At 38.8% G+C, this 60948-nt stretch overlaps 1 protein-coding gene across 7 annotated transcripts; it reads left to right on the top strand.

Moving 5' to 3' along the window:
- The first annotated feature begins 11361 nt into the window (after nt 1-11361).
- On the top strand, nt 11362-39571 carry HDAC11 (histone deacetylase 11). Of its 7 annotated transcripts, none has more exons than XM_032193875.1 (10): nt 11362-11406; nt 12420-12568; nt 15593-15693; nt 21303-21419; nt 26511-26553; nt 28092-28168; nt 29867-29929; nt 32036-32132; nt 35009-35187; nt 37641-39571. In XM_032193875.1, coding segments are annotated over exons 1-10 (987 nt in total). In that variant the 5' UTR covers nt 11362-11404; the 3' UTR covers nt 37800-39571. The 7 variants fall into 7 exon arrangements, with proteins under 7 accessions (XP_032049766.1, XP_032049770.1, XP_032049771.1 ...); XM_032193879.1 differs by having other exon boundaries at nt 37012-37709; XM_032193880.1 differs by lacking the exon at nt 37641-39571 and adding an exon at nt 36327-37005.
- The last annotated feature ends 21377 nt before the right edge of the window (nt 39572-60948 follow it).

Genomic DNA, 60948 nt, shown 5'->3' with positions numbered 1-60948 from the left:
TTGAGCCCCCCTGGCACCTCCCACTCCCTTCCCCTCCTCAGGGAGCTGCAGGGCACAGCCCAGCTGCCTCTCGGCCTGTTCTGCCCCAGCCTTCCCTTGCAGTACACACCTCAGCCCTCCTTTCCTCCAGCTCTTGCTCCAGTCGCTTTCAGGTTCCTTCACAGCCTTTCCATGTGGTAGAGCCCACAGTTGCACACAGGTTTGGGGTGAGGCCAGACCACAGCAGGTCCCCTTTACCCATGCAGCAGCATACTTCTGTATTTCCCCATACCTACAAGCAGTACATAAAATACATTTCAAGTTTTTACAAATTACAATTTGTAACGCAATTACAAATTTTATTTTCCATTCTAATATCATGTAAGTACAAAAAATAAGGACATCTTGCTGACCTTGAAGAAACCTAAAAATTTCTGTTATTGGATGGCGAGTCCTTCCAAAGGAGATTTAAGTTATTGCCGTGGAATGATAAAAGAAAAAGCATGAGCTGTTGGAATATACAACAGAATATAATACATCATGTACACATTAAAATCTGCTATGCAGATCCGATTTCAAAGTCTGACTGCACCATCTGGTTCAAACTACTCTAAATTCTACAGGTCGTCGTCTCCGGAACTATGATTGCATCATTCCGTGAAATACCCAAGCAAGCTTTGGAGTTGCAAGGATAGTCATGCCAATGCTCTTTTAACTATTTTACAGGTGACAAAAGCTTAAGGTACTGTTTGATAGCTTCATGATTCTTCAAACAGCCATGTGAAGCTGGTATACAGAGATCAGACATTTATTTTTTTTTAATGTAAGTTTTTGGTCTTTACTTAAGATATTTTCAGCTTCTTTAAGCCTAGGCAATAGCAGTTAGATTGAATTCCCTAAAACTCTGTGTGCTCAGTAGCCTGTTTTTTTCAGAAGTCCCATAAAAGGCTGTAGAAATTGCAGGTGCTTGTACTTGCAGAAGTTAGTTTCTTTTTTATGATTTTTTTTCCAGATTAGGAATGAAGCACAAGTCATCCTGATTTCTACTGTCAACACTGCTCTTATGTGGAGAATTTAATTCATTAGGCTGTCAGTTTTCAATTCAGCAGGAGGTTAATATTAGTATGTCCCAAGGATCTGTGCTGTAGTTAGTACTTAATATATTCATTAATTATCTGGAAAGGCAGAAATGAGGGGTAGTACAAAAAAATGAGGTCAGCAGGATTTGCAGATGACAAAATTATTTAGCATAAGTCTTTGTAAGAGGAAGCTGTGATGAGCTTCATGGAAACAGAACTAGACAAATTGGTGGCATAATGGTTGATGACAATCAGACATTGACGAATGTATGCTAGTGCACATTAGAATGAAAAATCTGAACTGCTTGTGTGCATGGCCCTCTTCTAACTTATCACTAACTCCAAAGGGAAAAAGAGAAGCCAGCACAATTCAAAAATTCTTCTCAATGCTCAGCAGCAGTCAAAATCTAAATAAGTTGTTTTAATACAAAATAAAATAAAATAATAATAAAAAAGCATAAAACCCCACAACACAGTAGAAAAGTATCAGTTCCAGTTTTACTTTAAATTTCACAATAAGGCAGGGTCATTCTATCTCACCTGAGACTAGGTAAAATAGGGCCACATCTCAATAATCCCTGAATCCATCTTCAAGTCTCTTGTTTCTGATGCAAGAATCTGGAAGCCCACTGTTACAACAAGCTGGGTAACGCTGGCAGAAAGTTTGCCTTCCTTTGCTTTGGATTATCAAGCTCAGTGCCATTTGGTGATACTCTCTTGAACAGACTTCTGTTGCCTTTTCAAGAAGTGATCTGCTTTTTACCAAATATCGCCAGTCAGCTTTTATTCCTTTATGAACACCCTGAGCACATCAGCACTCTTCCATTTTATTTCTCCTAAATAGCTCGCACCTTGGTGACACCGTTTATGTTCTTTATAAACGTTTCCTCTCAGGGTTCCAGTGACACATTTGTATTCTCCTTTTTCCCCCATTTCCTTTTCTTATTGGTTTTGGTTCCTTTTGAACAAGTTCTCGCTGCCTCAGATCAGCTGTCTGCATAACAAGCATACTAATCAGGTGATAATGAGACAGGAAGATTAACTTATTTATTAGCATTAAACATTCTAAGGTTAGTGCCAAGGTTAGCTACAGTATAAGCAACAGTAATCCTACAAGACAAGGTGTTTTTATAAGATGAAATCTGCTCCAGGTTGATGCTGCAGTTTTTAAATTTTTCTGCAGTGGAAATGCCAGACAGTCGTTTGCAGCAGTGATTACAGCCCAGACCCCAGAGAAGTGTTTAGCATCAGGTTTCCACGCAATTTTTAAATTGTGGCTCATTTTAGTAACTGTGGAACAATGTTGTTCTTATTCCTAATGTAAAAGGCATGGAACACCTTGAGTGAAACATATGAATATTAACTTCTTTTACTATTGTGGTATTCTACCTCAAATTTGTAAAATCCTTTGAGTGTCTCAGATAAGAGCCCCAGAAGTGCCATGCTGTCTTATAAAACTAGGTATCTGGCATAATTCATAGAGGAAAAAAGTTTTAAAGCAACTCTGCAGCTTGCAGTTTCTCTTTGTGAAATTTTCTCTCCATATTTTTATGCAATAGCATTGTAAATTAGTTACAGGGATGCCAATTTTAGCTCCATGTTTGTCAAATGAAATCACATATGGATTCCCAGCAGTATGTTACAGGAAGCCCTAGGTTTTTAGAGATGCATAAGTAGAAGAAAAAAATATTTTTCCTTTATTAGTTTTCATTTTACAAAGAGAACCTTCTTTGTTCAAAACTGACTGTTGTAACGGCTTTGAGTCTCTGATTATTGCCAATTATTTGAATAAAGATTTGTTATTATTTGAAAGTATGAACTTTTGGGCTCTGACTAATTAGTAGGACAGGAGGGCAGAGAAAAGTAGTAAATTATTCACTCACATTTCACTAAATTACAATGAAATGATCCTTTCAAATTGAAAAGCACTTGATGAAAAGCAGAAGACAAATGAGATTTTTCTGTATAAATAATGAACAGCTCTCATTTTTTTAAATTTAAAAATCAAATAAAAAAAAAAACACATTTACGTAGCTTTGTAAAATGCTGGACTTAGTTTTACTGAGTTCAGAACACATCTTGTTTGACCTTCATGGAGTTTTCTTTCATATGTGATTCCGCATCTGCTTAGCTTTAATGACTGTAATGCTAATCTACTGAAAAAAATTACACTGAAGGCTCCATAACCATTTTTTTCCTACCAATTTATGCCTGAGTTTTGTCTCATGGTGAACTAAATAGATTGGTTATATTGCGGGACTATGTGCATGTGCAAGTATTATATTTGCAAAAAATAACAACATTTGCTTCATAATTCAAATATTAAGCAATATCACAGTCTCTTAACAGTGCCCTTTCCTTAATCCTAGATCTTCTTGTAAATGACATAATTTAATTAAAAGCAATTCAACAGAGCTCAAGATATTCCTTCCGTGCAATAACCATCTGTAAAGGAACTATTTTATCGACTTCCCAAATTCTTCAAGAAATTGCATCATTATAACTACAGGCACTCTGCCCCCCAGCAGATTTATGCATGTACTTATCTTTGTACACTGCAAGTCCAGTGAATTGTTATATTTAAATTGCATCTGTTGGTATAAATTGATCCAGATCTGTGAAATAAGCATATCTGAGAAGTAGATATATGACCTGGAATTCACTGGAATTCACATTTGATTGCATTTGCAGTAGTTTTTGCTACTTTGGCATTTTGCAACACTGTCCTGAGTCCTGCTGCAGACTGCAGTCTATTCCGCTGCTACTGGGTTGGTACAGTTCAGACTAAGGTTTGAAAAAAAATTGTTTAGCTTTCTAAGGGGCAAAGGTTATCTTTTCAACCAGATAAATCTACTTTTCTTTCAGAAGGGACTGTAATGAATTGACAAGCAATATGTTTTTAACTTTTTCCATATCTGAATGAAAAAATAAAATAAGTAAGTATCCAAGGGCAGGCTTGGGCCTTGCTTAGCTTTGTACATGTGGGGCATGAGCAGGTAAGGATCAGGCAAGCCTTCTAGTTCAGGCTGGTGACCCAAATATATACTTGGCTATTGATTAAAGCTGATTATGTGTTCATATACATTATGTGGTTGTATTTTGTTACTATCTGTCATTTACTCTTCATCTCTTAGTGTTACCCTTTTTCCTAATAACAGAGCAAATCTCCAGTGTGCTAGCTTACATCAATAATAAATTACGTTAATTGCATTTTAGTTACACCATTATAAATGGATATTAGATACTGAGTTTAATAATGCAGTCAAATGGACAGATTTACTTGGCAAACTGCTGAAACTAACCTTCTTGTAATGCGTGAGTATTTGGTTTTTGATTAATGAACCAACAGCTCGTATATCTGATATTGAAAAGCAGGTGTCCAAAGCTCTGTCTCCACATTGAACTGATCTTCACCTCCTTTCCCTCCTCCCAGCTATCCTTTCTGTCTTTGTGAATACAAACTGCAGGCAAAATGATTGTCTAAGAACATAGGTAAACTGTTCAGTCTTCAGAGATTAAACAGGGACAACCCAAAGCACATTGCACTACCAGGAGAGGGCACCAGTCTGAGAAAATATTGTGTGTGGCTTATTTCTCACCCAGCTAGAATAACTCACAGTCCTCTCCTTCTGAACTTCACTATTCACTAGGGAGGCTGCTTCTAATTAGCTGTAGCTTGAAACATCTGCCAGCTCACCTCATGCCCAAAACGTGCCACGAGGCTCTGTGGTCCTTGCGGGACACAGGCATTGCGCCACGCGACTGGAGCACCTACAGTGGAATAAAAGTCATCAGGGACGACCGATGCTGTGCCTTTGGCCATCAGGTTACACACAGTTGGATGTACAAAGAAGGGGCCTCTGCAAAGGCTTAACTGTCTTGACAGTTTGAAGGAATCAGATACACTGCAGCAATTCGGCTGGGCTTACGTGGAAGATGGCTTCCAGTCTGGATGATCCCTGCACTGGAGAGGGAAATACTGTTTTGTGAGGAGGTTAATTGGTTTGGGGAGGAAACACAGAACTTAGTTCTTCCCCCACCCTCCCAAACCCCCCTGTTTAGTCATGCAAACATCGAAATAAACCAGTAACAGCTTGCCCGAGGACAGGCTGTTATAAAACGTACAGACAAGTTCAAACACAAATATGCTTAAAACTTAGGAATAAAAAAATATAGAAAAAGTACAAATTACCCAAATCAGGCTATTTGGGCAGAATTAACGTGCTTTTTTTTTTTTTTTTTTTTTTTTTTTTTTTTTTCCCCCCCCATGTATGACTTTATTTAGCTTTTACTTACCTGTTCAGGTGGTGCTGGTATACGGACATAGGCCTGTCCAAAGAACCCCTGCCCTACTCAGGAGCACAGAAAAGCTGATACTTTGATATTTTGTTTTCTCTTCATTATTGAAGTACATGCCCTGGAGCCTTATCTACTGCCCATGATTCAAAATGTGGTCTGGAGAAAGATAATTAATTTCCTTTTCCGTCACATCCAACCACCCAAGAATCACCACCAGTGAACTGACCTCCCCAACGTTCCTGCAAGCCAGAAAACTTGCAGTAGGCATAATTACAGGAGTAGCAGCGTTAATAAGGCGTGTACACTGATGGACAATGGAGGCACTGATGCAAAATTCACAAGTCTCAGTCATTTGAAATGCTTGTTATAGGGGCTTGTTCAGGGATTTCTGACATTAATATGTTTAGATTTTTATCTCATTAATTGAATGCATAACCAATCCTGTAACCGAATGCCAACCTCAGGCACCCCCAAACAGCATGTTAATACTGAGCATCTGTGAAAGGCTTTGGTTCGACTTCTGAAGGACTCAGTTTCAGAGGCAAGACTGATTCTATTCTCACATGGGGACAGCCAGGAAGACAGCAAACTTGTCTGCATGTCTTGGTTCACTGTGCTTGGCTGTAACGGCTTTTTTACATAGATGTGAAACTACAAATCCCTGAGGGCTCCACCACGTTCAGACAGGGGATTTCACAGAATCGCAGAATTTCTCTACCTCTTGGTAGCCTAAGGACACACGGATTTCACAAAGATCAAGATCTTCTGTTGAGGCACTAGAAGAGACGCAGATGACCACACAGAACTCACCTTGTGATTAATTCCTTATTGTGTAAGAACAAATTAATGGTTAAGCTTGAGATAGAGCTTCAAATACTCTCAAGAGTTTCACTGATGCGAGAGAAGAGCTGTAGGGAAGCAGAATGGGAGGCCTACAGCACAGGGCAAGCCAGTAGCCAGGGAGCTGAATCAGCCCCTGCTTTGCTCTGGTTTTCCCCAGCTTTTCTGGTGTTGAGGGAGTCAGAGAAGTCCTTACCCCCTGCTGCTACATTTAATCACCACACACCACAAATCAAGATGGTATAAACCGCAATTAATGCAGTGCTAATACAAGGATGGGTGTAATCACAGTAGCTAAATGAGAAGGGTGCTAATTGTTGGTCATTGACATACTTCAACTGATGAGCAGCCTATTAGTGTTAGAAACGAGCCAGGTTTATTGCTATCAGGTTGTGTGATCAGCATGTCTTTGTCAAAGTAACTTCCTGTGGAATTAAAGTCAGAAATGAATTCCTCCTTAAACACTAAGGGAGGGTTTAGTTGTTGCTATTGTAGGTTTGTTTGTTGTTTGCTAAGGCAGCTAGAAAATGTGGTTTGGGTTTGTTTTAATTCTGACCATCAGCGAGATAGGAGGTGGTGAGGAAAACAGAAAAGGCCTATCTTTTTCTGATTTTCTCTTCCTCTGTGTAGATATTATCAAAGATCCCTGACCTAGATACTTTCCAACAAGCGTTTCTTACACTGGCACTGTAGCAGGGTGTATTTAGTCTATCTTTGTTCCCATAATACTCCTGTTATCTCTGTTTCTATGTAATACACACATATAATGATTCTTCATAAATTCATTGTGTTTCAGTTGTTTGTGTTCACCCTGTTAAGTAGCTGGTTGCACCTCTGAAGGGACCTGCAAATGTATTATGACTTTGAAAACTTGTTGCTCTGGAAAGCACCTTATTGCATTAAACACAGTTTTCTCCATTTTTATATTGACTTGCAGATGTTTACAGTACATGAGAGTAAATCGAGCCTCCTGGCTTCCTTCAGCAGTTGGTTTAAAGCTTTAGGTTGAGTCACTGCAGTGAATTTGAGAAGGCAACCTGAAGTCTTTTAGGAATAATCCCAAAGATTAGAATAATCCCAGCCTTTGCTGGGATTTGTATCATCTGAATTCTGTTGTGATAGCCTGTATTTCTCATTTTGAAAATTACATGACCCTGAAGGTACAAAGCGGTGGCTAGTGGTATCATGCTCTATTGTTTTAGAAGCTGAGGATTTCAGTTAGATGCCATTCAGCAAGGGAGAAGGGCTCAGGCTAGTACCAGTGAAGATAAGGATGCGAGAAGAATAATGATGTCTTTAAGAAGCATTCAGGCCTTGCATTTCCAGCTGTTCTGAGCAACAATAAGGAAAGAAAACTATCAGTTTCTGAGCTAAAAAAAGCACAGACCTTTTCCTGCTCTGCTGGATTATAGGAATCAATAATTTCACATTTTCTACGCACTGTGGAAGTAAATGCCTGATCTCAGTCATGTCACCACATGGCAGATCAAAGCCCTTGGGATCAAAGAGATTAAAGCACAGGTTCTCAGAATACCATTTTCCAATTGGAAAACAGATGAATTTATAAAGAAAATTTAATTAATGAGTTCTTATTTAAAAATAAAAAAAATACAGAAAAAGTAATTACATCCCAATGTAAAAGCAGTCCCATTTCCTTATAGTTCTTTACAAGTGTTTCATCCTGATTTTATCTGTAGCATATTTCTTTATGCCACCTGTTTCAAAAGATTTAACTCAAAATAGTTTGACAGCAAATTATCTGTGATATGGCTCTTACTTCTGTCCTGAGGGTGCCTTGCCCCTTAAAGTAAGGACATTTTGCGTCTCACAGCCACAGCACAAGATGATTTGCACACTGCTTTTTTCTACACGCTGCCATGACGAGATGGAGGCGAGAGTTTGGAGGTGGCTGAGTTGCCTCCATACAGAGGAGCAGCATGCCTGTGTGAGTCGGGCCCTGATCAAACCTACTGAGATTATCCCAGCTCTTGCATTATTCCAACTCTGAATGTTAGAGGCAGGACCTGGACACTTTGTAAGAGGTTAAAATAACACTTTAAGGTGCAATGACTCTTAATTTGGCATCATACTTCGGTGACCCAAAGGATTCATTACATGCAGATTCATTACATGCATCCATAGACCCAATTTTCTTCTTATTATGGATTTGCTATCACTGACTTTTGTCTCCAATTCCAGTTAATTAATATGAAAAAAAAACAACAACAACAACAACAAAAAAAAAACCAACAACTTATGTTTCAACAATCATCAAATTTTAGTAATTCTAACACAATGAAACATCAGAACTAAAGGCATTTTCTGTTTTATGGGAGGTTGAGAAGCTGATGATGGGCTTTTACTGTCCCTTCAAAAAACAAGGTAGTTTGCCAAATTCTGTCTTTCTTCTAAGGAATGAATGTGCAACAAATTGTAAGAACAGATGTAATAACCAGATTCAATTACTGGCAAACCTAATCAGCTTTTTTCATATGGGACGCTATTCAGACACATTCTTCTGTTTACTGAAATAAGTTTTTTGCTAGTATGCTGGGCTCGGGACCCATCTTGAAATGGATCCACACAAGTGGATCCCTGGACTTCAAAGAGTCCAATCATATGAACAGCTTGCAAAGAGTTCTGTGGAAGGCTGGGGTTATTACCTGAGTGAATTTCAATCTAGAGCCACATTATAAAAAAGTATTTATCTTCGAAAGGAAGTCTCTCCTTCCAAAGGTGTTTTTTTGTGATTTTCAGCATGAAATGAATGATCTCCTGGATGACAAAGAGCAAATTAAACAGGCCAACCTTGAGAGTTAATAGGCTGATGGTTATTTATTATAACAACGATATGCCTGTGCTTTCAAGTATGCAGCAATTAATAAACTCCCTTACCACAGGACACCAGTGTTATCCATAATGTTGTCAAAACCATTCAAGTCGCACTTTGTCTCAACACAAGGAGAACTGTATAAGGATAAAACATTTCCTTTGTCTCAGGAAAATGGAGCTATCAGTCTGAAAATAGCATCAGTACACTGTACAAGCTGGGCTGTAATTAATCTATTTTCTCACTTTTACAATGCATTTGGGGCCTAATTTTTGAAGGATTCAAAGAAAAAAAAAAAAGGAAGGCTGTGTTCTGTACTGTGTGTAACTATTTTTTACTTGTTATAGGTATGTGTCTTTATTCTGAATGACTTTGGTCATATTCTCATAGTTTCTGCTGACTTACATATGTTGCTTTGCTTTTTTAATTGTAAAGCAAAGATTAGAACTCAGCAGAACTCTTAAAGGAAATATCTTTCAGCAAAAAATATGGATTTGGGTATTCCAGTACATTTTGTCAATATATATTAATTTAAAAGTCTGTTGGTTTGTCTTTTTTTTTTTAGATCAACATATTTCACTTACACATATTTTAAATAATTTTAAATATTGTGATATCACTTGAAACCCAAATCTTCTTAAACAAACTTTTTGAGAGTGAACCAAAAATGTTAGTTATTCTGCTCTGTTTTTTTCAACCATGCTGTAAGGTTTCCTAATCCACCAGCCTTGAAAATTCTGCTGGCAGAACCTAAAGCTCTGAGAATGGCCGAAAGCCAGTACGGGTCATTGCTGTACATGTACATGTTTTAGGCCTACTTCATGAGGAAGTTGTCACCTTCCTATATAAAAAGATAAGACCAAACAACAATATTATGCCCCATGTGATTTGTTTAAAAACTTAGTAGTGTAACTGACAGCAATGAAACTCATTGCAGTAATGAAACTAAGCGTAAATGTTTCCACACTTGGGTTGTTCATCCTCTGGGGCGGCACTGTGCATTTGCAATCACAGAATGCCCAAATGCATCCAGTAATGCAGAGGATTTATAAACAATATTTTCTAATTTCTAACATTTTAAACTCAGCAAGAGTGAACAGTTATTAGTCTAAATGTGCAGAGCACTTTCTTAGGGTGCCTCTTAGAGATCAAGCACATCTCTGCCACTGAAGCAGAAAGAAAAAGGTGCTCCTAAGAGGCCTGTTGGGGATCAGTCTGTGGGTAAGGAGAGCTTGAGTTACGGTAGCACAGGAGGGAAACAAAAGCAACTAATGTCACATCTAGCCAGCACAGAGAAGATGCTTTCATTTGTTTTTGTTGGGGTGAAAAAATTAATGGTGAAGTCAACTTTCCATTTTGAGGAGTGTGGATGTCACAGTTCAGATATGAATGATAAATGGCAGAGCGTATATAAAAAACAATTTACCATATCCAACAAATAAGGAAGCTAGTCTGCAAATGTTTTTAATTTATGATTAGAAGTTAATTTAAATGAAAATGAAATATTATTGTATTTGTAACTAATTAACAAAGCAACTCAAGCTTTAATTAAACACCAAGCATTAAGCAGTCAGTACCAGACTAAAAGGTAGATATGCTGAACTAGTGCTGAGGCATGTGCATGAAGGGCTGGAACAAAAAGAAATGTTAATTAAATGATAATGTCAGAGGGACAGAATGTTTTCTCAGGATACCGGTCTCCTGCTGCTGAATAAACACCAAGGTGAAGTCCAGGCATCCATCAGAAACGCATGCCAAGCCCAAACCAGCATATTTCACAAGGAGAGACATTTGTCTGGAGCCCTCGTACAGAGGCGCTATTCCTCCTGAGGAAAGAGTACTTCTGCATTTTTATGGGCTGCTTGACAGGCGCTGCTGCTATGGAGGGCCATTGCTCATGATGCTGGTATTGATTCAGCTGTACCATGGGAGAGGAACTGCTTTTTCTGTATGTTCAAAGGGTATTAGTAAAGTACACTTAGAAATTGGCTCTTGGCTTGAAATTGGCTCTTGGCTCGTTTTACTTGTGTATGGTGGCTCCAAATTTAGCAGTGATTCCCGAGGGAGTTCAGCCCCTCATCGCGATAACATCACGATTTCACCTCAGCTTTCCTCGTCCTGCTCCCCCCTGCTGTCCCTCCTCACTCCCTAACGCCTCGTTCATTTCATTTTCATCACAAGAACCGCGTTTTCCTGCCCGCAGAGCCCGTCGCCCTGGACCTGCTCTAACCCCCGCCCCCCGCCACCCCTCAGCGGGCCGCCATTTCCCTCACGGCCCGGCCCCGGGGCCGTGCCCTCCGTGCCTCCGCCCCGCGGCGGGGCGGGCCGGTGGGGCCGGTGGGGCGGGGCGGGGCGGCCCGCAGCCTGCCCGGCGGGGATGTGAGTACCGGGGCCGGGGGGGCAGCTCTTGGGGGCGGCCTGAGCTGGTACCAGCCGCCGACAGCGGCCGGCCTGGCCCTGGAAGGCTCGGGGGAGCCGGGAGGGAGCGGTTATCTGCGCTCCCGGCTCCCGCAGCCCCGAGGGGCAGGCGGCATGTTCCCGGCTCGGCCGGGCCGCCTGTCCCGGGGGGTGAGGCGGGGGGGCGGTGCTGGTGCGGGGAGTGGGGCCGCTGCCTCAAAGCCTCCGCTGTGCTTTGGTGCCTGTGGGGGCGTGCGTTAGAAGGGCGGTTTTGAGCGTGTTTCGGCTGGAAATAAGGGAGGTCTGTTTGTATTGTTCATCTGACAAAGAGCCCTTCTGTCTGCTCAGCAAATTGGGAAGCCTCTTGTAAACTTCGAGTAAAGTCTGTGGAGCGAGAGAGGTGTTTGGGGTGCTGGGCGGGGGCCCGGGAGGGACAGGAGCAGGTGGAGCGGGCGCTGTGCGAGCAGGAGCCTCCCAGGTGCGGCCTGACCTGGCCAGCGTGCGCACGCGTGCTTCAGGAAAGGGTCACCAAGTGTGCTTCTAAAGGAGCCTGGCGATGTGTTTATTTGAGGTTATGTCAGCTCACAACGCTGGTTGCACCTGCTAAGACAGAGGTACTGCTCAGTGAACGTAAGGGGACTAGGGGAGAGAAGCAAATGCTTCCGTTACTTCATTTCTGCAGTTAACCTCGTGTGCGTAGTTCTCTAACGTATGTTCTTCACTAGCTTCTCTTCCCTACTGGTTATTTAAAAAGTTTTGACTGTGCTGGTGGGAAGCGAGTTATGTTACTCAGCCTGACCCCACTGCCGAAGAGCTGTGAAACACCAAGCAGGTGTTCCTTCCGGTAACTACGGGAAATAGCATCGCCAGGAACCGTTCCCAGTGAAAAGCTGATAATAAGAACTTTAATTGAATTCTCAAAATATAAATTCAAAATATTGAGTTGCGTATGTGGTTCCTAGAAGCAATGACTAGTTTGGTGTTTGCTTTTAAAGGCCTCACAGAAGCGAGTTGTATGAAGACGTTCCATCAGGATGCTGGCCTATCGTATATTCTCCAGACTACAACATCACGTTCATGGGACTGGAGAAACTGCATCCCTTTGATGCAGGGAAGTGGGGAAAAGTAATTAACTTCTTGAAAGGTAAGGTAAGAGAATATAGCACTCAGACCAACATTTGTACAAATTGATTAAAAGTAGTGTAATTAGTGCAGGCTTCTGTTAGTAATTGCCAATATACTAGTGACTGTACATCTTCACTTCTCCTTGGATAGATTTAAGCTATGCACTTTAGTCGCTATTGCAGTGCTTTAATATTCTGATGTATATGCAGATATTAATTTTTACATGTTAAATTGGTTGTAGGATTTGAGGTAGGTTGAGTGTCACATGTTACACATTCTTGAAGGTCTTCCACATGAAATACTGCAAAGATGAAATTGTGTCTTGTTAGAGCAAACATCCTACACCAGGGCTTTTGAATACAAAGGTTTATTTCATGGTTCTTTGAAAATGTAAGTTCTTGCCTGCTTTACTGAATAAAGCCTGTGGTTTTGTTTTTGGCTCTGTCATGGTGTCTGTACTTAGTGGAACTTGTGAAATCTGATTGAAAATACAAGCTCATTAAGAGATTTGCTCTCCCCAGAGGTGTGAATAATACTAGTCAGAGTAACTAGCTTGGTTGACTTCATTCTGGCCCAGAGCTTTACAAGTCTGAGTTAAAAGGAGTAGGAAGAAACATAAGTATAGCAATGTGTTAGACAATCTTGAAATATTCCAGGCCTTTGTGATGCAAAGGGAAACATGAACTGTACAGAATTTCATTTCTTGGCCATTATGAGAAGGATTCATGTGGGATATGAGAACTATTTCTACCTCTAAAGTGAGTGCCAGAATATTGTCTTCAAGCACAGCCTGAGTCAGGTGCCTTATGTACCTGGCTTAGTGCCGTGTTTTGATACAGATTTGTAATGATTCTTACATTTTCTTTCAGTGCAAGGCTAGTGTATGAGAACATTTCCTTTAAGTTTCCCCTTGAAGATAGCTGCTATTTGTAGTTCGAGTTCTTTCTTTTGAAGACTAAGCCTTGATCCAAAACTGAATGCAGACTTCAATTTTGTCGCACTAAATGGAAAATCCTTCCCATGGTAGCTGCAAGCTTACAGTTTGGCTTGCAAGACCTGCATTGCAGTTTGGGAGTACTGTGTACAGCTTTCTGTAGCCAGTGTGCTTCCATTGCTTTTGTACCTGGTGTAACGAGAAAGAAGACATTCCATCTGGCTTGTGAAACTACAAGTGTTAATGACCAGCTTGCTGCGGGCTGTAATGTGGTTACTCATGAGACTGCAGACAGTCTACTGGCAAATGGCACTTCCCAGTGTGAAAGATCAGAGCAACTTGTATAAATACGTTCTTTTATTAATGTCATTATATTATTCTGATAATGACTGGGAGGAACTTTGAGACCTCTACTGACAGGCAGAACTTTTTGTGATGGTTTTTGTTATTGCTGCTTAAATAAATTAGAAAATACAGAAATACTTGAAGGAAATAGAAATGTAAGAACACAAGTTAGAGGGAGATCCTATAAAAACTTGACATTTTTATCTAAAATTTAAGTTCATTCATCGAGGTTAAAAGAACAAACAAACAAAAAACACACCTTTTCTTGCCAAGACAAAGGTTATCCAAGAGCCAGGCCTGTTCCATTTATGTGGTCCTAATGACTCCTTCAGCTGATGATCTTTTGCAGTGTAGTATTGCCCTTACTATTTTAGGCTACCTTGTATTCATTTAACTGAGATTGAATGAATTCTAACACACCATTTAGTAGCTGGATCTGCCTTCTAGCAGTTAACTATCCATGTATTGGATTCCACAAGTATTTTCTGAATCAAAACCTTTGCCTTTCTGCTCCTTCTCTGTGTGAAGTCTTTTCCTCTAGCTCTTTTCTACATGAGATGTCTACTCTTCCCTCATCATCTCTGACACTCCTGGTGTTCTCTGGCTCTGTAGTAACCTCTGTTAACAGCTGATCTGCACAGTTCCTATTATTTTCTAGAAAATCATCAGTGAAAATCTGTCTACACTCACTTTCTTCTTCCTCAGGAATGAAGCTGTTAGTATTTTGGCTTTATGTCTGACATGAATGAAATGTTTCTCAAGCCACAGTCCAGAAAAACATAAGTTTGCCAAAGTAAATATTGTTGCAGGTGCTGTTCTTGCATAACACTAAGAACAAAATCTGTCATATTTTTGAGTTGATTTTCATCTACTCCAAGTATTAGAATTGAAGGAAAGGCATAGTTTTAAACTCCAGTCCTGTAACAAATACTAAATTTAGTCTGGGAAGGTCAGCATGATGCCTTATATTTGTTGTAGCAATTTGTTGATACACTTTGTTGATGTAGCATACATTTGTTAATGTAGCAATCATGAAAAGCAACAATGTTTTTTCTGAACGGCTTGTGTTTTTTAAGTCAACCTAAACTTGAACTTTCTGGCAAGTATGCATTCAATTGTGTTACCTTTGTTCATATACAGAAATCTTGGAGTGACGTTTTGCAACTTTCTCTTTTAAAACGAGGTTTTAAATAAACTATCTTTTGGTCTCTAAGGGAAAGAATTAATAGCTGCTCATTGGTATTTCATGAAATTAAATGAAGCTAGGAGTGTGACAGATACCACAGTTACGTGTAAATGTTCACTTCCATGAATATTCAAGTAATTATTTTTTTTTTTGGTGCTGCTTTGATTTAGGGAACTGAATACTAGTATCAACTGTGGAATTTCTTAAAGCATATTAAAGGAATATTTGATGTATGAGTACTAAGATTTCTCAAGTGTATCAGGTCTTAGACTGTAAGGTGTCTTGTATTTCTTCCTGTCCATCCTCTGTTAGTATCAGTCTTTTCATTCAGTTTAAACAAGACATTACCATGATTACACTGTGAAAAGTTTCTGAAAAATATATATATATTAATAGCTTACAATAGATTATGTATTTGGAAATATATAAACACTGAGTAAACACAAAGGGTTGCACTGATTTATGTTACAGATTTAGGAATTAAGTCAAGGTCTAAGTAGCTTCTTAGGCAATGTGGAGTATGGGGAGTTAAGTGATTGTATACAATGACAACTACAATTTTTCTCCTGTTGTTTCAGAAGAAAAGCTAATTGGAGATGACTTGATTGTACAGGCACGGGAAGCTACGGATGAAGATCTTTTGGTTGTTCACACGAGGCGCTACCTTAATAAACTAAAGGTGCTGTACTTACTAATGTGTCTTTCAAGCTAAGTGTCTAGAAACAATGTGAAAGGTAACGTGTATCCTACTTGATTCATTATAGGATCGTTTTTTACAGATTATAGATGAGTTTTTCATATTTTGAATTCAACATTCACTTTGAGAATAGTGAAAGAAAATCACAGAAATACAAGGCAAGCCAAATTACAGAACATGGATAGAAAGAGGGTCTACCATCTTACATAGGCATATTTCAGCAAAGTTGAAACATAAGGGAAGTTATGATGTTTGAGATTCAAATAATATTCTCCTTAGTACCAGGGATTTGGCCTTGAAGTGTTGTTTTGTTTTACTCTAGTAAAATCTGTTTTTGAGGTTGAAATTTTATTGAAGAGCCCTGAAACTGAATATGTTATTTCATATTACTTAATGTGAGGATTTCTTTATGGATTTGAGTTTTATACAATCTCAGAAGAGTGTCCAAGTAGGAATTCTGTCATTAGTCTGTTGAGGGGGGGGGAAACAGTGGTTTCATACTTAAAGACCGACTGTGTCAATGGAATACAAGAGCCAAAAGATCAATGTGGGGCATAATCTTGTGTGTTATCTGTGTAAAGGTTCCAGTAGTGGCCCATACAAGGTTAAATATTCATGAAAGAAAAGGGAGCATGAATCGGATGTTTCAAAATGAAACATCCATTTGTTAAACTTGCATTTAACTTTAAAGCATAAACATGTGAGATCATTGTTTCTGAAAATGTATTGTTATCCGTAGAAAGAATTGCATAGTGGCAGGTGACACTGCTTTTTGGTGGCAGCTCTTCACTAGGAGGGAAGGGGAGAGATTTATATTAAAAATAATCTTCCATTTCATAATTCAAAAGAAGTTACTTTAAGTCATCTTTGTCCTTCCTCAATGAAAGAGTCCTTGTATTGCTATTTCTGGAATGTTTTATTTTTCTGTGTAAGAAATCTATTATTTGTGTGACTTCCTCACTTTTAATCCTTTTCTGTGTTCTTTTAGGCTTCTTCATTCATTGCTAGGAAGTTACTTGCAATTTCATACATCATTAGATTTGATCTTATTGCAGCTATTCTTGATATTGAGCTTTTAATTCCATGGAACCACCCACCTCTTTTTACTGAGTCACTTCTTTGGAGCAGGATGTAATGTGCATAGCTCTGTTTGAAATACAATATTTTTAGTACCTGTAGGGTGGCTTCACAGAGAATTGTCTGATAACCTGTGTCCTGGTGTTCAAAACCAGTATTGTCTTGCGCTTCCAGATGTCATTAATTTTATCTCTCATGTTGCCCTTTTATTTGAAAGCGTATTTCCTACAGTTGTAGGAATTGAAAGATGTCATATTGGTCAAGCTAGTGAATTCCTGCCAAGCAGCAAAGATGAAAGTGGTTAGTTGCAAACGAAAAACAGCATAGCTAGACATGGTAAGGCACAAGGCATCCTCTCTGCTTCCTCATGTGAAGTCTTCTGTGTTACTTTATTCTATTTTTTTTAGTTCAGACAGATACGGATCTACCAAAAAATGGCATAGTTTTGCATTATGTCATATAAAATTTGAACATGAATTTGGTGGTATATTTCCATGCACTTGCAAGAAGAAATGGTGTTTGGTACCTTAAAAGAAGCTGAAGAAACTGCCTAGGATGATTCTGCATTTCATAATTCAAAAGTAGTTATTTTGGGCTGGGGTTGATTGTAGTGGGAAAAAAAAATTGCTGTGCACAAAGTAGATCAAGCAGTGTACTGTAAATCAGTTCTGTTTTGGGAGAAGGGGCGTACCTGTTTGCCTGCTTAAGGTAATATGAACACTCCTTAGAACAAAACTTGGTGTTTTAAATTGAGGTGACTCTCCCCTGTGAGATACTCCTTTGAAGAATTAAGGTCTGTAAAGTAATGACTAGACTTCGGATAATTTGCTTGCTGTCTCTTTGTCTCTTCTTGCCATCTTGTTCTAGTGGTATGGAAAATAATGAATTTCATGTATATCGCCATTCTGAAATTCTAGGCAATGAGGTTTAACCTCGTTTTGCAATTCCTAAGTCTTACACTTGAAACATTTTAATCTGACTCAGAAGTCTTACGATAACATAAGTGAGCAAATACCGAAATGTGAATAACATGGGTAATGCTTGTGTGTCAGTCAAACATGAGATGTGCTTTTTCTGGAAGTGACCTGAATCAGGTGATACTCAGTTGAGCTTACAAATTTTAGTGTGTTCTCATATATTTGCAAATGAGGTAGATATTAAGAAAAAGTAATCACTTTCTTGGAAACGTAAATTTTTATGTCTAGTAAAAAGTGGATGTGTTTCATAAAAATGAATCAATAGAAATCATGCCATGTGGACATCTTGTTATGTATGAGATCAATGTATCACATCAGAGACTTATATAATCCTTCAAAAAGGAGCATAGAGGTTCTTCAGAATGAATTTTACATGGGCCTGGAGGGCTCTGATCTTGTGATTACAGAGAGTGTTTTCTAGTGCTTGTGTGCTTTGGCTCATGCCCTGTCGTCTGAGTGCATCTGCTGTGAGACACAGGGCAAAGATGGTAGGGCTCTTGGGCATAAAAGCAGTAGAAGAAGCTTTGTACAATCAGTTCAGCCTGTGATATCTCTGGCTGTTTGAGGTGTTCAAGAAAACAGCACAAAATGGATTTGGGCAGTGTGCATTGCTGTAGTTGACCATAGATGACTTGGTTGCTGAAAACATGTGGTTTTGGTTTGGGTAAAATGAGCACCACTGCAGGTCCTTACCATTCCCCTGCTCCTGTCCTCAGTTCATGCAGTTTCATGCTGTCACCCATTCTCTGCTTCCTATGTCATGCTTTTTCCTTGTTTTTTTTTTTGTTTTTTTTTGTTTTTTTCAATCTTCATTGGTAGAACTTTTGTGAAGGCTAGTAGTTGTTTTCTGGAAAATATTCATTTAGAAAATCATGAGATGAAATAAATGTATTAGTTTTCACCTAAATTTTTGTGCGAGAGTTAATGTGTCAGGTGAAGGAATATAAAAATGTTATTGTAAAGATTATGGTATTTGAATAGAACACTGAACAAGAGGACTCAGTTACAGGGAGAAATACCTGACAGGCTTCAGTGTTTACACTAATGTGCTAGTGCAGTAGAGCATTCTTTGCAGCTGAAGTGTCTGTTAAGCCTCTTAAACAAGGGGATGAGGTAGCATTTGGTGAACAGTGATTTGTTTCTTGTTAGCATTCCTAACTCTTCAGTTGGAAGGCTGATACGCAAAAAACTGCAGTTCTTGGCTGGTTGGTTTTCTCGGGAGTAGCACCTGGCTACCATTAGATTTTATCAGTTCTGTAATACATGAATACATTATTAATAATTATTAGTAATATTGCATCATACCTTAACCTGGAAGCTTCTGTGACTATTGCAAGCTTCTTAGTCTCCTGTTTGTTTTTATGTTAATTCAAGTTAAAAATGTACTTCCATCATCTATTGAAGATGAGCATAGCTCATCCCCAATGACCTTCTAAATAAAAAATTGTGTTGGAAGCTTGGTGTTGGATTTTTGAGTCTGTGAATTTTCTCTTAAAGCTGGGACCTGCTCCAGAAACTTATCAAAGATTTAAACACGGTTTAAATTTAGATATTACAGAATATATATATTTTTAATTTGACATGTTGTTGGCTATTTTAAAATGCTGGAATGCGATGAATGCGTAACATGAAAGGCAATACTTCAGAGTTCGATTTTGGTCATTCGTGTGCTTTTTGTGTTAGTCCAGGATGATCAGCATAAAAGCAACTACTTTAGCTTTATCTTCCTAATATTAGTTTTGCAGTTTAATTTTTAGTCCTTGCATCCTTACTACCACATATTCAAATACGTTGAAAAATTGTTTATCCATATTAAGAATGGAGGTTTTTATAGTCAAGGAATAACAGTTGATAGTGGTTATGATTTTATTATAAAGTCCTGCAGGACTATGCTCATTAAATGCATATGTTACAGAGTCTGGGCTTAAACAAGGACAATTGAGAACTCTTGAGGTTTCTTCAGTTTTAGGGGTTTGGAGGACGTAATACGCTCCTGGGGGATGTTGCTCTTAGCTAAACTTAATGATACTGCCTAGTAGTTAATTTGGGAGGAGGGGATATTGAAGGAAAATAGACCAATTAAGGGTTGACCCAACTTCTTTACTCCTTTTAAGAAAACAGGGTGTAATGTTTAATTGAGACTTACATGTGTACATAGTTTTATCTGAAACACAGGAATGTAAATAAATAGTTTTTTAAATCCTCTGATCAGCAGTAGGAATCTGTAAAGTTACAGATTTATGTATCTACTAGAATGTCGTTACAGAATCAGTAAATTGGTGATGACGGTGAGAGCAAGTATCTACCAAAAGAAATAGTAGCTGATGTTTCTGTATAATATATACCATTTGAATGCAGAAAATAGTGATTTTTTTAAAAATTCACATTTGATGGGTTATTCTGTATCAAAGGAAGCTAATCTTTATTTCTGTGAAGATTTATGTTATGGCAGCTAACTGATGGCCTGGAAAACATAGTTAATATAGTCCTCATCTGTTCAAAATCATTTCTTATTTTTACAACTTGAAAAAAGTCTGCAATTATATCAGACCAATTCCTTTTGAGTTCTTTTTCAAACATATACGTAGCTGTTCTGTAAACGTGTTGCAGAAAATGTTAGAAAACAAAATTAGCACACGGAAGAAAAAAAGCATAACTACCCACAGTCTGAGGCAATACATTTCTTAAATGCTATAGTGGTGTTCCTTGAGAAGCATTTTCATTGAACTCTGCAGCTGTATTCTTGAATCAGACTTTCTTTACAGTCAGATGTTTCTCTTTCCCCCATATGTCAGGAATTGCATAAACACAGTGAAGTCCAAAGCAGTGAATGTTTTTGGACTTGGAGCTGCTCTGTAAAAATCCTCAACTGTGAATAGAAAGCTTTGTTTATTCCTTACTGACACCATTTATGGGTTTCTTGCAATCACTTAACCTGCAGGAGGATAGCTGTTGATTTGAGTCTTCCTTGCTTCTGCTTCTTCCCACTGAGATTATTATTTTTTTAAATTCAAGTGTTTAAATGCTGAACTTTTATGATGACCTTTCAGATTTGTGATAAAAATATGTATATTTTATCCAAATGTGGCCTCTTGCAATTCCATTTTAGAATGCCCGGATTGAATTGGTTTGTTACGTTGTGTGTGTTTTAAAGCTGAAATATAATAATACTGAAAGCAGTATTTTATCAAGCATTAGAAAGCAACTAAAGCACTTTGATGAAAAGATATTATGATACCTGAATATAAATGATAAATATTATTATAAATTTACAAATGAACTGTTGAGAAATACCACCTGTTTACCTCCAAAAAGTAATGTTCTGTAGTTAAAGCATTGATAATTGTGAAGTCAAAGGACTTTTTCTGAATACCAGAAAACTGAGATAGTCATATGATTGTCTTCTGTTAAAATTGAATGATTCTTCATTCTATCGTTTGTAGATAGGTAACTTAATAAATAGCAATTGCTGAGATACAGAAGTGTCATCATGAAGACAGGCTACATTAATTGGAACTTTTTTTTCCCACCTTGTAGTGGTCATTTGTTGTGGCTACCATCACAGAAATTCCACCGGTTCTCTTCCTTCCCAACTTCCTTGTTCAGAGAAAAGTTTTGAAACCTCTGCGAACCCAGACAGGAGGAACAATAATGGTAAGGTGTTCTTGATTGACTTTTTATCCTATTTATGTAAACCAGTGAGTTATAAAGCTTTATATAATGCAAAGCCTTGAACCCTGAAGTCCTGCAGAGGGAAGTAAGCTAGTGTACAGTCCTGAAGTGAGCAAAGTTTGGCGCCTGTTGGCAAATACCAAGGTGAAGGGCAAACCTGATTTTATAGTCTGTAGTGTTCAGATAGTAGTAAGGGGCAGCCTGTGCAAGCCATGATAGAGATGGCAGGACTTACAGCAAATACAGAAACTGAATAGCTTGAACTGTGCTCAATTTCTAGGAATGGGAGGCTTCAAAAACAATCAGGTAGAAGGTGTTTTGAAAGCACATGTTTACCTAATGGCTGTGGTTTGGTTACTGTAGGTATTAGGTAAGCGTTTACATTTAAAAATCACATTATGCTTGGTTTTGAATAGTTAGTGTCTATTTTTAATGAAGAAAGTTACTCTTTCTTTTGTTGTAGATACTGTGTAAGCAGCTCAGCTGAACTGGGGTGAGATGTGGCCTGTTTTCACCTTAACAGATTTGTTTTCTGATTAGTTAAATGAGTGCTCTGGGGAGAAGAGCTGTGTGTCACCAGACACTTAATTTTGCCAGAGAACTCCCATTAGAGATGTTGAAGAAGTACGAAGAACGAAAACAATTAATAGTTGAAACCAGGAATGAGTTATTTAAACCACATATTGAGGAAAAGATGCCTTAATAAGTTTAAATCTCTAACTAATGGAATCCTTTCTGCCCTTTATTCATTACTTGTCAGTGTAGATCTAGAGTTCAGAAACTGTACAGCGTGGTGCCAGGAGATGTTAACTGTCCCAGCCTCCCTTCACAGGCACTGAGCTGTAACAGTTACATAAATGGAGAACAAATAATCTAATCTGAAATCCATAATACTATGATACAAATGGATTTTTGCTGCCTTTTAGCTACCCTTTCTGAAGGCAGCTGTTCTTGGGTGCATGTGGAAAGGACAGAAGCAGATACTGCTTTTTCCTGTATCTCTTTGAAGCCAGTTACTGAAGAACATTATTCTGTGGGTTGGCAAACCTTTCAGAATATGTTTATGCCAGATAGGAGAATACAATTTATTGCAACCACTAGATATTAAAGGTGAGCAAGACTGGGAAGCTATAATAGAATGATAAAGTTAACAGCATTATTTTCAGAAATAGGCTATTGGGTAGCTTCCTGTTTCTGTCAACTGTAATATAGGTACTCAGTAATCCAACTGTGCACTCAAACTGAGGTTTCATATTTTTAAATGTTTACCTTCTTGAATGTATCAAGAATTCATTAAAGACATCAATAATACAATAAGCTTTTCTACGATTACTGCAAAAAAGACAATGCAACATGGTATTCAGAAACAGTTAAAATACTGGATTTGAGAGTCCAGTGTGAGAGAACGATGCAAGGGAATCTAAAAGGTTGATGAAGCAATTTTCCCAAGTATTTGGTGAGGCTTGTGAGATTAACAGTCACTGCTCTCATTTGTGTCTAAGCGCATCTGGGAACTATTTAGTTTGAGTCCTCCTGGGTGAAATGATAGAGAGCCAACTATAATCAGATTTTTAGGGTAATATTAAATATATTGCTTTTATGTTGTATTTGCATGTCTTAATTGTAGAACAACTTAAGGTAGAATGATCAGTGGAAAAAATAGCCATTTATTTAGATATTTTAGTGTTCTGTTAAATCTGCAGCTGAACCGCTTGATTTGCAAGTGTATATCGAAAAGTGACTGGAGGCTTTTATTCTCTGTACCTTCGCAGATTTCAAAGCTTATTGGGCATGCTGTGAATTAGACAAATAAAAAACTTGCAGCACAGTTGAAAACAATATACAATTATGTGTATTTATTGTGGAGGAGCAAGAGTTACTTAAATTGAAAAAATGTTATGTTTTGCTTAATGTTAAAGACTGAAAATACTAACTAGAAAAATGTTGAGCATGTATTTGTATTTCTTCCATATCTTGTTGCTACCTTTAGAAGTTTTTTAATTCCAGAAGTCAGTGGAGCCATGGTAGTGTCCTCAAGAAATGCTGTATCAGCAGTAGTCTGAATTGCTTGTAGTAAAATATCTTATCCTGGGCATTTATGCAGAAATATTGTCATAAGGAAATGAACCTCATGCAGACAGTATCAAGTGGGACTTTGTGTATTTATGAATGTATTCTCAAGCAAGCTAGGTTTCTGATGCCAAGGTGTGTAACATAAGGACTCCAATTATTTTTCTGTAATATTTTTTATTGACCTGAGCTTTGGAAACGTGGCATACGTAGCTAAGGATTTATCTAACTGTTCTTGAAGGCATGCACTTTATTATTATTTATTTATTTAAAGTTGGTGAGCTTCAGACACAAAGCCAGTGGAAGTTTTGGTCTGTTGTTCTGGATGCATAAGAGGGTATATAACTTTCTGAAAAGTAAGAATTATCTCTGGGAGGAGGAGAAGGTTGCAGAGTTTGGTTTTAATTTAGATTCATGAGTGGGAAGCAGATTTATTTTAAAATAAGTTGTATATGTCTTGCCCATTTTTGGCCACTGTCCAGCTGTTGTTCTTGCCTCTTAAAATCCATTTCCTAATTCTGCTTTTATGGTCTTCCTTTGCTCAGTCTTCTTGGATGTACATGTTACTTAACGTCGAAGTGAGGTAAAGAAATAATGTGAAAGAGTTTGTACAGCATAGCAGCATCAGATACATTTTTCTGGAGCCTTGAAAGCCTGCATAAGCAGGAGAAAAACAGAAAACTACTGAAAGTGTTGTGGGTAAACTTTTGGGTATATTGCACCATGGGAGGTGAGGTAGCAAAGTACAGCTTCCGCTAACAGGTGTTAACTGGCGAAAGTGAGATGTAGGAAGTTGAATACAGCGCATCCCTTACTGCAAGCCAGCATCAAGTCACTGGAATATTGTTTTCCTGGTAATTTACCAGGAGCTGGTAGATAGCACCAAACCGTTTTTGCTGATATCTGTGTAGTCAGCTTTCTTTCAGTGGAGTGTGTGGTGAGTTCTGGCAGTTCTATTTATCTTTTAAGCCTTATGTTATGAATTGGCTAGTAGTAGAGAGGGGAAAAAAGATAGCTTTCTGGATTCACGTGATTAATGCAGTCCACAGTGTTTAAAAGTTTTTGGTCCTCACTCAGAGGAAAAAGTAGCTTCCTTCCGTCTCCATTTAGTCCTTCAGTCTCACTTCAGATTCCTGCGCTGTTCTCTTCTGCGTTGTGTTGCTGACCACAGTCAGTAATGGTCATCAAGATGAGTCTGCTTTGCAAAACCCTGTCTGAGCAGGAATGTGCAGTGTCCTCCTTTACTGGTCATGCTGTCTGTCTTTGGGGGGCAGTGGTTACAAGGGGTGACTGAAATGGTGGTAGTGAAAAGTAATAGGGAAGAGTGCAGAGTTTGCTAAGATACTACCTTTGATATTTCTCAAGGGTCTTGACATTCCCTCTGGTTCTATCATTGGTTACCTGCGAGAAGAGGCTGACCCCCAGCTCTCCACCCCTTCCTTTCAGGCAGTTGCAGAGAGCAATGAGGTCTCCCTGAGCCTCCTCTTCAGACTAAACACCCCCAGTGCCCTCAGCGGCTCCTCATAGAACTTGTGTTCCAATCCTTCACCAGATTCGTAGCCCTTCTCTGGACATGCTCCAGGGCCTCGATGTCCTTCTGGTAGTGAGGGGCCCAGAGCTGAACCCAGCACTCCAGGTGCATCCTCACCAGAGCAGAGTACAGGGGGACAATCACTTCCCTAGCCCTGCTGGCTGCGCTGTTCCTGATACGAGCCAGGATGCTCTTGGCCACCTGGGCCACATTCAGGCAAGTGTTGACCAGCACCCCCATGTACTTGAAAAGCAGTTTTGATTCACAAGACAGTAAATTTGTACGGTATAAGTCAGAAGTACAGACAATCTTCTGCTGTGCTCAATGGTCCTGTTCATCATGAAAATTCCTGTTGTTTTTGTTCTTTTTAATGATTTTAAACAATATAGGAAGATTGGTTGTTCATGAGCAATCCCTAGGAAGTATGCTAAATAACAGATAATGTGCTTTCCCTGTAACTTAATTGGTATTATGGTTCAGAAACTATAGTCTTTCTCAAGATCTAATTTAGGATGGCATTTTCTTAGTAGGATAATATTTACCATCCAAGTTTCCTTAATACTAAACTAGAATTGTTCAAATGCTAGTGATGGATAATTCTCAACTGTCCAAACTTCCTTGCATGTATGATATGCAATATATTTGTTAATATATTAACAAATTAATATATTCTTTTCCATAATCATGGAAAAGAATAGTATGATGTTCCTTTTTTATTGTAGCTAGTAATATATTCTTTTTAACTTATTTTAACCTGTAGATAAATGCTTGCTTCAGTCCTCCTAGCCAGAATGTCAGTTTGTTTTTTTTTTGTAAAATGTAATTTAAGCCTTGATTATCTTCTCTCTGTTAATACTTTCCCTTCCTTCAATGTCCTTTGACTTTATAGAAGTGTAACAGACACTTTTTTTTTTTTATTGAAAGGCAAAAGATTAGTAATGTTCTACACTGTACTTGTTACATTACTTAAAAAAAAAAAAAAAAAAAAAAAACATAGCCACAGGACACTTCATACTGTGGCATTTTTGTGTCCCCACCCACAGCTGAAGCTATGTTGATCTCTATTTTCAGGATTTGGAGCTGAAGTTCCTCCTATTTCTTACATGAGCAGGAAGGATATTAGGAGGTTCTTGCTCTCTCTTATTCCTACCAATACTTGTACTTTCACTTTTTAGTTTGACTGCTAGGGGTCAGTGTTCGTCTCCTCAAAGCACAGTTAGTTTTAAGTCTGTTTGACGGCCAGAGAATGAAATACAGATGTGATATCCAATATTTTTTTCAACTAATTATGCTGAGAATAGTTTGGTATGGCTTGTATTCGGAACTCTGATTCAGAATGACCTGCATTGCTAAAAACATGTGAAAACTCAACGGGCATGTTAGAATGTCAAGAGCTGCGTTTGGGGTAGGAGCAGACAGTGCTAAACATTTGCTTCATTCATTCATCAAGTTCTTACTGTAATTTTCTTAAGGCAGGAAAACTTGCTGTTGATAGAGGCTGGGCAATCAATGTGGGTAAGTACAAATGTAATGCATTAAATGATACCTAAAACTACATTTAAAATCATTATTTTCATTCAGTGTGATGTGTATTCTGTTTATAATAACAAAGTGACTGGGTTGTGTTTAATTTTAAATCAACTTTAAAGGAAAAAATGGTGAAAGTCCTAGTGGATTTTTTATTCGCTATCAACCATGTTGCAACTTTACAACTAAATGAAAGTTATTTTAGAAAGCAATAAGGTAACTGGGTAAAGATATGATAGATACCTACATAGGGAACAGTGTTTGGCTTGTAGTGATGAGGAAAAGAAAAGGATAAAGATGTCCAGATCAGATGTAAATATTTCAATAAAACCTTCCATTAAATTATACAACAGTTCTCCTAGACATGATCAGCCAATTTATTTATATAACACCAAATCGAGCGATTGGCTGATGTTCATGAGAGTTGACTCTAACCAATACAGCCCTATTTTAGGCTGTGCAGTTCTTTCTGGAAAAGACTTAAATGTATAAATTATGAAGAATGTAGTGAATATAAATCTGCTCTCTTGCTCATGTTAAAATAGCAATGTAAAACCAGTAGTAAGCTATTGAAATAATATTTTGTCATGTAAGACTTAGCTTGTCATTTTCACGCAGCTCATCAGTTACGGGATTATCCATTATTTCTTTCCCATACTTCTTGATATTTCTGAAGGCAATAAATTCTGCATCTATGCAGCTTTCCTGTGTTTTTTTTTTTTTTTTAAAGTAAATTTCTGCCTTGAAATCGAAGATTTGCTGTGTAACATGTCTAATATTAAACTACCTTTTTATTCCTCTTTTAGTAACAAATAATACTTTAAGATGTAATCTTTGAAAAAATAAATATCCAATATTAAAAATTAAATACATTTAAAAAAAAAATCTTTCATTTCCTGACATATAAGAGGGAGTGTTAATTTTCTTTGCCTAGATATTTGTAGCAGGTTTCTTGGTTAAAATGTTCTGGGTTAATATATAAAAGTATGTGTTTTGGGAGGAGCAAGATGAAGTACTTGTTATACGTAGTATACAACTTTGTTTTAAAGATCAGTTCTTAAAGTTTCCTTCTGGTTTGACTGTTTGTGTAAATAGAAATATGATGGCATGTGCAAATGCTGATAAAGCCATAGTTCTTAGGTATTTTTTGACCCAGCATTCAGCATGGGAAAAGAACTTTCCGCGTGTCCTTGCATTTGCCCATAATGTTAATTGGCTTCATTAGCAGTACGTCTTGTTGTGTGGGCACTACCTCACATGTGCATTTCTCAGTCCCTGCTAGGTAAAAGGGACAATGGCCTTCAAACTGGGCACCTGCTGATCTTTTGCATGGTGGCCTGATAGGTGCTACAAGACCTGTACAGAAACACTAGGAGGTGTCTTGTGGTGCTAGGCTAGGGATTGACAACTCTAGGCAAGATTTTTCCTAAAGGAGAAAAAACACCTGATGTGATCTGTCTCTTTGTAAAGACCATGCATGTTCCCTAGTATCCAGCTTTTCACCTCTTCCACATTTTTATGTTTAGGAGGTGGCTTTCATCACTGTTCAAGTGACAAAGGTGGAGGGTTTTGTGCATATGCTGATATCACACTGGCTATTAAGGTAAGAAATATTCTTAAAATTGTATTTACTACTGCTAATGCAAATGGAAAAAAATCTCCACGTTAATTAATGAGAAATCTCTAACATCTTAATCAGAGAAAATATAAACTAGAGATGGATAGGAATAGGAAAATGTTATGATACTTAACGTTTCAGAACACAGTGCATATGCAGCTATTAAGTGGAAGGAAGAATTGCAGGGGTTGCAGGATCTTGAATGTAAATACGAACCACTACAATTGCATTAATAATCCTGAAGAAAAAAGAAACTACCACTGGCAACAAAAAAACACACTCAAACCAGATTTTTTAATAGCCTCGGCATTAATTATTTCAGCCTTGCGGTTGAACCTGCAAATTCAATGAGTTTCAGTGACTACAATAAAGACTTTGCAGAAACAGAAATCCTTTCTGAATCAAGCTGTGCTGTACAGCCCTCAGAGTAGTTCAAATTCATGAATAAAAACGTGGATGTCTCCAAAATAATCACTGAATGTGAATGAATTCATGTGCTATTTAGCTGTTGAAAGGCTGAAGCAAGAGCTTTCTGCAATTAGAGCTTATTTTTATCAAGTGTACTATGGTATATTTGTATACTGAAATATTTATAAAATATCAGTAATAATCAAAACATAAAAAAGCCCTAATGACTGCAGCACACTAAATGACATAACACCCTAATTTCTGTACACTGTAATTTGCGGAAAGTAATCCAGTGTTCTATTTTCTCTAGCCTTAAAATACAGATTGAGAAATTATAGCGGATGACAGTTTGTACAAAATCTTTGTTTTTTTTACCATGTCTGTATTAAAAGATAGGAGTTTGGCAAAGTTAAGATGTAAAGAATTATTTTTTCTTCACAGACATGGAATAACAAATGAGTTATACTAGCTTAAAAAGTGACTTTAATGTATACAGTCCCTGCTGTGGCTTTTTTAAAATGGTGGATTTTACACAATCGGATGCCATCAGAATGGCGTGCCTCCCATTCAGCTGATAAGCCTTGTGTGTGCCATCATTTGTGTCTCAGGAAAATGGCTTCTCACCATTTGGGGGCCTACGCAGCTATTGCTTCACCCTGTCCCAACCCACAGTTATTGCTGTGCCTTTCTCCATGCTGTTACTTGTTCCATTCCTGCCTCTGACAGCACCAATGCCACAAATAGCTTCACGGTCCCTAGCTGGACCTGTCCTTTTTGTTTGGCTGGTGTGAAGAGACATACCACCTATGCTTGCATAGAGCCAGCACTGCTATAGCAGCATTTACTTGTTTTCCTGGATTTTAATACGTTATTCGGTGCCACTGGGCTTAAGCCCAATGCGGAACCTCCTTCGTAAAATACTGTGTAATGCTGTATGTCCTTGATCCTACATTGTCTGATACCTTTTGTGAGAAAGAGGATATAAATATAAAGCTTTTTCTGCCCTTTCTCCACCAACGTTTCCTACAGATAGGTAAATACTTGCACAGATGGCTGTTCATGCATTTCATACCACGGAAATGTATAGTTTTTAATATGTAATCACAAAAATATGTGAAATAATTAGATCTTTTGTAATCAATTTTTTTGGAGTCATTTGGAATACATGCCGTTGAAGCCAAAACTATAACACACTGTGCAAACTTCTAGTCTTCCGTTAATCTGTCACCTGCATTTATAACTATCTCTTCATCTTTTCTTTGCTTGCATATCCAGTTCTTATTTGAGAGAGTACCAGGGGTGTCCAAAGCCACAATTATCGATCTGGATGCTCACCAGGTGAGTAACTTACCTGTATTCAGTACTGCATATGTTTTGCTAGAAGTACAAGTGTGTGATAAAGACCACTTTTCTTATAGTAGCATAAAATGTCAATTCACAGAACACAAAGTTAATCATGGACAATGGAAGTTGTTAACAGTTGAGTTGTTTAATTATCTTATGTTCCAATGGGCTGGTGAGCCAGTTCAATAAAATTAAACTGAGTTGTAGCTCCATCGTGTGGCTAGATGTAAATTTATTTTTGAGTTGCATGTTGATCGGTAGCATATAGTCTGAAGAGTAGTTCAGTATCCCAGAAGAAACTGAAACTTCTTAAAATGGAATTACGGGTAGTTCAGCTGCTTGATTGTTGCTGCAACCTTTGCAGGAGATGAATTTTACCTTCAGTGTTTAATAGAAAGATTGACTTCAGGCTAATGAAGTAAAAAATAAATCTCTACAACTCATAGAGTGATTTTCTGTAGGTACTGAGAACAAACGTCCTCTTTAGTAGGATTTTCAAAAAAAAAAAAAAATCCTAAAAGGAAGGAAATGGCATTTTTAGAAAAGCAGTTAATGTGCTAAAATTGTCCAATCTAAAGTACTGAAGATATTTTAGTATGTGTAAATAAATAGCTTATGAAGTGGTTCCATTGCAGTGAAGAAGCCTAAGGGCTTCAGAAGCATTCCATCTTCTGTCATTTCTCTTATCTGCAAGTTAAGGCATCTAAAGTTGCCAGGAAACAAAGGCATAATTCATGCAGCAAAAAGATGTTTTGCATTTCTGATTCTCTGGGCACCTCTGTCAGGTTGTAGATGTTGTTGTTTCTTGTGTCCTTTAAAAGATTTCTAGTATACTTGCTGGCTGTCAGGTGTCATGCTAGTGACCTTGATTGACACTCTAAATCACTCCTTACTGTAATTTTTTCCTTTCTTTTGGGATTAAGAGGTGTGTGAAGTAGTAGCTCAGCAGATCCTTTTGAAGTACGCAGGCATCCCCAAATATTGAGTGTCCCAGTTCTCGGTGCATTTGAGTTTCACCTTTCTGAAGAAAATGGTTGACCAGGAGGCTCTTGTACTCCTAAATGTTTCTGTGTGTACCAAAGGTGCTGAAGAAATATGTAGGAGATGCAGTTTTATAGCCTAAAAAAATATGATGGATTATTCTAATGCTTCCAGTTCCCCTTTTTCATGTGCATTGACTAGCTTTAGCCATTTGTTTCTGCATTTTGTGATTGTTGTTTAGGAAGTCATAGCAGAAGTATAGCTTAACTATTTGCTGGAAGGTTTGCAAAATCAATGTAAGTGATGTGCCCGAAGTACTGAAGATATTTCTGGTTTTTGTTTCTATAGTTTAAATGAATCACTCTAATAAAGTAGTGGTCAGGTCCTATATGATACATTGATTTTGATAAAAGTATCTTGGGGATTGCTGTGAAGAGATATTGTACTTGTTGAAAAAACTCTAAATGAGAACCAAAAGAATACTATTTAAATTCAGATATGGGGTTGGTGGGAAGTACTCAAAATCTGAATTTTTTCTTGAGCATCCAGCTTTCCACCCAATACAATATTTTTGTAGGGAATTTGTGGTGATAATAAAATGTTCAACAATTAAATTGGGTATTTAGTGTTTCTAATTTTTCCAATGACTACTTATCTCACCAACACATGAGTTATCAGAAGAACTGCAGTCTGATCTTTTATCCTTGTACTAGGATGTCAGTATCCTTGCATCAGAATCCATTCTGAATGCTGGAAGTGGCATTTCATACAATTGGAAAGTTATCTGTTCTGCAGTCCTGGCCATGGTTGCTTTTGAGATGCTGATGAAAACAATTAGGTTTTAATTTTCACTTATTTTTCTTGTATGTGCAATGAGATCTATAATTACCTTCACAGAGACACTAGGATGCTGATTTTGATAATACCTGCAGCCTTCGGACTGATACTGTCAAAGCCCACAAGGCTCTATACCTCAAAATAACCTTGAAGACTATAAATAAGGAAATGCCACAGGAGTTTTAAATGTTTGGCCTTTGTAGTCTTAATTACCTTAGAATTTGCAGATTATGTAGTTCTGTGTGAGTGTGGTAGAAAGAACTAACTCTGGATTTCCTTTAGGGAAACGGCCATGAGAGGGATTTCATGGATGATCAGAGAGTATATATTATGGATGCGTACAATAGATATATTTATCCGGGGGATGGATTTGCTAAACGTAAGTATAATTAAAATTCATGTTCCAGAATGTGAAAGAATTACTGTAATACTGAACTTTTTTTCATTTACTAAGAAGTCTCCTTGCAAGTATGTTAATGAGATTTATTTTTTAAGTTCACATTGAACATACCACTTTCAGTGATTTTCTGATATATCACAATAGTGTTAATTCTGTAGCTTTCCCTCACTTCTAGAATGAAGTGTCTTCCTTCGTTTCTGGGATGAATTTCTGGAACACAAGGTGTGGGCATTGTGTGGACAAAAAAAGAGGCATAAGCATCCCTTTATTCACATATCAAATTGTAACATTTCCAATGGATGAATTAAGACCAAAACAAAGCCCTTGTTAGGAAATTTAAAATACCAAATGTTAGGGGCCCGGGAGGTGAATCTGGTGTTTGCCCTTTGTTTCTCAGTTATTCCTTCAATATGTTTTTCTGAGTTCTTTGCTTTTATACATAGTGTCCATTAAAATTGGTAGCAAACTAAATTCACTGTAGCATAGATGCACATTGTCTAGTCCTACATAGCAATTCAGTTACTGTTTCTTACTTCCATATGCTTGAAATCACTTTCTGTCTAAACTCAGAGGGCTTTGGGGGTTAGGCCTTATCATCATTGAGGCAGATTGTGCTTTCAAAGCTGCTGAAATGATGGGATTGCTACAAATTTTATTGGAGCTTTTTTTTTTCCTGGGGGGGGAAAAAGTGTTGAGCCACATCTGTGATGGTCAGAGAAGTTACTGCCTGAAGAGTCTCTCTGTTGTGCCTGTTGCTCTGTACCCTATATTTGAGCTGCACAGAATGTTTCTTCTGTGTTTCTCCTGATGACCTGGGACTTCTCAAATGCCAGCTGTCCCAGGTGCAGGCCTACTCTGGCAGCAGTACTGTTAGAATGGATCCTAGTTTGATTCAATTCTCAGCCCTCTCTTTTGCAGATGGCAGTACTACCACTCCCTTTCTGCAGATGAAGCATGAGGTGCCAAAAGCTGTGGCCAGAGGCACATGAATATGTAATTCCTTGTAGTTAGAATAAGGGTACCTAAATAAGAATTCACTAAATTCTTGAAAAATTATCATGCTAGATGGCTGGTTGAAAACAAAATCAGAGAGGGAGCCTTTTGAAGGGAGATAAACATGTGACCTGAGAGTTTGAGCCCTTAGCAGCTCTGTCTCTCTGGATCTCTTACTTGTGTTCTCCCCCCTTTATTAGAGAAGTCTATTCTGTACATTTTTCTCTACTTCATTAGGGGGGGAAAAAAAAAGACTGACACTGCCTAATGCTTAGCCTTAAGGATCATCATGCTGTTTCCCTGAAAAGAAATGTTTTAGAATTGCACAGAAACTTAGGAAGAAGATAAATGTGAAAAAAGACTATTTCCATGAACACTGGGCTAGAGGACTGACAACCTAAACTCAAAATTCAGGCCTTCAAAAAGCATTGCTGATGGTTAGGGAGTCATTTTACCTGTGCTCAAAGCTTCAGAATTTTATTCACAAGTTAGCAAGAAGTGGATGAAAGGGTATGAAATGCAAAGAGGTGTTGGTTTAACCTCTAGGTCCATCACTGTAAATCAGTAGTCACTCTGATCTGGGTAACAACTAATCAGTGTAATTTTTTGTGTTGGAGATGAAGTCAAGATAACTGCAGCAGTATGGAATCTTATTCCTGTTTGTCTCAAATTGATGGTTTTACTGGAATGACGCTTGTTTGTTCCCTATTCTAATGCATTTACCTCCTTCGTAAAGTTCTCTCCAGCTAGCGAAATCTTCGCCTCGAAGAGCCTCTAGGTGCTGGTCAGAACAGGACAACTTTGCAGACTTTTATAAACACTTATAGAACAATAAGAGAAGAATTCAGGAGAAATAAATTTTGAAAACTAATGTTTGCAGTAAAAACAGTGGAAAGAAAAATAACGTTTTGCTAATGTTGAACAAGGAAAGCAGGGAAATACTACCCGGCAATCACTGGGACAAATAAGTGTCATTGTGTGTTGAATTCCTCCATGCACACTTGGTGGGTTCTGAATCCACACTTAGGATTTAGAGCTCCAAATCATTTAAGTCAAGGCATAGGATATGCTGAGGTGGAGGTTGTATCTTGAAACACCTTTGACATAATTTGATTAATTCATATTTAGCGTTACACATGACTGCCTAAAGGCACGGAAAGCTAGGCTTTATAACCTTGGACTTCTTTCCTCTTCTGCCTTCTCAACCCTTCTTTTCTACTTCTAATGCTTTCCTAGAAGCATTGCAAATAATTTGATTTAAATTAAGAATAGATATTTGCTCCTTCTATTAGGATTATAAGGTAAGAACATTAAATTGGAAACGCTTCGGGCAAAGCTAAATCTTGTTATGCGGAAAGCAGTTCACGTACATTCATGATCCCTTGCTGTTAAGTTTTCAGTGTTGAGATAAATATCACTGAGACAAATTAAGATGTTTTATTTTTATCTTGTGGTGGTTTTTTTCCAGCTGTTTCTCTGCAAAAACAATTCAGTGTTCTCTTATGCTCTATTCGGATTAATTAAATGTTGTTTTTTTAAATGATTTCTTTGCTGATTGGTAAATGGATTTGTATGTTGGTCACTTTTCAGTAACATTTTCCACTTGTGCTTTAGAGCTTTAGAGATTTTTTTTTTCCTGCATTGAGTTCTGTCTTCAATGGAATTTTTTCAAGGTCACCGAACTTGCATTTGCTGCAAAAACAAGTAGCTGAATAATGTTCTTTAATTAAAGATTCTGTGAAAATGTAGTGTATTTACAAAATTTATCAAAATGTCTTTTTTCATCACTTACGTAACTAAGTCTTGCTTTTTTTTTTTTCCAAAGCAATCCTTTGTTTGCTCAGTAACACAAACTTTTTTAGGTGCCATAAAACGCAAGGTGGAATTAGAGTGGGGTACAGAGGACACAGAATATCTGCAGAAGGTACATACTCACGTGGAAGGAGCGTTAAATGAACTAAAACCTGACATCATAGTTTATAATGCTGGGACTGACATTCTGGATGGCGATCCATTGGGAGGACTTGCTATTTCACCTCAGGTTTGTATAATACTAAAACACATACAGACTCTCACTCTTCAATTAATACTGGAGGCACTCCTGAGAGTGCATTACTTGTGGCAATTTGTTAGATGAAAGCAAGACACATACCTCAAAGTAAAACCAAAATGTTTTTCTGTTACAGGTGCATCTCCATTGCTCTTTTACCGTATGTTTTCAGTTGTCTTTTTCTGGCTCTAAATATTTCTGTTGTTGTGTGCCTGTTTAAGTATGATATATTTTTCTCTCAAAAATTTTCTCTCTAAAATATACCAGTTTTGAACAGGCAGTGTTCAGAGGGGTGTATGTGTTCACAGTGTGCCTAGCTCTTATTTTTCTTGTGGTTCTGCTCCTGCATCTGGTTCTTTCTCTTTGTCTCTTTTCCCCTCATATAGCACATTTGACACCTTTGTCACCTGCCCCCAGTATGTATCTTACAAGTAACTTCCTCTGTGGCACTTCTGTTTTTTTGAACTGTTCTTCTGGTGTCTTCCAGGTCTAGCAGTTTGTGCAGCCTGTCTGTGCTCTTTAGAAATGAATGGTTTTTCCTCTTTCACCACTCATTTCTCTCCAACTATCACTCTGTTTTTCAGTTCAGTTTAACTGTACTTTCCAATCTAGTTTCAGATTTAATTTTTATTTGTTCTGTGTAGCTGCATAGAGGCCTTCACCTTCCTGAGATAGTGACAGCTAGGCACTTTTGTCAAAAAAGAAAGACAGCTCATCCTCCTCAGACAGCATATCAAATCTGTCCTGTTTTTATATTTGATTTTTTTTACTGTCTACTGGTTCAATACAGGAAAAAATGCTTTATTGATTTGTGAGCTCTCAGAATCCTTTCTAATCGAGCCATCATTCGATCTGTTCTGTTTTGCAATGCTTTAGTTTTCAAAAGCTCTTCTACAGAGCTCTAGTTCTGTACTGGTTTGTGTTGCCTTTCTGATACAATTCCTCATTCTTCTTGTCTGTCACTGAGCAGCCTGTCCTTCCTTGCTTTCTGACTTCTTGCAAAATCCCTGATGGGTTGGGGTGGAGGAACTTGAGAACTGGTTGGAATCACCAGGTATTGTTTCTGTGACTGTATAAAGGCCTCTCTGGATGAGAAAAGAAGAGCTGAGAGGCTTGGACTTGTTTTTCAGATTGGAGAGGATACTGCCTGAGGTGTAGGATCTCGTGTGGTGGAACGGAGCTTTTTGGGAAGCAGTGGCCATCAAGAGAAATGGAAGCTGGTGCTACATAAGAAATACTTAGATGTGCCCTTTCACATTTCTGACAGGGTGGAACAGTGTTAATCATCAAGAACAATGAGTTGCTGTAGCCTGTTGTATGCCATATAGAAGAAGAAAGATATAAGATGTAGGAAGGAGGGAAAAGAAGGGTAAATGAGCCTTCCAGTCATGAGCAGAGATGAAAGGCAGTGTGTCATTTCTCTTTGCAACCACTGGTTCAGGTGCCTTCTTTTCTCTCTGATCTAGTTGGCTTAGGGAGTGGATGACTTGGTTCACCACATTTGAAATCCCAGTCTATTGGAAATGCTAAAAATGAAGGCATTGACCCTTGAAAGTTCATTTCTTCAAGGCTCATGAGTCCAGTCGTCAGTTGTGGATATTCTTTGTGTTTTTAAAGTCTTGCTATAGTGCTAATTATACGCAAAGTATGCCTCCAAGCTATTGCCAGAAAACATGATATGTAGCAGGTAAGTCCCTCTTAACTTTGTAAATTACAAGTGTGGCAGGCTGTCATTTTCAGTTGATTTGTTTTTTTTTTCTGGTAACAAGCAGGCTGTGGGAGTAAGCCCATGTCTTTTTCCCTCAATTTTTCCAGGATCAGCCACTAGAGATCTTGGAGGAGAAATGAGGCACTCTGGTTCCCCTGAATAGTGACTGCTTCCAGTTCCTGTGTGGGGATAGTATTTGCTGATTCCAGTGATGGTTCCCAGGGGATGTACAGCTTGTTCTAGAATTCTGTTATTTCCTTTAAGGATCTGTTCCTTCAGTTTCCTTTGTCTTGATTTTCTGTTATTAGCCCTTACTCCTACTCTACTCTTTTGCAGAGTTGTCAGACTATACAGAAACTATTACTGGTGCATGGTTTTACAAAATATTTTTTCAGCTACATTTGCATATTATTCATTTCCATTTGTTTGTGGTCAATTCGTTTAAAACTTATATTTCCTGGGCAGGAGTTCTTACAGGAATTTACAGTAGGCAACTTCTATCTATTGTATCTTCAAAAACCAAGACAAAGATTTTGTATTTGTTGTTTGTGAAAGGATTTTGCACGTGAAGTTTCTAACAGGGCTTGTAAACTATTTTTTTTTTCCAATATAAAATGCAGGGCTTAATTGCTGATTAAGCATCCCATACTGCAATTCCATAAACAACAGACTGTCTGTTAGAACTAAAACATCATATTTGTATCACTTTTTTTTTGTAACTGTTGTAAACATGCAGGGAATTGTGAAGAGAGATGAAGTTGTATTCAAGGCTGCCAGAAGCCGCAGAATCCCGATCCTGATGGTGACATCTGGAGGCTACCAGAAGAGGACAGCACGGATTATTGCTGATTCTATCCTCAATTTGCACAACCTGGGGCTTATTGATAAAGAATGAGTGGCCAGTGAAGCTGAAAATCCCAAGGTAGAAAAGATGATTAGGGATTCCGTTACAGACTTAACCAACTTGTCACTGTAATAATAAGTTACTAAATTTTAGGAAAAAAAATACTGTTTTAGGAGCAGGAAGTCTTCGCATCATTATCAAGGTTAATATAAGAAATTCAGAAAGGACTCAGCTTGCCTTTAAAATAATGTATCACAGATAACACACGGTTGCAGATTAACTCTGTTTAACATCTGAAACTATCTTGAGCAAAGGCAACAAATCCTTTTGAGCTAATTTAGACGTACTCAAGGGGACCTTATTTCAGTTCATAATACTACTGTAGAAAGCTTTAATTGTTTCTTATTGTTATAGGTACTCTATTATATAGAAAGAACTATGCAGTTGTTATCCAAAGACTGTCCCAGACCTATTTCACATGATACGGTTCTGACAGTGGTGGGAGTAATCTGGACTAAATGTATTGACATTTTTCTTAAATACTGCATGTGTGTTCTGCACAGTCTTCAACTGTTGATTTAACACTATCGTGCAATACTATGGAAAACAGTTCAGTTGCTTGGCTTTTAAGCCACAGCCTATTAGAATGGAAGTTCATTAATTTGTATTTTATTCTTATTGATGATAGTGACTTGATAGTACATTTAAACAGATCAAGAAGTAGAAGATGAAGTATCTTTGGCTTCTTATGCAAATGAGTGGTAAGGGCTCAGCATTAAGTCTGGTTTTTGCCTCTCAAAATGAGGCCTGCATATAAAAAGCAATAGTTACTATGCATTGTAAATCAGACTTAAAAAAAACAAAAAACACTACTATAAAACTAAAACTAATATTAGAGTTCTGAGAATTCTAGCAGAAAACATCACGTAGAAATACAAAATACCTTTTGTTATCACATCATGTATGTGATTGCAGATTCTTGTCCTGAATAAAAAAAATAAGAGTAAATTTTGATGTTTTTTTTTCCCCAACTAGTGCTTTTTAGTTGCTTGAAGACTAGTGGTAGTCGTAGCTGCAGTTGCAGTAACCAAATTGTTCGTATTTAAATAAAATACTGTGAAATTTCTACATTAAGCTAATTTAATAACCATATACGAGAGCTTCTAGGAGGTACTGCAATTTGAGAGCAAAATAATGTATTCAGAAGCAAATTTGGTACATTAACTCTAAAGATTGTTTTATTTAAGTTGGTATACTTTGCATTAAGTACTGTTTGTAGCATTGGGTCATAAATGTACTAAAGTGTATATTTTGCAAGAGCTTTTTTTAACTTCCAAGTATCACTGATTTGTAGTACAAGTTTAATGTATTTCTGTGAAGGGACACCAATATTTTCCTTGTAGTGGAATCAGTATGTAAGTTATTTGAGGAATGTTTAATTCTAATCAGAATACTTACCTCAGTTGTTATTTTTTGATTTATGGGGTTTGTTAATTGTAAGAACTTGCACACTTGCTATAAATATCTGCTTTAAAACAGAATTGGCATATTGCACTAATATTGAGTTGCAACACTGTTATTAAAAGGCACTTTTAAATTTCTTACTATATGGGTGGTCAATGTACAACTAATGTTGAGATTTATTTTTTCTATACTGTGTTACTGAAGGATGTTGCTATTCTTTCATATAATTTTTATAAAATTAAACTACGTTTCTATGAACTAAGCCCCTGTAATAGTACCATATGGTCTTTTCCCAAATACATTGTGTTTGTGTTTATGTTTGTTTTTCCTCAGTGGAGATTAAAATCATGTTGAATATTGCTGATTGACTTCCTTCACTTTGCACGTATTTTTGCTGTCAAAAATGTTGAATGGAACACTATTAGAAAGACAGGAAGATACATTTTTCCATAATTAAAATGTAGCTAAAACTGCAGCGAGTCTTAGGGGTGGATAATTCAGTGTTCCTCAACAGTGGAGGACTTCTGAGTTAATGTGTTTACCTCATAAAGTGACCTCGGGAGTTTGGTATCCAAACACACTTTAACAACTCATCAAGAGGTGTTAATTTGGAATTAGAAAACAACTTTATATTCTATTGCCTATATTATAACTCCTATTTTAATTATTTTATTACAGGTATTGAACTGTAAACTAAGATTCTGTTAAGACTGAAACAGTTTTTTAGTCCTTTTTTCTGAAATTATTGATTTCAGAAAAATTCAAAATATCTATTTCAAGTTATTGAAATAAATATTTGCAGAAGAACCTATTAGCTTTCAAAGGCTTGTGTAAAACTTACGGTCTCTATTGTGTAAAATAACTCGTGGCTGCATTTTGTGTTTGGCAAATGCAACGCATTCATACTTTTTTAATTTTTCAATTTAGTGTAATACTAGATTTGTCAGAAGCAGAAGATGAATTCCCACATGTTAAGAAGCTATACCAAGACAAATGTCAACAGTTCCTCAGAAAGAATTGATAAAATTGTTTCTAAGTTGAATTTAAACTTCAGATATTGTATGATTCATAACTAATGTAGTGTTATAATTGGGCAAAGATGCAATGAACTTTTTGTCATGGAAACATTTGCAGGTGTCGACAACCATCAGAATTTTTAGCTTCAGTAAAAATTTTTGTGGAACACGAAGAACTATGAGGCACTTAGGATAATGCTGTATAGTCAGATTTTGTTGAGAAAATAGGAGATATTTTTGGTTTTGTTTTTGTGTTGGAGTCTTTTTAATTGCAGTTGTAACTCTAAAATCTTCCCATAAAAGGGAGGAGTGTTTCAGAACTGATACCCGAACTTACAACAAAAAACATCTCTTGAAGAAAGGCTGGTAGGTCCTCTTTCATAATAAGACAATGGTTCTGACTCAAATTATTGAAGAAAAAAATAGGCTTGTCTAATAGCTTACAGTTAATGTACAAATGAGTTTCTGCTTAGTTGTCTACCATTAGAATGTATTTAATAAAATGAGAAGAGTTGATGCTGTCATACATCTGATTTGACAGTTGGTATGTTGACTTCCAAGCTTTTGTCTCTCTTCTTTTACAATCCAGGTATGGTGCAGAAGTTGGTGTTTGAGGCACTAGGCATTGTGTTAGCAGTCTCACACTGATTACATTTTAGTGTTACATTATTACGTAGTAACTTCAAATTCTTTATTGACCTTCAGGTTAAGATTTTTTTTTATTTTAATTTTTTGAACATCCTGGATTCTGGAGTCCCAGATTTATGAGGAAGATTTTGATAAATGCTGTCAGCTGCAATTGTGATAAAATACGGAGTTTAAGAACATGAGTTGGTAGTCAGCTTATTGTGTGCAGGGTGGGGAATATGTACATGTGTTTTTGGTAAATAATACCTGTCTGGGCACCCTAGTTCCCTACTCCTTGCTGGTCTTCGCAGCTTGAGAAGCCCAAGGGTTCTTAAACTGCCCCTGGCCTTGTCCTGCTGTCTGAGGAAGCTTTTCACCAGTATTACTGTCCTCTCTTGTGCATACGAGGTACACAGTTCTTTTCAGTGCTGGCTGCATGCTTTCTTGTCATCTGTGAAGTGACACAAATGTCTTGTGCCTTACATACTATATAACTTCGTCCTACATGCAACATAGCGTGGGAGCACACTGACAAACCCAGATGTAGTTAAGGTAGTAATTTTGGATATGCTATTCTGCCAGGAGCTGCAGGATCTTGCTGAGTTCAGAAAGCTGCCGGGTCTAGGGTCTCGGCACTGTGTGCTGTGTCAGTTGTTGAATAACTGCAAACATTTTCCATTCTAGAAAACTGCTTTGCAGAAGAAGGAAGTTCATGTTCTATCTTTACCCAATGGGAAATGATCTTTCTTATGCTCCCTGGCTGATTATGAAGTGCAAAGCATATCAGAAACAGTAATAAAGGGCCTAACCCCAAGTGATGTTCTACCCCGATCTTGCCCTGAATATAGCACTGCTTGTGTCTTCCACAGCTAGAGGCAGGCCCAAAGTTTTCTGCTATGTACTCACCTTTATCTTTAAATAGGGGTGACTTCGATGTTTTTGTTTTCCATTGATCATGATATTTTTGGTAATCTCTTGGATTTCCCATCCAGTGTTCATCCACTTTTCCTTTCCTTCTGTACAATTTTGCCAAAGTAATTTTTTTTTCCTGGAGATTAATAGAATTAACTGAAAAGAGATGTGACATCTTGGTAAGCAGTATGAAGGACTAATTCTTACTGCTTGGCTCTATGCTTACCACAGCAGTGAGAATAGGAGGTTGTTTTTACTCAGCTTCCAACTCATTGCAAGCATGGTACTTACCTTTAGATGGTACCCACCTTTAGATTATGCTTAGAAAAAAGTAAATAATCCCTGCCTTGCTTGCTTACCACATCCTGAATGTGCAAAAATGCTGTATCCTGCATATAATAGTGACTTTCTGGAACTGCAATCAGAATATGGCAGTATGACAGAACTTAATTGAAAAGATTGATTTGATATAGATGTTGAATAGGAGATGACTGTGGTGGGGCTGTGACTCTGACTTACTAGCCTGCTGCAGTTCTGACCTCTCCCAACATCTCATCTGAGATCAAACTTCTGTTTGGAGGTGGAGTAAGCACAGCTTTGGAAAGACCACTAGTGATGAGGCACATCTTGTGTTATCACTCCTGCAGTATTTTTATTTGGCCAGTGCGATGGTCTGTGGCACTCATTTCCTTTTCTTTTTTTCCCCTTCAAAACTAACATTACATGTAATTAGTTCAACTGTGTTGCCAGATACAAAGCTAGTTACATGTTTCTGTTAATCAGATCCAAACTCTTGTTTTATTTTGCCGTTGAACATAACATCCTTTGAGCTTTACTGGAACTGATTATCTTTATTTTGGAAATTCATGTTTGGCATAAAAATGGGGGGGAGGAAGGGGATGCATTCAAGACCAGCCTAAAAGGATATTTAATGTCTTTATGGTGTCTTCAAGTTAGTATTTAGTAGAGTTATAACATGCAATGCTTTGTAAGAGCAAAAAGATGTCACCTTTCTTGAAGTTTTGCCATCTTAAGAAAGACTGGAGTTAATCCAAAAGGTAGTTTGTCATTTGGCCTGTGGTTTTACCCTTGTGGTTTTACTCTGTAGCTGCCACTACAGAGGAGGGCAAGATGGACGTAAGGTAAAAGCAGAGAAGAAACAAGGAAACTGAAAATTTCTGAAGTGAAAAGCCATAGCCTGCTCTCTACTTTCCTTACATACAGCATGACATTTGAGAGCTGCAGCCAACAGGAGATTCCTAGCTTTCTGTATGAACCAAGTAGTATCTTGTTGGTATCTGCATTTTTATTTACATCTTCCACAGCTTTTCATTCTTTACTAGTCTTTCCTATGGCTGCCACCCATCAAAAGTGTCACTGAGAACCTGCTGCTTTTTTATGATGGTGCCCAGGACTTTGCGTGGGTGCCACTCTCCAGTGGCCAGATATCTGTGGTACTGCTGCTTGGCGGCTGGCTTACACTTTACAGCTGCATCCAGCTATTTACAAGTTCCCCACAGAGAAGCTTAGTGGAGTTTAGGCTTGTTCATATCGGTCCTCAGTTACAGCTGCTACTGCTTGTTTAGTGTATGAGATCTTCTGAACTGGGTGTGTTAAGGCAGGCGCTGTGTGTGCACCTGAGAGCCTGAGGAAGTGGCATGGGTACACAGCAACTCCTATTGATAATTGTGTTTTAGGATAAGCAGCTCAGTGGGGTCCCAGTTCAGAAAGATGTTTGCTGCCTGAATAGAAGTAATTCGTAATAGCTTGTTCAGGAAGGGAAACAGTGTTTGATTTTAATTTGGTTCCTTTAAAAATCAAAACAAGCTGACAAATACCAGAAGTAAATGGAGATGTATTTTTTCTGTGGGACTTCCAAAAACTAGTGTGTCTGATGGTTCTCAAATTCGAGATCTTATGCTTGTTTTGGAGTGCTATTGTAAATGAGATGAGTTAGTCTTTGCCAAGACAACATCCTGTGATAATCAGAGAAGTGCAGATTAATCGAAAGCAGAGGGGAAGGCATAGCTGCAGGTGACATGATGCAACTGCTACGATCGTTCCCAGTTTCATATGGTGACGCTGCTCTGGCTTAGCAGAGGAAGTATGGGTATAATGAGACACAGCCCTGCTTGTTGCTTTGTAGGCATGAAAAGATGGTGAAGTTCTGAAGCAAATAAGCTGGTCTCAATATTCTAATTCCCGTTTGCTTTCTTTTTCCGGAACACTTAAATTTTAATTATTTGAATGCTGCAAGACCCAAGTGATGTTTCTTAAAAACCCATAGATTCTTATAGGCTTTGTTGTAGCGCTCATAGGAGGTCTCAAGCTGCTGCCACGAGTGTTGGCCGCGGCTCAGCTGTAGCCTAGCAGGGTGCATGAGCACAGGCAGCCCCTTGGGCCCCCCAAGGAGAGGTTCTCTGCACAGCTCAGCAGCTCCGGCCCCTGTCTGTAAGTCAGGTGTGGTGATACCAACTCTGAACCTGCTCTGGTCTTAGCAATGCCATGCATCAGTTTTTGGGTAGCCCCATGAGACCTCACGATGCACTGCCTGTTTTAATGCGAGTTTGTAACAGTTTCCTAAAGTACTAGTAGAGGAAATCCTTAAACTATTGGAAGTTGCAAACAGAAATATTGATGGAATTAACTTCTTTTTTTTGGATGAATCGCTTAAGCTTCATGGTATACTAGCTCTGAAATTAATTCTGAGGTGAATTCTCCTGCCTACTGTTTCTCAAAGTCACCTTTTTTAATTAAAGAAAAAACGAAACTTCTGGACACCTTGTTGGCAGTTCTAAATGTGGAACTTGGAGAAAATGCTTTAAAGATTTGTACTTATGTTTGCAATTAATGTGCTTAATGTAATTCCTACCGTGTTGGGATCAGAGAACAAAATTCTACAAACACAAGTTAGATGTACTCACATTTCAAAAAAAATTTGTGTGATGAGATTGTAAAGCCAAAGTAGTGTTTCACCTCATACCATTCAACAGATTTTTATTATTAATATTTTCTTATAAGGAGGAAAGCCCACTTTGGGCCTTTTTTCTTTCTGGTATGCAGTATCATCTGCTCTGTAAATGATGTTAATCTTTTGTCTTTTTTTTTTTTTTTCCTCATCTGTTATTGTTTCTAGATGTAAACATTGTGTCAGCAAGATGCAGTTGTGGAGTGGAAGCCATAGTAAAACTCAGCTGTGCTTTGATTTCTGGAGGGATAGAACATACATTCCAGACAATTTGCTTCCAATTCCATCTTCTTCTCACTCCTTATGATTACTGACTCATAAATCCATCCAGTCGCAAGACAGTAAAGTAACTCTGCATGGTAACTCAAATAAATAACAAAGGTAAACCAGTACATCTCAAGCAAACTTTCCATGTGATTCCTTCCATTTCTTGTTGAGAGTGTTAGAAAGCTTTAGGAGTTCCCAGAAAGGAGCTTTTTTAATGCTATTTGCAAGTTGGAAATGCCCAAAGTTTCAGACTTGTATTTTATAGATCTATGAAAGAGCTGTGCATGCTTCACCCAAGCCTTAGTTAGCAGAAGGTACAAGTTTTACAGAGAATACAGCAAAAGCTGTATCATGATGTAAAAACGAGTACAATGTGCAGTGACTATGTTAAAAGGCAGGAGAAGTCTCTTGTATTTTCTCTAGTCTGCATTGCTCTTGAGGGAGTATTATATTGAAACAAAACTGATCAGTGGTAGAGCTGTAGAGGAGCTGTAGAGATTCCATGGTTCATCAGGGTTTCACACCATTCGTTGTGATTAGATACAAGATGATATGCTGATAAATTAATTTGAAAACCGCTAAGTCCTCTGCTGAACTGTGACTACACAACTCATATAACTTCTAATGGAGATGTATCTGCTGCTGAGGACAATTTACCATTTATTGTCTTAAAAGTCCAGAGAGTAACTACATGCTTTATAATCTAGTCTAATTTCATTTGGTTGATTAAAATGTGAGCTGTATTTCCTTACTGGTTAAGTGGTGTGGGAGGGACGTGACACCCCATGTTCAATGAAAGATGTGCTGTGGGAGAAATGTTATGTCTAAGGAAAGTGACAGTTTTCTGAATGCATAGTTACTTAAACCATAAGACAAGGATGAAGAGCAAAGCTTGATTTAATGCTATTTAAAAACTTTCCAGAACTCTTGCTTTCTCACAGAAGTTAGGTGTCTGTAGCAATTACAGCACACTATGTGTAAGTGTTCAGGGTATGTACAAGGCTATGCAAAAAGGACCTGATTTTAATGAAGTTACAGTGTGTTTCCTAAAGTGTTACGGAAGGAGAACTTCTAAATTTTACATGACAAGAAGTATAAGACCCACTCTTCACTTCATATGCAAAGTTGAAATGAAACTTGAGTTCTGAGATAAATTACGGTCGGAATGGAAGGGCAGCTGTAAAGGTGAGTCTCCTACTGTACTGGTATGTTAGAATACCTCACTATAGACAATAGTTTTTAGCGCATTTGTCTGATTTTTATATAGTATTTCCAGACAGACATTTTCTTGCACGACAGCCAGCAGTTTAGCTATCACTCTGATGCTCATTGAATAATAATATCTGCAGTAAACATACTTAAGGTTGTAGTCTCAAGTTACTTTAAATTGAAATCTGAATACACTGCATTATTAAAATCATTATGGTTATTAATCACTGCTCAGATAGTAACAGTACTATAAGAAATAGTGAACTGTCTGAATTGGCAATTAAGGTGCTTTATTTGATTTGCAAAAAGAAAAGCTAGGTAGCCTCATTTTATGGAAATTCCTGGTTAATAAAGGAAGAGGTAGTACAAACGATCATTGTTAGCCTTTTCATTTTGCTGCTTGTTGTTTAATAGGTGCAAATTGCTGTTCATTCTGTCTGCTCATGAAAATGTAATTTGCACAGATGGACAGCATACACAAAGCAGGAATGTGAATGGCAAGAGTCACAGTAGAAATGTGTAGCCTTCCATGCCAGTGTACTGATTAAGTTAAAGGGTTTCATGAAGTGTGGCAGCAGTAGTGCTGATGAACTGCAGACATGTTTTTAAAGCTGGCTTCATATGCTTGAGAACAATACAAAGAGCTCAGGAAGTTTACCTTATTTTGACCTCAGAAAAGTAAATGTGTATGTTTGAAAGTTAACAAGCTATAATAGATACATTCTTCACTGTGTAGTTGCAGTAATTCTATCTTACTTTTAAATACCTGAGGTTCTTGATGTAATGGGTCTATACAGCCTGAGAAATAAAGCTGAGTCACCAAATGAAGAATGCAATAAACTGCGTTCAAAACAATTGCCATCTGTTTTTTTTATATTCTTCTTTATTAAAACTGGAAGGCTGATTTTTCCCAAATGGTACAAGAAAAATTGGGCATTCTTGTGTTGTGGTCGTTCTCAAATTGTTTGCCACTACAGAGTTACACACGTTCTCTCCCTTTCATACTGTTAAGCTTCCTCAAAATATTTGCTGAAATTAAACATTTTCAGGGTGTGGGCAAAACCAAAGACTAACCTTTTATTTTTTCCTTAGAGATGAGCAATCATTACTTAGGCCTCACCTCATGCAGTCTTAACTAAATATGATGTACTTTTATTTGAGTGATTTGTTATTAAGGACAATTTTATTAAAGAAGGAAGAGGGAATGGCAAGGGATGGTAGTTATTGCTTTTTTTTAAAAAAAAAAAAAAAGTTTGTAAGCTTTAATTCACATACAATATTTTTCCAGTTAAGGACAAGGAATGTTTCAGCTTAGATGTGGACAACATAAGCCTATAAAGCATTGGCAAGGTCAGAGCTAACAAAGTTGGGCCCGATTTATTGTGCATTTCTACAACAAGGACAATGTTTGGAGGGTTGAATATGATTTAGTTTTCACCACTGAAGGACTGCTAGGAGGAAAAAACAACAAATTACCATACAGTGGATGCGTTGAAATCAATAGTGGTCACACAACAGAGGTACAACTCTTGTTGTTTTTTTTTTTTTGTTTGTTTGTTTTTTTTGTTTGTTTTTTGAGGCATGCTCAAAGACCTTGAAATTTTAGACTATGGAAAATTTAGTCTTTCAGTGTGCCTCAGTAAAATATGTTTGAGGTGCAGTGGGTTGACAAACATTTGCTTCCACAGTGGACAATGTTATTGTCCCCACAAAATGTATGTGCTCCTTTAGTTCTTGTGTGCTCACAACATCTTAGAAGCCTGGCCTATGGTGTTTTGGAGGTGAGAGCATCCTTTTGGTGCCCCACACTATAGCTGGTTGCGGACATTTGGAAATGTGGAAGTGTATTTTTTTATATATAATTCTCAGCACTGTTTTAGAGAGTGTACAGGAAATCATGGGCTCATTTTAGTCATCAAGAACAGTTCTAGGTTTGATGGGGGAGTAATATCCAAGCAGCTATATTTTGATAGTAGTTCAGACTGGGGAGAAGAATAATATTGTCTCTCGCCCTTGTCCAGCGACTGTTAATCAGTGCTGTCTGAAGTCAGAAAGCTAACATTGCTCTGCACAGGCAGGGGGAAGACCCTGAGGCCATCAGAGAATGGCAGCGAGTGAAGGTTATGTTAGACTCGAATTTGATTGTTCTAATGCTTAGAAATGTTCTTCTATTCGTTTGTTTTTGGCTTTAATCTTTTCCTTCCCTTGCGGGCAGCAGCTCAGGTTTGCCAGCCTGGACTCGTGATGATCTAGTACTTACAGCTCTGGTTGTATTTCATTTCTTTCTTCCTCTGCTGTAGCTGCTTTGCAGTTCATCTACTTAAACGCGAGTGGAAAAGGCTTTGCAAATCAAAGAGCTGGCTCAGTTCTCTGACAATTTGGAAGAGTTCCACTGAGAATAAAATTGTAGATCTGAGAAATATGCTGCTTTCGTAATGATACTTCCCCTGATTCTGTGAAAATAGTTTGCTTCTCTTTTGCACTCTATATGGGTGGTTTTCAAGCTGCTCTTTAGTGGAAGAGTGGAGGATGAAGTCTCTGTGTCATCAACCAGAAGTCAGGTCATTTTTAGTGCCAGTTAATGTGTAAATGGAAGAATGCTTTGTGTGAAAGTTCCTCTTTGAAAGTACCCGCATGTTACCAAGTATGTGGCATCCTGCTCTGCTTTACCTGCGCCTAGTCTGTATATCCCATGAAGAAATCAGTACACGTTTCTTTGAAAACATGTAATCTTTAATCTTTAAATTATTGTGCTGTTTAGAAATTGATGAAACTATAACTAGTTATAACGAGTGCAACAAAAACAGTAGGAAATATATGGATACACAGTGGCTGAGGAGTTCAAATCTGACGATTGGAAAGACTTTCTCCTGTGAGTAACTAACTTGGAAAGCCAGAGTGAGGCGACAAATCCTAGAAGCTAATTCTTTTGCTAGAGACCTTATAGGGGACTTTGTTTTAGCCTATCTAAATAAAACTCTTGTTGTGCCTAACAAAACTTGTACAAATTTCAACAAGCCATTTTGATGTTAAATGATATTTCATCTACTTTTGCTTGTTTTGGAAAGTCATTTTGTAGACCTGTGTGGTGGATTACCAAGACCCTCAATACTCTTTCTGTACTCCTTCACAAGCTTGAGCAGAGGTGTAAAAAACCAAAACAAAACAACACAGATTCAGTTTTGATTGAGTGGAAATTAAAGAGAAACCTATCGTAATTGTTGGTATATGCATACATATAATTATTTTGCAGTGCGTGATGGCTGTTCAACCAGTTTCTGCTTCAACCAAGGATTGTACAATTCCTTCTTCCTCACAAAAAGAGGCTGCGTAGGAAAATCTTAAGCTTGCCTTTTTGTCAGCAAGATAACTTCCTTCACACTAGCTTCACATTCATGGTTTTATGGGCATAAATTACTAATGTGTAACCAAACCATGGAATTTAAAAAACAATATAGAAAAGAATATAGAATATTCTCCATATTTTAAGAGTTCTTTTTGTTTCTTGCTTGTTCCAGAATCTGTGGCTGTAAACAATAGCCATTATTGTCATGAAGATAAAATCTCTGAGAGGGTGTATGATAGGAGAAAGGCTCCAAATTAAGCATGTGATGGTTGAGTAGTGGCTAATTATCTTTTCCGTCTGTTACCTAACAGAATTTTGTAACAGTGGGATTTAAGGCTTGTCAATTTTGACTGTCTTTCTAAACCTGGACATCTCTGCCAAGGCCAACAATGAAATGAGCACATTAAGATAATAAATCTCCAGTGAACAGACTAAGTTATTTATTTTGGATGAATGAGGTTACATGTAAAACTGGTGTGTGTTTTGGTTTGATTGGTTATTGGAGGTGGGAGAGCTTTAAGAGTTGAATGCTTTTATAAAAAGCTTTAGTTGTGGGAACGTTTCAGTCTGAAACGTGAAAGAATGCAGACCTTTCAAAATATGGTATGTGAGAAAAATGTATGATTTAGTGTTTCCATTTCCATAGAGGAAATAGCAATACTTTGCTTGAACCAAATGATAAATTTCCTTTAGTCATACGATGATGAGAGAAATAAAAACCCTCTAATTTTTTTCAAAGTAGTTGAGGGAAAAGTTTAAGTGTCTTAAAAGTAACCTGCTGTATACAAGGACTTGGAATATTAGTCCTTAAAAAAAGGATCACATTTTTTTTTTTCTATTTTTAAAAGAAACTGCCCTAGAAAATAACTGTTTATCAGAATTTGAATTGGGATTCTGTGGTCATTGCACTGTCAGACCGAGTGTGAGCATTACTTGCTCTTGGACAAAAACATGTTTGTTTCTTCAAGTAATGAAGACAATTGGGTGGCAGTGCTGTCCCATCAATGTTTCTGTGTATGAGCTTTTTGACACTTTTTTTTTTTAAATGTGTGTTCTTCAGCATTCACCTTTCCAACTGCGTATTGCACACTAATGTGGAAGGAAAAAGTCTATGCTGCATCTTGGCACTTCTACTACCATAAAATGCTTCTCCGAGTTTTGTGTAGGATTGAAAAGGGACATAACTGGGAAGGGCTTTTGATATGTCTTGGGGAATAGTACAGAATCATAACGAGGTGCAAGAAGGACTTAGAATATGCACAACTAAACATCAATAATGATCACTGCTGCCTTTATATCTCTCTTGTCATTTTTAGTACTTAAGCCTGAGAATGAAGAAGTCTTCTGAGACTCCATGGGATGTTAAAAAGTTGGGGTTGAAGTGAACTGAAATTGTGGACTTCTAAGCAGCTTGATGTTGGATATTTCAGAGCATTAGCCCACTGCTTAGGAGTGCCATCTACAGCACTGGTATCCCCAGAGACTGAAACAATTGGTTATCTGAGAGCTCAAACAAGCTCCATGGTTATTGTGACTGCCAGGAGTTAACGTGACTGCCTGTAGCAGGTTTCCCTCATGGCTCTGTACAAGGGGAGCTTCAGTCCAGTTTGAGTGACTTAATTACATGCTGTTGAAGCAAGTTTCCTACTACCAGTGACCCAGTAAAAACTTGCTTTTGCAAAAGCATTCGTTATTGTTCAGCCCAGTGGTTCGATCATTGCAGTTGGAGGCAACAATGTCCATCCTTGTATGTGCTGTGGCAGTAGTCAGGAGTTTATAGAATGGAGGCCGTCAGACGCGTGTCTTGAATTAGTATTTCATAACGGATATGTTGCAGGTCTATTAAACAGGTAGAAAAACAGGAGGTGTATTTCTGAAATTGTTACTGAAGCCTTTATTGCACTTATAAGAAACTAGGTGTTCTGCAATAAAGCAAAACAATAAAAAAGAGTATGCAGCTTAACAAGCTTAGAGCTACAGTGTAAATCTTTTCATGAGCTGCTTCTTGGTCTATATCTCATTACATGCCATAATTGTGTGGCCCGGCTTGCTTCCAGTAAGTTGCCTCTCTGGTCCCGTGGCAGTCTTACCACCATCTCTTGCCTTCTCTCCACAGGAGGAGTCTGAAGTAGTATGGTAATGAGAAAGGTGACCAGCATTTACAATAAGCTAACAGGGAACCCAGCTGTTTTGGTAGGTTGCATAATCTTGGAGAGGTAAATCCAGTGCCTTGAAGAGAACACACACCAATGACCCTCTGGATGGTAATGCTATTAGGAGATGTGCTTTCATCTGTGCACACGGTCATATTTAAGCCCTCTGTTCTGTCTTTGCTAAGTTACTTGCTTGTTGTAGAAGGGCCTGATGGTTTTATATTTTAACTGGAGGAAATCTCTCTTGATTGTGTGTTGAATTTGGAAGTCTGATTTGGCTCAATTAAAATGTGATTAGGCTTTCTGTCTCCATTGTAGAAGCTGTAAGTGCTCTGGAGAAACATTTAATGTTGAAGGCTGGCCTGCTGGTTTTGGCTGAAATAGAGAGAAATATGCAATGCTCTGAAAAATTCCAGGACTCCCACTAGGTCAAAATTTTTTCTCTGAACTATAGCATTTCATCAAGTTCCCTAGAAACGTGTCTCAATGTATCACAATCATTATTGCTTGGAAATCCACCAACTTTGCAATGAGCTGAGAATATTTATTTTAAGGGCTGGATGGCATTCTCTTAGCAGAGATATCTGATTAGAATTATTTCCATCCTTTCTGGTTTCAGACTGAATTTGTGTTACATGCTGTTGTTTTACTATATGTTACAGGCTTTGGATGAGACTAATTTAGTTATGAGTATTTATCTGATGCAATTATATTAAGTACAATAATTTTAATCAACTTAAGCTGATTTTATGTGTTCAGGATCTGGCCATTTAAATCTGGGCTAAATCGGAAATTAGCTATATTTTGAGGAGTGCAGTTGGTGTAGTTTGAAACATTATATGCAGGAGATCTCAAAAAGCCCTAGACACCTTGTTATAATGATAATGGCTTGCTTTGCTGTATCTAATCTTTAAATCTTTACAAGACACACTTTTAGCTGATCTTCTTATGGAATGTGATTTTTTTTTTCCAGGTAAAAATACATAATGCTTTATTTAATCAAAGTTAAGTTTTGTGGTGCACCTGTTCTCTGCTCTAAAACTGGCTGGCAGCGTAGCTGAAATCTCATAACACACATTTCCTGGCTTTGGTATGGTGTTTTCAAGCAAGCTGTTAAAAGTGGTCTAGCACATTGTTATTTCAGGAATAGCTTTCAGCTGAAAGAATGGTGTGATTTGCATCCAGAATCAGGAAACTCTTTTTATGTTAGAGAACAGTTAAATATTTTTTTTGCTTTTGTTAAAGAAGTTGGATAATAAGATTATGATAGAACGGGATGGTAATGTTCCGTGGAATCTGAGCATATTCAGTATTTTTGACCCTATGATGTGCTGGGTTTCAGACCCCTTAATCCAGGATCCATGTTCATGAGTCTTCACAGTGAGTGGTTTGTCCTGTTTTTTAGGGAGAAATTTGGGAAATGAAGCTGGCATATTCCACACTGTGGGCCTCCCAGCATTGTCCGCATGTGGTCTCATGCACCAAAGGGTTGTCGGTGCCTTTTTCAATATCCTGCCTGTTCTGTTCTCAAAGAAGCAGATTGGAGATGTCTCTGTCTTCACGACTCCTATGAGGAAAATAAAAAATGCCCTAAGCATTGCAAGTAGGGCATCAGTAAAAGTTGGTTGGGACCCAAGTTCCTGAAAATTTTGGGGCACTCTGGGCCTATTTATTTCATAATTCCTGTTAAATCAAATGCATGTTAGGCACCTTAATGGTGGCGTGGAACTCATGCAAAGAGAGTTGCTGAGGTTACAGTAAGTGCACCGCAAATGAAGACTGGCCTGCTGGGCTCGGAACTCCATGTCCAGTAGTTTAACCACTAGAGGACACTACCTCATTGTTATTAGGGAAATTAATCATTGCATGCTTAAAATGGCCAAGTCACAGGGATCTTCCTTCTGTTGGCTTAATTTAATTTCAGGTAAGATTTTTATTTATTTTGTTCCATAACTGTACACACTGCTGCCATATGCTCAGGCTCTACTTTAAGAGCTGAATAGATGCCCAGAGAAAGACAGCTATGCTGCTCTTCCTCAGCTGAAAGCAAATGCCTGACCTTACTGTTTAGTGTCTCCTTAAGAAAGCAAAGAATTACTAAAAGATGCTGTGATATTAAGGGCTGCTTGCTCATCTGTGAGCAATCAGCCAGGCTCCTGCTTATTGTTATGATCTTTCAGGCTCCCTAAGCTTTGGCCTTTGCTCCGACGGATACCCAGGAGGACTGTCTGAGCAGGTCGCTGTAGGTGAGTGACTTTGTGCAGGCACCTGGTGGGCAGCTCCACAGCATCCTCCGCTGGGAGAGTGAGAGCGGATGTGCAAGACGTGTGCCCTACTGCTGATGGGGACTTTCCCCAGAGAGCAGATTGGTGAGGGCATTCAGCATGGTGACCTCAGGCCTTACCAGCCTGTGACACTCTCGTGCTATGGCAGAGGCATGAGGCCACCATGCAAAGGGTGCTCCAGGACTTGTGTGCACCTCTGGCACAGAAGGGTGTCAGGGCACAGCTTTGCTTCCTTTGGGAAGTTAGGAGGTGCAATATATATTTATTATATATATATATATAAAATATATATTATATATAATATTATTATAGGTGCAATATATATATATATATTTTTTTCCTGCCACTGTCTTCACCTCAGAAGACAGCTTCAAAACTAGACTGGTAATAAGCAATTTTCCCTCTTTATTTGGGTCGAAATGGGAGAATGCAGATACATTTCAGGGAGGAGTGCTAGAATTTGCTGCTGCTTTCACTGACCATAGTAATTATATACTGGTCCCATGGTGGTAGCAAGGCTGAATCTAGGTTTTAAATATGATTACGTTCAAAGAACTGCAACGACCACACGGAATACCTGCATAAAGGAGCAGATATTCTTGTGTGAAGTCCCACAACTCATTTCCATTGTATCATGAACTTACTGAGTTTGAAAGTCTTTCCTCATCAATCAGATAAATGCATCTCCTCTGAGACCTGCTTATTTTCTTGTATACTGTGCATCACTTACCCTGCGATTGGAAAGAGGTAATGTGCTGGGTTAAGTTACAGAGCTGCCTCTGTTAAGTTGTTGTGAATCACTGAAGTGTCTAAGATTGAATTCAGCTTGATAAAGTGGTGTTATAACCGTGAGGAAATATGATCGTCTGAAAGTGTTCATCAGTCAATTCCTATGCTGTGTCAATACTGGCATACCCATGTGCATTGTATAAAAACTGCTTACGTTTATCTGCAATGCATCTCATTGATTTTCGGCATCTCCCTCTGTGATGAATAATTGTAATAGTCTGCACCCCATAAATATGAGCTATCTGAAATGCCCTTTTTATGTGGAAAATCTAGGATTGTTGTATTAATAATGGCGATGCAAAGAAACTCAGAGCGTAAGAGAAAGAAAAAATAATAGGATTGTCTTATGGTAGATGACTGTTACAGTCCAGATATATGATTCCCATCAAGTGCTGCTGGTAGGTTCTGCATCTTGAAGGTAAACTGGCACATTTTTCATTTCCTGGGAAGCGTATCTGCGCGTCAGTCAGAAAGCATCTATGTAGATTTCCTTGCTCAATGCTGCCAGCAAGCACTAGATCCATTACAACTGCATGATAGCATTATTAATTTCCGCTGTTATACATGTAATTGTGGTGGGCTCTCTTCATGTGCACTGAACAGCTTTTCTGTTTTGAGAATCACTTTAGTGCAAAGGTCTCTTGAGGCTTGAATTTGACTGAAAGACATCCAGATGGGAAACACATTTCTGACTGACAGACGCCTGAGATTCATAGCTCTAAACCTTCTGGTAAAAGTGGGGGGAGCTCAAAACACAACGCTGCTTGGAAAAAGTAAGCGAATAACGTAAGAAAAAACACCAAGGTCTTGCCAAAGGACAGTGTGAAAGGAATATGTATGTTTTTAATACCAGCTTATTAGACTGTCTGATCAACAGAGAACGGTGCTGGGGGAAGAATGCTAAAGTAGTGGCTGGCTTTGAAAGCAAAGTTCTGGGTGTTCTTGCAAAGGAAACTACTGCTTTTCTGCAACAAAAACTTTTTTCTTCAACTGCTTTTTTACGTGAACAAAGGAATTGTCAGGGTGTCCTGAAGCACTTCTACGTGATAAGCTTTGAAATTCATTGAAGAAAATTACTGAGCTTGATAGATAATATCAAGAAAGGGTAGCTAATAATTGTCCATGTATGGAGATATATTAAGCTTCGTTGGTTGTATACAGCCAGAGGCCCAGATCAGCTTCATAAGCAATGAAAAATGTAAATTGTGTTCACTTTATTAGGAGAGCACTTGGATTTGTCTTTAAAACTTACTATAGGGCTGCATCAAATTCTCCTCTATGGCACATCAAAAAGTCTGTGATTTTTGCTGAGGCCAGTATTCACTGCAGTCTTACCTCTGATTATACCTCCCAGCCCGTCCCCACATGCAAACAGTTATTTGGGTTTTTGAGCTGGAGCTGGCTCTTCCCTGGGGGTGTTGCTCACAGGGTGGGTTAGCACAGCTCCCCAGCTGCTAGCGCTGTCTCTGTGCAGTCTGAAGGAGAAGTAGGGCTGGGTCTGATCCTGTGTAAGTGGAGTTAATGGAAGAGGAGAGAACTTGGGTGCAGCAAACTCCAGTAAAATCTGTGATGAAAGCAGCCTTAAATGGGTATGTTTGTTAGGTTCTGCATATGTTCACAAAATTAAAAAAAAAAAAAAAAAAAGTCGGCACGTAGCCCAGCTCAGCACAACTTAATGGATGAGCTGCAAAACGCTGACGTGCCACCCCTGGAGCGGAGCAGGCAGCTAGGAGGTAATGTTGGCTGCCCCGTGGTGTGTCGGCTGGGCTGCTGGCGGTGAGCCCTGTGGAGCACCCTGTTCCTGTGGGCTCCAGCAGCACAAAACCTCCAAGAAAGCTAGGGCTGGGTCTGTTGGGGGATCTCTTCTTCCACGCTGTCAAAGCAGTTCTATTGTTTATGGCAGTCTGTTTGCTGTCTAATCTGGTGTGCTCTTGGGCCCCTTCAAGCCAAGGACATCCATAATTCTCTGATAAAACCAGGAGGGCCACTACCTTGTGCATCTTGCCCAGGCAAGCGAACCAGGTCCATGCAGTGTGTGGCCAAATGCCAGATATGCTACATATGACAAAGAGCTTGTAAAGCAAATTTAATAGCCTTGCTGTTTACAAGCAGCATTTTTATATTCACTATTGAAGTCATGGAATGTTTCTGTCAACTGTGGCACTATTATAAGCTGTTTTAATTATTTTATATATGTCTTTATAAGTCATCCAAGTCTTATTTATATAAGACGTTCTTTAAAGGGACGCCATCACTGGTTAATGACATAAGCACAGTAATGCTTGCTTGCTTTTAATTGAGATCAGTTCTCATGATTATTAACAAAAGTGGTTACAGTTACGCCATGTTCGGGTTGGTTTTAGCTCTGGCATGGAAATGCCCGTTATGCTGCGCTACTGGGATGCCAGGGAGCCATGTCAGTCACAAACAGACCCTCCAGAGGCACTCTGGAGCGACAGCCGGGCCCCCTGCAGAGCTCTGGGGAGACCAGTTCTTCCCTCTGTCCTGGCTGCCGAGGGTCGGAGTCGAGGTGTTTGGCCAAAAAAAAAAAAGCCCCACGGCAGCGGTGCTGTTACTTGCAAAGCACAAATAGGCACAGTGAGGTCTCACCCCCCTAGCACTGCCAGTCTGTCTTTGATTCAGCAAAGGCCGAACTCTTCTCTCCGTTAGTGGCTGTGAGCTGGGTTCAGCTCAGTCTGGTTCACTCAGAGTGCCGTGGCTGGCAGATACAAGCAGTTGCAGGAGGCAGCCCAAGTTCCCCAACACCGCTGGTGCTGCAGGTACTCGGCGCATCCTCTGCTGTGTGTTCTCAGAGGCTGTCTGATGGTGCTCATCTCCCTGCCTGCTGCCAGGTCCCTTCCTTCTGGCGATCAGCCCTGCAGCTTCCTTGTGGTTTCTTCTCTCTGCCCCTTCACTGCTTCTCACCTTGGCACTCACTCCAGTCTGTAAATGAGCTATAAGCCCCCGTGGCCCAGCCCCCGTGTGTGCTGTCTGTGGCCCTCGGTTCGGTTCTCCACTGGCACCAGGCCAGCAATGTGGGTGCACAAACTCACCAAAAGGTGCACTGGAGACTCGGGTTTGGGTTTATTCTTCATTACTGGCGTCTGCTTAAGATTCACTCTTTCTTTGCTAAATCAATAGAAGTTTGCTGGCCTGCTCCAAAGCAGTATCAGGTGCTGCTCTGTGTAGATGTTTTGGTGCCAGTGAGGGCTTTGCAAGCACTGCTCAGCTAAAGCTGCTAACCCACCCCGCTGAGCCTCACCCTGCGTGTGGTGCCTGCCCTCCGCAGTGCTGTGCCGCCTCTCCAGCTTCCAGCTCTGCAGCTGGACGCCCTGGTGGCTCCCCTTTTGTTTTGCTCCCGAGATAAAATAACACTCTCTTTCATGAAGGACTCCTTGAACTCAAAGGAGTGGGTAGATGCGAAGCAGCCAAATCCATGAGTCAGGCTTTTCTGCTCTCAGCACTGGTAGGAAGTGCTTGGACTTGAGCTGTGACCCACAGAGGTGGGCTGCCGCCACCCAAAGGTGCTCAGGGCCGGCAGCTGGGCAGCAGGGTGGACAGGGCAGGAGGAGGACTTGTCACCTGGGTCTGCTGCTGAGAGCTGCCAGAGAAAACGCTAACGTTTCGCTCCTGACAGCTTTGTGCCTGCGGCCAAACTTCAGCAGTGGTGAAGCTTTCGATGTCAAGAATTTTGGCATTGGTTTTGGAGTATTGGAGTAATTCAAAGTATGTGGAGACTGAGGGAGGAAAGAACCCAGGTGAATTTAAAAATGCTTTTCAGTGAAATTTTTGCAGTGTTTTTGCTGTTGTTTGCTTTATCTCCTTTGACTTCTGTCCTGCTGTAGAGCTGTATTATCTAGAGGAATTAAAGTCTGATGGTTAAATTCCACATTAAAATAAATAAACACATTAGAATCTTTTAGAACTAAATCACAGCACTGTTACAGTAAGCCCTGAAAGGACAATCCAAAAATTACTCATTTAGCAATATTTTAGAAATTATTTTAGGTGCCTGCCTTTAATATCCTTTGACATGTACTTCTTAAGTGATTTATCCATGCATTTATAGATGTCTTTTTTTTTTTTTTGCTTGGAATACAGCAGAAGTAGGTCTTTGATATTTAGATCCGCATAACTGTTCTTGGAATTTTTCTTTGGATGAAGCTTTTGGCACTGACAATGCTTTATGTGAAACAACCCTGTATCTGGATCTCATTCATCACAGATCTTGAAAAGAAATGTCTTGGCTTTCAGATAGGGACATGGAACTCTTCAAATGACGAATTTAAACTATAAATGTGTATGTACATTTGAATATACATTCCTTAAACATGCAGAGCTTATGTAAGGCTCAGATCTGTATACATTCCATTATTCTTAAGTGCAAATTTTAATGCATTATAGGCAATTGAAAATACACCTTTATATTACGCTGCATATGAATAGGGCGACGTTTGCCAAATAAATATATTTCCTCGAATTCTGTTCTGGTTAGACATCACCAATAGAAACCGGAGATACTGCTGTACATTCAGGTTGTTGTCAGCTTGCCTCTGCTGCTTCTCCTTGCAGTGTTTTGCACTGGGGCGTTCAGCTGCTGACCTCTAGGGAGCATTGAGCAGACCCAGTCTGGAGCTGGGATCCTGGTGTTTGGGGTAAGGGTTGTGCAAGCGTAAAGCGCACAGACAGCCTCTGTGCCTGCTCACAAACTACCACAGTGCATGGGGGAAAAAAAAAAAAAAAAAGCTGGTGTGTGTGTTGCAGCAGGGAGTGGGTGGAGCAAAGTGAGTAATAAGTTTTCTCTGTCTGTGATCTCGATGCCTCCAGTTCGGGAAAGGTGTTTACGAGCTGAGATTTGTCCCACTGCTCTCCACGTAACTGCTTCTAGTGTGTAAAATTAAGCTCATACATCCATCACTTCAGGTTCAGGGCTTATCAGTGTAATGGGAGGGTGGTTCTTGGAGCCAACGCTTGCTTTAGATGGGCCACTGGAATGATGAATTGGAGCATTTGGTTGCACTAAAGCAACTTAGTTCCTGTTAGTAAAGCCTAGCAGTTCTGACGTGGAGCCTGTAGATTAATGCACGCCTTTGTCTCAGGTCTGACCTAAGGAACTAGCATTTAGGGACAAGAAATGAATTAAGTCTCGTCTCTGTACTGACTAAAAGCCTGGCCGCTGCCTAGCATACCATTCGTGGAGCGAGCAGTGGTCATGTCTTTGCTTGAGACCATCGTAAATTGCATTTATTAATGGCAGATTATGTAAATTTCAGCCAAGTCTTTATCAGCACTTAGGCCAAACACCAGATAAACAGTTGGCCTCAATTCTGGCCTCTAATAAAATTGTACATGAAACTTGAACCCAGTTTTGCTCTTTCAACACGTGCTTAAAAAACGAGCTGGCTCCTCAGCAGCGTAAGCTGGCAAAGCCTCCTGCAGCCAAAGCAGCTCTGCTGCTCCGGATCAGAGCAGGATCCAGCCCTCTGCTCCTGGTGGGAGCACCCTGGCTCCTGCCCTGGCCCCGCTGGGCTTGCAGGGAGCGAAGGAGCACTGCCCAAATCCTCCCTTGTGCATGGGGCCGCCACGGAGCCAGAAGAGCTCCGCATCGCTGTTTTACATCTCCACAGCTTGGCTGTGCCTCATGTTGTACCCTTGAGGGCAGCTTCCCTTCACATCTGTCCTGTGATTTCCCTCCATGCTGCCGGTTGCATGGAGACAAACCTCCTGCTGCCCCTCGATGGGGTGGCCGAGCCCCCGGGGACGGTGCTGTGGGGCAGCGCGTGGCGTGACCGCTGTGTGGGTGCCACGGCAGCACGGGCAGCGTTCCGGACTGCAGCCTTTATGCAGTTCTCCTAATTTTTTTTCAAGGCTTTGAAATACTTTTTGACATCTGCTCTTCATTACACAACAATATAGCTGTCTTTTTAGGAAAAGAGACATTTTTCATTATCCATTTCAAAGTTAACAAACGCATTTTAAAATGCCCACAGTAACTGCAAGGGATTTGCTTTCAGGTGATTTGGTCGTGCAGTCGAGTCCAACTACAACATTGTTTTCTGTTCCATGTCTGCATTTTACCTTGGTCGCAACTAAAACCAGGTTTTTATCAGAGTTCCTGGGTTTGTTTTTTATTAAAGAAATACTTTAACTTAGCCTGGGTGGAC

The sequence above is a fragment of the Aythya fuligula genome, chromosome 10, assembly GCF_009819795.1.
Source record: "Aythya fuligula isolate bAytFul2 chromosome 10, bAytFul2.pri, whole genome shotgun sequence".
Taxonomy (NCBI): Eukaryota; Metazoa; Chordata; class Aves; order Anseriformes; family Anatidae; genus Aythya; species Aythya fuligula.
Note: the sequence above shows the minus strand (reverse complement) of the source record. Positions and strands in the feature narration are given on the sequence as shown.

Bases quoted from the DNA above. Each gene is read 5' to 3' on its own strand.
- HDAC11 (XM_032193875.1), top strand. The intron at 32,133-35,008 runs GTAAGTATAATT...AAACTTTTTTAG, and splicing joins GGGGGATGGATTTGCTAAAC to GTGCCATAAAACGCAAGGTG. The intron at 35,188-37,640 runs GTTTGTATAATA...GTAAACATGCAG, and splicing joins GACTTGCTATTTCACCTCAG to GGAATTGTGAAGAGAGATGA.